The following is a 72,089-nucleotide window of genomic DNA, read 5'->3' as shown; positions in this document are numbered from 1 at the left end:
TAAATGTCACTGTAATAATGGATAGGTAAGGAATGATTTTTTAAACAGAAAAAAAAAATAATTATCTTTTTATTTATGCAGACCAGCGAGTCAACTCACCTCACCGTGTTGGCATATATGGAGCCGGACTAAGCGAGTTAGAATATTTTTTATAAATTCTAAAAGTTTCTTTTACGAAAAAAACTATTTATTTATTTATTAAAAATATTACTTTGAAAACTAAAAATTAAAATAAACTATATCATTACTGTTATCAATACAATTTTAAAAAATTTCATATAGTTAAAATTGTTTCTCTCTTCTCAACATATTATCAATCTTTATCTATTTTTATAAGAAACACGGAAACAAAACATTAAGATAACTTTTTGTGACTTTGTTTTCATTTAATTTTCAAATGCACTTATTCGACCTGATATATAATTGATAGCATGTAATTTGAAAAAAACATAAATATTACTTAAATTAAGTAAACATTAGTATTTTTGTGTATTCTGGAGAAAGTGACACAAAAGTGATGGTCAATAATTTTGTGGTTGTTGGAACGGTTGAAGAGGTGGGCCCACGCAGACACAATGTAGCCGTTGGTAGTAAGATAGACCAATGAATTATCGCCAAGTGTAAAACTTGTACCAAAGTGCTTTGACTACTGCCAGGCCTTTACCCTATCTTGCGCCTTGGGTGAACAGTGTCTGCTTCTACTTCAATAGGGTCCATGTCGTTGACTTTTTCTTTACACAGATGACAAAGTTGATTTATTATTTGTCTTTAAAAAAGGTAAAAGATGATCCACCCCATTCATTGTTAAGTTGAGTTTTTATTTTTATTTTTATTTTTTTAAAGATAAAAAATTACTTGAAGGACTCTATAATTTAAAACATATCAGTTTTCAACTTAAAAAAAAAATTATCTTGCTAGATGAATCTACATTTCAGTAAAATGTATTTTTTACTTTTAACATTTATAATTTGAAACAATTTATTGTTGGATTATTAACCTACGATAACTCTTCTCTTAATTTGAAGTGCAACAGAGCAACATTGTAAAAAAAATGTTTTCTATAGACTAAACAACAAAACGATACTTTTAATCTATTTCAATTTATTCCATTATCTTCTAATTTATTTTACTTCATCCAGCATAGACCCACAATATTGACACTAAAACTATTTTTCTCAAAAAATTATAGAAATAACAAGTTTATTGTTTATTATCATCATGATGCAATGACATAAGTCGTAGCCACGTTACAAAATGCTTGAACAATTTATAGTAAAATGAAGAAAAAGAATGACTTTTGCTTTATGGTTTCCAGGCTGGTAACCAAATTCTACACTTTCTTTATCAGGATTTTCGAAAAATTTATTCATTATTATTTTATAGGGGTCATGAAAAAAGAAAAAAGAAAATTCAATTTAAAGACCAAAAATTACAGTCGCAAAATAAATAAATAAATTGGTCCGAAAAAGACCAATTCATTTTGTGGTAAAAAACCTAATCGCAAATCAATTAATGGATGAAACTAATTTTAGTCGCATACGACCGACATTTAGTAATCAATACTCTTCCCAATTTATTATTATCAAAGTCATTTTGATTACTTTAATGAGCTAAAATTTTATTAAAAGAATAGACAAATTATTTTAATTTGTATGCATTATTAATTAAAAGTGTTACTAATAATGCGAATTGGATAAGAAACATAATTAAAACCAACAAATAGCCATAATTAATACAAATTATGGAGTTAATAATGCAGAAATTTGAAATCAAAATAGGAATAATTTCAGCTTTGTCTTCTAGGATCCGTGTTGAACATGATTTGACAAATACATGAAATCAATGTTAGCATGGTTTAAAGATTTTTTTTTTTTCGATCAGCAATAGCATGGTTTAAAGATATGTGACCACGGGAAAAGATATTTCACTACGAATAAAGAATTAATATAAGATTTAATCTAAAGGTTTAAAAACAAGTTCATGTTTAAATTATTTGATATCTGGTTATACTAACTCCAGATAAAATACAAAAAGAAGAAAATTAGAGTAAAACAGAAGAGAATGTGAATTGAAAAGATTATTTAGATTTCTAAAGTTTAATGGAGAAGTTTACTGGTGTGAGGAAACTGGTTCAGCACGAGGTTTTGAGCAATGCGGAAGTGCAGATTTGAAAGTCAGAATTTTGATTATGGTTGAGGTGTTGATTTAGGGGATTTGGTGGTTGTATAAAAGCGTAATTTTTAAAATAAATGGAAATTAGAATCTAAAATTAAAACTTATCACTCAAATTACTCGAGTTATATGTAATTCTATAAAATTTATAATTATAGAATAAAATTTAATATATAAACATAATTTTGAGAAAAAGATGAAATAAGATTAAGTTCACTCAAAATGAAGGTTTCAAAAGCTTGTGAAAACTCTAATCACTCACTCAAAAATGACTCCATACAATTTAAGAAAATTTAAAAATAAGGAAGAAAAAAATTAAAGAAAGAAAGTTAAACAAAAGTTGAATCAATAAGAAGACAAAACTTTAAACAAGACAAACAACAAAAGTATTTTTAAGACTCAAAGACACTTACTTAGACTTTAACTATGAAATTTTATGTTTTAGAAATTGTCAAAGCAAGAAGGATATGTTGGAGAGATCCCACATCGACTAGAAATGATGACATTTCATTGTATATAAGTGGGTGCAAACCTCACCTTATAAGTCAATTTTATGAGATTAAGTTAGGCTTAAAGCCCACAGGGTGTTTTCCCATTCGGCATATGATTGATATACCTCACGGTTACTCGGCCCTGACATAGCATTGGATCCACGGAGATTGCAGAACCATTTTTGAGCCCATCTTAGCGAGAATTGGTTGGGTTTATCAGGCCACCCGCTATCGGACCGTTATCGGACCACCCATAACATATATCTCCACGCACGAGTTGGTAGCCTCAGCGTGAGGGGGTGTGTAAAAAAAATTACCACACAAATAGAATAGCAATTTGAATTTTGAAATGTGAATGCACTTAACTTTTCATTGTTTTTATGGATTCAAAATTTTCGTATTCTTTCTTTATTGCTTATTTTTAATTCCCTTTTCAATTTGAAAGTGATCATTGATTGGGATTCAATTCATATGAACACTTGCATTCTATGTTTGGAATTAAATCAACCACTACTCAAACAACTTCTAATTTGTTTTTAGTTATTCACAATTAAAATCAAAATAAGCCGAATGAAATTAAGACTCCTAAAACACTAAGAATAAAATGACTCAAGAAAAAAGAAATGAAAAATTTAAATGACACAAAGAATTCAAAAGCATAATTTAAATTGCTTAATGAATAAAAAGTTGAATTGTAAACGATAAGGAATTTAAAGACTAAATTGAAATGACAGGGAATTTAAAGGCTGAATTGAAATGACAAAGAATTTAAAGTGTTAGAAAATAAAGACATAATTGAAATGTGCTGAAATTGTAAAATAGAAATCAACTCAAAAAAATTTAAGCACAAAATAACCATGCTCAGAATACCACATGATGTGAGTTGATTTTAGAATTGCACATTTTAGATGTTTTTGCTTAGATTATGATTTTGATTACCAATGATAGGTGAAACTCAGTGAAGATTGCCAATGGACATGAACTTAACCAAGTGGTTAAGTAAGTGTGAAAGTTCTCTTAAAAAATGCCAAAGAGAAACACAATTACTAAGATGATGATGATGATTGAAAAAATTAAAGCAAGACAAAGGAATGAATAAATCAGAATGAAAAGGAAGATAAAATGGCAGAACAATTAAAGAGATAATGAACAAAATAAATGAATAGTAATGGCGGAATGGACGAGAAAAGAGTAAAGAGTAGAGGAAGCTCAGGAAGTGGAAAGAAATGAAGAGGAATCACGACATTTAGAGGAGGAAGCTCCAAGATGAGTGAGGATGGAGTCGCCACTTGCAACTATCTCTGCCAAGATAAGACTCAAAGAAAATATAGGAACACTCTAGACTCACTCAAAAAGAGTTTCTTTACTTCAAAATTCAATGTGATTTACAATAGGGAAGACACCCTATTTATTGTATGAGTACCTTGGAGAGGAAGAGAGGAAGGGTAGGAGCGTAAACAACTACAAGCTTCTAGAAACTAGGTCAAATGTGAGCACATGGGAGATTCTTCTAGAATTTAGGTTAAAGGTGAACACATGGGTGATCTTTTATAAACTAGGGTTTATAGAAACCTAAGCTAGCTTATTCTTCTTCTAATTGGGCGAATGTGACCCTAATTGATTACAAATTAAACTTGTCTTAAAAATACTAGAAGAAAAATAATTGATACTCTGGCCCATGGCCGGTTGTTCTTCTCCTGAGGATCTTCTGATGGATAGTGGGGCCATGTGTCTTCACTGAGATGTTTGACTAGCCTTTAATAGTCCTTTAGGTTCGTGGTCAGCTTCTTGTAAAGTTAGGTCATATCAGAAGAAGAGAAGAGATATTAATATTGCATGTCTTGCATTTAATGCTTTTCAACATAAAAGTTCATCAGACGATATAAAAAAGAAGAACACATGCAAAGTTTCTCAACAGGCAGAAAAGGGAATATAACAACAACTTTTTTCAAGCATGTAAGAAGACATGCTAATAAGAGAAGAATAAAGAAGTGAGTCACAATTTGCAAGTGTTGAAACTATGTAAAAGTATTATGCACCCTAAAGCTTTCTAAAAACATTGTATGTGTTCATTCCCACAACATATATACTAGTAGAGAAAATTTAAATCTTTGTATATGTTGAAAGATGTTACACTCTTTAATGAGCAAAAGACAGTGATCTATTGATCACTTAGACTTTGTAATATTCTTAAACCATGAGTGAATTGTGAAAAAAATATTTAGTGGTTAAGTGAAGAGTGACTTGTGTTAAGAATACTTAGTTAAATCAGGAGTAACTTCTGTCAAGAATACTTAGTTGAACCAACACTACCTGATGTCAAGAATAGGAAGTGTTGGCTAGGAGTGACTTAATCAAAGAGTAATCATCTATACTTCAGAGTGGTATTATGCTTAGTGGAACTGATTAATCAAGAACTAGACATGGTTTATTACAATAGATGAACCAATATAAAAGTATTATGTAAACCTTCTCCTTTATCTCTATATATTGCGTGTTATTTGCACAAATGATGAATTGTTAGAACTAAAGTTGCAAAAATTATAAATCTTTCATTTTGTTAATTAAGATATGAATTCATCGTATGTGATTGTGAAAAACAAATATTTTTAAAAACACAATTCCACTGTCATATCATATCTTGTGTTTGTTCTTATTTTTCAGACATATAATAAAATTTTATTTTTAAAATATTTTAATAATTCAACGCCAACTTAGAAGTGTCACATGATTATAATATATATATATATATATATTAATTAGTGTAATGTTTTATATGTATATCAAATATATAGTTATATGTTTTATTATAACTTTTAATGTATTTTAACATTGTTTATAACTTTTAAAATATTAGTTTATTTGATTTTAAATATTTATTTATATATAAACTATTTATAATATTTATATATACAAAAATTTAATAAGAGATATAATAATTATGCCAAATTTTAATTATAAAACTTAACAAGTATGGGTTGAATTTAATGTGATTCATTTGTTTATATCTTTTATAGTTAAAATACAATAAATATTTTTTTTTTAATTTAATATTAATAGTATATTAAATATTTCACAAATGATAAATATAAAGACTAATAACTAAAATTTTAGTAGTTAAATATTAATTTAGAAATTATTTATTAATAATAAAAACTAATTTAAATATTAATAATATTTTTAATCTTTAAAATAATATTTAATTTAATTAATATAATAATTTTTTATTTTTTTATCTTTAAAATTAATTTTTATTTAATAATTTTCTAATAGTAATTTATATTATTTTCATATCTTTGTATAAATATCACGGAATAATATTGAATGAAGTTACACACTTAAGTTGGTATGGTCACTGAAAAACTATATAAACAAAATTGGAGCTAACGAATCACCTTATCAATCTTGAGACCCTTGCCAATCCTTCTGCCACTATAAGAAACAAAATCGAAGTTAACGAATCACCTTAACGTAGCCCCTTCTTAGGAAAAAATTCCTTAGTAGGATTTTCATTCACGAGCACTGACACAGAAGCATATTTTAAGCAACCATTTATCCAAAAAATTCATTTACCACAGAAACCTAACCTTTCTAGCATATAAGAAATAAACTCCCAACTGACTGAGTCGTAAGCCTTCTCATAATCAACTTTGAAAAAAACACAACTCTTCTTCTCACTTTTTACTTCTTCCAAAATCTCATTGGCTACTAACACACTATCCAGCAAATCCCTTCATTCAAAAAAAGTCGACTATCTAAGGTCAATAACTTTGCTAATCATCTTCTTCAAACGTAAAAACAACGCTTTTGAAATAATTTTATATAAGCAACCAAATAACGAAATGGGTATAAACTCGTTGAGCTGTTGAGGATTGACAACTTTTGGGATTAGGCATAAAAATGACGCATTAGATTCCCTGGACCATTTACCGTTGGTCGCGAAATCATTCACCGCCAACACCACATCCTTTTTAATAATATCTCAGTTAAACTTTAAAAAACCAAGTTAAAATCATTGGGGACATGACTTTTTAAACTATCACAACTCCAAACACCTACCCTAATTTCTTATTTAAGAAATTCACCAATCAATATCTTCTTGTCAGTCTCTAAAATGGTATTGAAAACAACATTGTCCAACCTAACCGAAAAACCATATTTTAATTTTTTTTATAAAAAAATGTATTTATAAAAGATTATCCGACTAATAATATTATTAGAATCTTTATTTTGTGTGTTGTGTCTATATAAAGTAATTATAATAGATCTTGTTACTATTCAGTCATAAATAATATGCATAATCTTAATTAAAATATAAAGTAATTATAATAGATCTTGTTACTATTCAGTCATAAATAATATGCATAATCTTAATTAAAAGTGTATTACTTAATTTTTCATACAATCTAATCTCATTATCCTTTTCATCTTATCACATTTCGTAATTGATCAATTGATATCCGATATCGAATTCTGGGATTGTCCCCGACCCGAAGATCTACCTTTTTCATATTGGTGGTTCTATGAACAATGGATTCCTTTGCTTAGTTCTATTATGATAAATTCTTATATAATTAAGTATTTCTGAAAAGTGTTCAAAAACCTATCTCTCTCCTTTCATCTGAAAAACAATTGAGAAGATCTTCATATTCTGCGTTGTAGCTTCCAACTAATTGTCACAACCTGAACCCAACACGCAGTCAAAACCCCAAAACGCCAAACAATGCTCCTTTTCTTACTTGACCGATTCATAGTTTTAGGATAAAAACAAAAACAAAAATCCTATAATACTCACAATTATGCATAGACACCCGATGGTTAGTTGTCAACTTGTCATGTTTCTGCTGCGTGGGACCCACATCACTCGAGTGCCCCCACGGGATTTCATGGACTCGCTGGCATCGCTGATCATGAACTAAACGACAGCCAAACACATCCTTTCCTTTTTATTATTATAACAACACCTAAACGACACCGTTCATGTCCAACGCAACACACGCACATGTAAAACTTTCCCCTCAATCTTCTTCTCCTTCATCGTCAAAAAAACACAATACTCTCTCTGGATCTATAATTTCATCGTCCGATTAACGTTAATCTTTCGAACTTTCGGATTTTAATCATTTTAGATGCCATGTCATCTACCTCTTCCTCGGCGCCACATTACAGTTCTTTCCCCTCGCCCTCATCATCCACCACCACTGGCCCTTACTTCATCACACGCGCCGCCACATCCGCACGCGCCGCGTTTGCCACGCGCAGACCATGGGAAGAGGTATTCGCGCTCTACTCTTTCACGCGTCCCTACTCCATCCCCGAAGCTACCATGCGCGTCAGACGCAACCTCAACCACTTCCGCGTCAACTACTTCATGATGGTGCTGTTTGTTCTCTTTCTCAGTCTCCTCTGGCACCCGCTCTCGATGATCGTGTTTTTGGTGGCGCTGGTCGCGTGGTTCTTTCTCTACTTCTTCCGGGACGAGCCGGTAGTGGTGTTCGGCTCCGCGGTGGACGATAGGGCTGTGGCGGCAGCCCTTGCGGCGGTGACCGTCGTGGCCTTAGTGTTCACCAGCGTGTGGGTGAACGTGGTGGTTTCGATTGTCGTCGGGGTTGCGCTGGTGGTGTTGCACGCTGCTTTTAGAAGCAGTGAAGATTTATACATGGATGAACACGAGGGTTACGATGGTGGGTTACTTTCGGTGGTTGGGGGTACCCCTACAAAACGAACGGGAGGGTACACCTCAGTATAGGTCACTCTTGCATTCATTGATTTTATGGAAACATTTTTACATTAATACTATACCATGTTTTTTGGTTTTGACTTTTGAGCATTTTGGTACAGTGAAATCAATGTTCATGCATTTTTAACCGAACCAGTCCGAAAGGTTATGTTATATATGTATTCTTTCTGGCTCTTCGTGAATTCAACTTTTCTCTTCTTTTGCTTAATGTGTTTTACTAGGACTGGTTTGTAAAGTATAGCGAAAGTTATTTTTAGTTCCAATTTCGGTGTATACTTTGGTGGTTGATTTTGATATGCTCTTTGCATTGTAATAGGTCATTCATGTTGTTGTTGTTGGGTAAGAATTCTTTCTATAAAGTGTAAATGTAGATAGCTTTTTAGTTTCTATTATTAAAGGTTACATGCATTTCAGTTTGTAACCAATGTCCCATTCAGTTTCATCCGAATTTAACTTTGTCAATTCAACCTTCCAAGGATTATATTCTTACAGTTTATCCTTTTCCAACATCTGGATGACACATTCTAGCTAGGTATATACTAGTTGAATAGTGATAGGAGGTTACTTTGGAACATGTTTGGTATGTCATTTTTTTTCTTTTTTGAGTAAAATAGTAAGGGTTGCTAGACCAATCAATAATGGTATGCCTAGAAGATGCTGTGCTCCTGATATACTTGGGTTGTTTCCTTCTGCAAATACTTTAAATGGTAGCAGTGTAGTGGATTTTTTTTGCTTTGGCAAAAGCGAATTGTACCCACAAACAGGTCCTTAATAATGAAATTGTGGAATGAAACTAATAAAATTTCATTTCTAAGGTACCAATTAATGATAGATGCATATTTGGAGGGAAAGGGTGGTGGGTTTTATTTTGTTTGGAGATGTGATTTGTGGATAATGAGTGGCATGTGCTGTTAGACACTGGAGAAGCGTTGTCTTTTCGGCCCCCATGTGAGTAGAGTCTTCAAATAACAACGCAAAAGCAGAACCACGGAACGCCAATGCTTTTGTGTATTTGGAACCTGTAACTCTCCATATCTCAAATATCTTGCTTATTGGATATTTTGATAGAAAAAGGGAATCAGGTCACCCTATGTTTGTCAAAAATGAATCATAACCTAATAAATGAACCACAGCCATAAGTTTTTTTTAGTGTATGGCCATTATAACGTAAGATTGATAAGAGAGTTTCACAATCATTTTCAATCTGGAATGAAATGATAATAACTTCAGTTGTTAGTCATACGCTCTAACAACCCGAGAAAATAATATATAATTATTACAATACAAATTTTATCTGCTCGTGTACATAATACAGTCATCGCAATTCACAACACAACAAGAAAAACAAGGGTGAGCTAGTAAGAATAAAATTTTATAATATACACAATTCAATCAAAAAGAGAAAAACAATTAATTTCTCAATTATTCAATCTTCTTCAAATCCCAACATAAAACGATCACATAGATCTCACATGGATCTACACATCCAGGATATTCAACAAACATATAACAACTAACAGTTTCCAGAAGACCCGTATTAAGTCAGTCCTACAAAAAACTAGCACCTGATTCAAAGATTACCAGCGAATCCAAGAGTAAGGATCAAGGTAAGTTCCATACAATTCAAGTCGTGTATCTCGTATGTCACCGTGTGCATGAACTCCTCAATCAGTTTTTCACCACCTGATATCTTAGTCTTTGTGACTTAGATCATTAGTGAAACTCAGAGATCTTTGTTACCACATAGACATCAATACTTAATACACTAACAAACATCTGTCCATACATTATCTCAAATGTCTGAATTCAATTTCATACCATTTTTATCATACAATATCATTCAAAATGCAATCCACAACATCCAAAATCTTATTTAACAAAAAAAAAACACTTAAATACTAAACCATAAAAATATAATATTTCTACAAGTTTCAAATAATATATAAACAAACAACATCCCTGCAAGATAAATTGAATATTGGAACCACGTCCCGTTCACATTCAGATCTTTTGGCCTATGGTACTATTAAAAAAATAAAGTTAACTTTCCTTACCTTAATTGCTTGTTTTCCAAGAAACTTCTAGAATTTTATCCTATCAGTTTGGATAAGCTTCAAGATTTAAGGGTCTAATGCAAGTTATCCAAACAAAACAAAAATTCAGTATATAGTAAAATAAGTTGAGAGGACCACTTTTCTCAACTGACCCCACTAAGATTGATAACTAAATCATAGAGAAAAACATTGAATAAGGGATCTTTAGAGTAAAAATGAACTTACTCTGTTTTAAAATATGATCGGGTAGAAATGTTCCTTAACTCCTCAACTACAACGTGGTGCAATCAGATTCTAAATAGATTATGTATGGAATGAGAAATGAAGAGAGAAGAGAGAGAGAGGGAAGAAAGAAAAAGGAACCGTGCATGGAGGGGGGGGGGGGTGTTGGTTTAACAAATTTGTCCTTGAAAATGAACTTATGAATAAAGAGATTAGAGTATGATGCTTGTATCTCCTCTTCAATTTCCCAAGTGGAATCTTCAAAGATGAGATCCCACAATACTTTCACCATGGAATACTTCTTCCACGGAGTTGTTTCACTTGTGAATCTAAAATTCTGATTGGCTTCACTTCAAACCACAAATTTTCTTTCACCTGGATTGAATCATACTCTAGAATGTGGCTAGGATGAGATATGTACTTTCTTAGTTGGGATACATGGAAAATATTGTGAATGTTAGCTAAGGGAGGAGGCAAAGCAACTTCATAAGCCGTATGACCCATTCTCCTGAGAATTTGATAAGGTCCTATGAACTTAGGAGTCAACTTCTTGGATTTGAGTGCTTTTCCTACACTAGTGAACGGTGTAACTCTCAAAAAGACATGCTCACACATAGAGAATTCTAAAGGTCTTCTTCTTTGATCTGCATAAGATTTTTTCCTACTAAGAGATGTTTTCAATCTTTCCTGAATCGTTTTGACCTTCTTATTGGTTTTTTGTATTAATTTTGGTCCAATTAACACACTTTCACCATCTTGAAACCAACACAAAGGTGTCCTGCACTTTCTTCCATACAATGCTTCGAAAGGAGTCATTCCTCTGCTAGCTCAGTAACTGTTATTGTTAGTGAACTCTACCAAAGGTAGAATTTCATCCCAATTTCCCAAATGATCTAACACACAAGTCCTAAGAAAATCCTCTAAGGACAGGATAATTCTCTCTGATTGTTCATTAGTCTGAGGATGGTATGCTGAACTAAGTATGAGTTTAGTCCTCAAAGCTTCTTGAAGTGTTTGCTAAAAATCTGGAGGTGAATTTGGGATCTCTATATGATATTATGCTGGAGAGTACACCATGCAATCTGACTATTTCATCTATGTAAATTTGGGCCAACTTCCGCATAGAGATTCTCAAATTTATAGGTAGGAAGTGTGTCGTCTTTGTCAACCCCTCCATTATGACCCAAACAGAGTCATGCTTCTGCAAAGTACATGATAAGTGGGTAACAAAATCCATTGAAATATTGTCCCACTCTCACATTGGAATGTCTAACTGAGTTAATATGCCTCCAATTCGTTGATGTTCAATCTTTGATTTCTGACTTGGCTACATCATTCTTCATGCCATGCCACCAATAAGACTTTTTGAGATCTTGATACATCTTAGTCATTCATGGATGTAAATTGAGTTTGCTTTTATGACCTTCAGATGACACTGTTTGCTATAGTTCATTATCCTTTGGTATGCATATTCTATTTTTGAATATCAAAATACCATCCACTCCTAAAGAGAACTCTTTAGATTTGTCAATATTTAATAAGCCTATGAAGTTCTTCAATTTTGAATCTTCCAACTACTTCTCCTTCACCTTCTCTAGAAATTAATTAGTTATAACAAGTGTATTACAACTAATGCAATTTAAAGACATGGAAACCTCCAAATTCATACTCCTGAAATCTTCAATCAATGCTAACTCTCTAATCATAAGCAACGACATGTTGCTGCAATAACATTTGTCTTTCTAGGATGGTATATTAGCTGGAAATTGTTAGTCTTTCAAAAATTCAATCCACCTCTTCTGCCTCATATTAAGCTCCTTTTGATAAAACAAATACTTCAAACTTTTACAATCACTGAACACATTAAAACTAAATTCATAAGGAAAATGTCTCCATATTTTTAAAGCAAAGACAATTATTGCCAATTCTAGATCATGAGTTTGATAATTTCTTTCATGCACCTTTAACTAACGAGAAACGTAGGCAACAACTTTCTTATTTTGCAACCCAATCCCTGATAGGAAGCATCACAGAAAACTTCAAAAGACTGATTGGTATCGAGGATTGTCAATACAAGAGCGTTAGTAAACCTTATTTTCAACTCTTCAAAGTTTCTCTCACATTGTTCAGTCCATGCAAAAGGATGATCCTTTCAAGTCAATTGGGTTAAAGGAGCTACTATTTTAGAAAATCTTCTACAATATCCTGTTAACCCCACAAAGCTTCTAATTTCTATAACAGTTTTACGATGTTCCCACTGAAGTACAACCTTCATTTTAGAACGATCTATTTGTTGAAGCTGGAGGAAGCTTCTTCCCTACCAAGGCTTGATGTGTGTTTGATGAAGAAAATGGCTTGAGTGCTTTGAAGATTGTAATAGGTTTTTGGATTCATTTGTAATTAGGCTTGTAAGTGTGTATGATTGTCTTTTGCTGTATAACCTATCCTAGATGCCTAACCAAGTCTAGATCAAGCACATGATGTGGTTAAATGGTTTTTGAAAAGCCTTTTAAAATGATTTTAAAAGTTTTAAATCAGTACACAAATAAATCTGTTTTATGGAGAAAGAATCTGTTTATTTCTTCTCTGTTAAAAGGATTTTCTAAATTTCTGTTAGGGCACCAAGGGAAAGCTCAGTTCGTTATTTCAGTTAAGCTGAGCTGACCTGTTTGTTATACTTTAATCTGTTTTACTGTGAAAGAACAGGTTTATTCTTTGGTCTGCTGAAAGGTTTTTCACAAGTTAGTTAGGGCACCAAAGGTACAACTCAGACAGTTATTTCTGTTAGCTGAGTTGGCAGTTTTCACAAAATAAATCTGTTAAATTCAAAAATGAATCTGTTGTTTTCATAACTGCTTTTCAACTGTTTTTTGAAAAGAAGTTAGAAACTGTTTTCTATATAAAGAAAAGTCTCTCTCACATGAATTAGTGCTGAGGAATTACTTTTTTGACAGAGATCAAACAATTTCCATGTGAGAAGAAGGATTGAAAGAGTTTTTGAAAGGTTTTCCAAAGAGATTTTCAAGTGTGCTTGTTCTAGGAAACCTTTGATCTTGGTGAAGGTGCTGGTGCAGTTCTGCAGCAAATTGAACTACTGGTTTTGAGTTCTTGCATCTTCTTTTCAGGTGTAATCTTTCCTTTATGCTGTTGTGTAAAGGTGTAAGTGTTAGTCACTCCTTGATAGGGTTTCTTGGAGTGCAAGGTGTGCTGAAATAGGGTTTTTTCAGCATTGTGTGTGTTGTTCTTGTAGTGTTCAAGAACTGTTGGTTTTGTAAGTGATTGGTATTGTTTTTAGTGAATTCCACCTTGGGGTAAGGTGAGACTGGATGTAGCTCTGTATGAGTGAACCAGTATAAAAACGTGTGTACCTTGTATTCTCATCCCTGCACTCATTTCTGGTTTTTGCTTAATTCTGTCAAGAACTAAATCTGTTCTTTTGAAATTGAATCTGTTAATTCTGGGTTTAAGTGAAAACTGTTCTTCCTGATTTGTTAAAGTTTTCTGATTATAAACAAGGTTGCTGCATATAATGGTTTAAGTGTTTTGTGAACAAACTGTCCATTCATTAAAACCTGAGAAAGGATCTTTCCTCTAAAAACCTTGTGTTGAGTATTTTTGGTTGATTTCCAAGCATAGTTGTATTCTACATCCTCACAATATTAAGCTGATCTGATTTTGTTATAATTCTCTGTTGATCACAATTTTACATTGAATAAATTCAAATTGTCCCAAGACTGCTCTGAAGAATCAATATGTTTCATGTAAAAACAATCTGTTCTTTTTGCCACTGGAATACTGAAAAATTGTGTGTTCTTGCGAAAATTTTTTAAGCTCAATTCACCCCTCCCCTCTTGAACTTAGACACTAATAGACCCAACAATTGGTATCAAGAGCTAGGGCTTGTATTTTGCTCAAGTGTGTGTATGATGTCTGAGTTTAAAATGCCTTTTGCTGAAGGTGCGTCTATTAATAGACCTTCTATGTTTGGTGGTGTTAACTATGCTTTCTGGAAAATCAGGATGAAGATCTTTATGGAATCTATTGACATTGGAATCTGGGATGCAGTGGTCAGTGGACCTTTTATACCTATGCAGGTTGTCAAAGATGAAACAATAAAGAAGCCTTGGTCTGAATGGAGTGAAACTGAGAAGAAGAAGGCCCAATATGACTCTTTAGCCAAGAATATTATCACCTCTGCACTGAATATGGATGAGTTCTTTAGAGTCTCTCAATGTAACTCAGCAAAGGAGATGTGGGATGTACTAGAGGTGACTCATGAAGGAACTGATGATGTGAAACGGGCAAGGAAGCACTCACTAATTCAGGAGTACGAGCTGTTCAGAATGCAATCTGAAGAAAGTATTGCAGATGTGCAGAAACGATTTACACACATTGTAAATCACCTCACTGGCCTTGGTAAAGTCTTTGACAAGGAAGAGCTTAACATAAAGGTACTAAAATGTCTTGATAGGAGCTGGCAGCCTAAGGTAACAGCAATCTCAGAATCCAGAGATTTATCCAAGATGTCCACTGCTGCATTTTTTGGAAAGCTGATAGAACATGAAATTGAGCTGAAAAGATTGAAAGAACAAGAAACAGTGGAGAAGAAGGCCAAAGGAATTGCTCTGAAAACTACCATAGAACATGATACAAGTGAGGAAGAAGGTGATCCAGAACATGATGAGACTGTGAGTCTGCTCACCAGAAAATTCAGCAGATTTCTTAGAAAGAAAAACCGTGACAGAACTCAGCAAAGAAAGAGGTATTCCAAACAACCTATTGATTTAAATTCTTCCAATTACACGTGCTTTGGATGTGGTAAACCAGGTCATATAAAAGCTTATTGTCCAAACAATCAAAGTAAAGAAAAATCAGCAAGCAAGAGGAGTGATAAAGGGAAAGGTAGAAGAGCATATATCTCATGGGAAGAAAATGATGTATCCTCATCTAGTAATTCTTCAACTGAAAGTGAAGAAGCAAATCTTTGCTTCATGGTGAATGATGAGGGATCCAACTCTGATTCAGTAAGTAATTTCTCCACTGATTCTGAAAACTATGATCAACTGCTATTAGCCTTTAAGGAAACACATGATGAAGCAAACAGGTTGGCTATAATGTGCAACAGATTGAATAGAGTAAATAGGGTACTTGAACCAAAGGTTAAAGTTCTTGAAGAAGAACTGCACAAAGCTAAAACTGAATTAATTAGTCTTGAATTGACATGTTTGCATGCATCAATTAAAACTTGTGATAATTGCAAAAAGTTGGAAAAACAGGTTGAGTATTTGTTAAAAACACTTTCAAATTTCACTAAGGGAAGAGAAAATCTTGAAACCTTATTAGGTTCACATAATGTTGTTTTCAATAAAAATGGTTTAGGATATAATCCTGGAATGAAAGGTAATGTGAAAAAGCTGTCCAGTTTCTTTGTTCCTTCCAAAACAGGTTTTTCCTCTTTTAGTAATTCAAAAACAATGCATACTGCAACATGTTTTTATTGTATGAAATCTGGTCATGTATCTAGAACATGTAAGGCTAGGAGATATCTTGTTCCTAAAGGATTGGCCAAATGGCTTCCTAAGGAAAGGTGTTAATCATGTTGGACCCTAGACTAAAGGGGTACCATATGTGCTAAATCTGTTTTGTTGCAGAAAAACAGCAGGAGAAACCAGTGGTACCTAGACAGTGGCTGCTCAAAGCACATGACTGGTGATGTGACTCAGTTCATAAATCTGAAACTCAAAGCTGAAGGGCATGTCACATATGGAGATAACAATAGAGGAAAAATTCTTGGAAGAGGAGATGTTGGTACTAAAGACTCAACTACTATTGAGAATGTCCTATATGTTGAAGGGCTAAAACATAGTCTTCTAAGCATTAGCCAGTTGTGTGACAAGGGATACAAGGTCAATTTCGAAGCCAATACTTGTACAATTTCAAATGAAAATTCTGGTAAGGTGCTGTTCACTGGAAAAAGGGTAAACAACATTTATCTCCTAGACATTATAAAGAGTTGTTCTGAAAATGAGTGTTTGCTATCTAAAAATGATGAGTCATGGCTGTGGCATAGGAGACTAGCTCACATTCACACAAATCACTTGAATAAGCTAAAATCTAAGGAACTTGTTTCTGGTTTACCAAACATAAAATTTCAAAATAACAGATTGTGTGATGCCTGTGTAAAGGGAAAACAGATTAGAACTTCTTTTAAATCAAAAGATATGGTTTCTTCAAATAAAGCTTTGGATGTTTTGCATATGGACTTGTTTGGACCATCTAGGACTGCTAGCTTAGCTGGAAATTACTATGCTTTGGTGATTGTTGATGACTTTTCAAGATATGCATGGACTTTGTTTCTTGCTTCAAAAAATGATGCATATAAAGCCTTTAAGAAACTTGCTAAGGTTCTGCATAATGAGAATGAAAATAGGATAAAACAGATTCGTAGTGATCGTGGGGGAGAATTTCAAAATGCAAAGTTTGATAAATATTGTGAAAAACATGGGATCATACATAGTTATTCTTCTCCTAGGACACCCCAACAAAATGGTGTTGTTGAAAGAAAGAATAGATCACTAGAAGAGTTAGCTAGGACTATGCTAAATGAATCTGGTTTACCTAAATATTTTTGGGCTGATGCTGTATATACTGCTTCTTATGTGCTTAACAGAACATTGATTAGACCAATTCTTAAGAAAACTCCCTATGAATTGTATAAAGGTAGGAAGCCTAGCATTAGTCATCTTAGGGTGTTTGGCTGCAAATGCTTTGTTTTAAATAATGGTAAAGATAATATGGGAAAGTTTGATCCTAAATCAGATGAAGGAATACATATTGGTTATGCTATAAATGGTCATGCTTATAGAGTGTATAACAAAAGATTGCTTGCTGTTGAAGAATCTATACATGTTGTGTTTGATGAAACAGATTTTTCTGTGCCCAAATCTGTTATGGATGAACCTGGTATGGATGATTTAAGAACAATTATGCAACATAATCAATCTAGTGAGCTTGATGCTACTAATCCAAATTCTGTCAAAGAATCTACTGTGAATGCAGGACTGCCTAAAGAATGGAAGACTCCAAGGGATCTCACTCTTGACAATGTAATTGGTAAAATTGAGAAAGGAGTATCAACAAAGAATTCACTCAACAATTTCTGCAGAACAGTAGCTTTTGTGTCACAGATTGAGCCTAAAAGTCTGGAAGAAGCACTGCAAGACAGCAATTGGATAACAGCAATGCAGGAAGAGCTGAACCAGTTTGAATACAATGAAGTGTGGACTTTGGTTCCAAGAAAGCTTGAGATGAACATCATAGGAACCAAGTGGGTGTACAGGAACAAGATGGATGAACATGGAGCTATCACTAGAAATAAAGCAAGACTGGTTGCTAAAGGGTATAACCAAAAAGAAGGTATTGATTTTGGTGAAACCTATGCACCAGTAGCACGTCTTGAAGCTGTCAGACTTCTTCTAGCATTCTCCAGCATACAAGGTTTCAAGCTGTTTCAAATGGATGTCAAGAGTGCTTTTCTAAATGGCTACATAAATGAAGAGGTGTTTGTATCTCAGCCTCCAGGGTTTGAAGATCACAAAAATCCAGAACATGTGTACATGCTTAAGAAGGCCTTATATGGATTGAAGCAAGCACCTAGGCAATGGTATGAAAGGCTAAGTGAATTTCTGCTTTCTCAAGGTTATAGCCGTGGCAATTCAGATAAAACTCTCTTTCTAAAGAAGAAAAGTGAAGATATCATACTTGTACAAGTCTATGTAGATGATATTATCTTTGGATCCACAAATGAAGAGATGTGTGAAGACTTTGTGAAAACCATGAAAAGTGAGTTTGAGATGTCAATGTTAGGAGAAATGAATTTCTTCCTTGGACTACAAGTTAAGCAACTCAAGGATGGAATTTTCATAAGTCAAGAAAAATACTGCAAGGAACTGTTCAAGAAGTTTGATATGAATCAATGCAAAGCAATCAGCACTCCTATTTCAACAAGTTGTCAGTTGGATCAAGATTCTGCAGGAAAATCAGTGGATCAAACGAAGTATAGGGGTTTAATTGGTTCCTTATTATATCTAACTGCCAGCAGGCCTGACATTATGTTTGTTGTATGTCTATGTGCTAGATATCAATCTGATCCAAAGGAATCACACTACAATGCAGCAAAGAGAATTCTGAAATATTTGCAAGGATCTAAGGATGTTGGATTGTGGTATCCTAACAAGGTATCTTTGAATTTGATTGGTTTTTCAGATTCTGATTTTGCAGGCTGCAAAGTTGATAGGAAGAGCACAAGTGGGACTTGTCACATGCTTGGATCAAGTCTAATCTCTTGGCATTGCAAGAAGCAAGCTTGTGTTGCTCTCTCCACAGCAGAAGCAGAATACATAGCTGCTGGAAGTTGTTGTGCTCAAACCTTATGGCTAAGGCAGCAGCTAAGTGATTTTGGTATTCTGTTAAATAACATACCCATAAATTGTGATAATACAAGTGCCATAAATCTGTCTAAGAATCCTGTCATGCACTCAAGGACTAAGCACATTGAAATTAGACATCACTTCCTAAGAGAACATATAGCAAATGGAACATGTGATATACAATTAATTGGTACTGAATTTCAACTAGCTGATCTATTCACTAAACCACTTGCTAAAGACAGGTTTCACTTTCTTTTAAATGAATTGGGTATTATTAGCTTGAATTGTCTTCTGCAGTGAAAATTTCAATCTGTTGTTTTATGTTTTAACATGTTTCATTCCCTATTTCAGAAATCACAACTGTGACTAGGAAAGAGAAAGATTTATTTTTCTCTCTCTCACTTTATTGTTGACTGCTTTTACGGTTATTGACCAGCAGATCCATGCAAATCAATGTGTGGGTATCCTAACTAATTGGATTTTGTATAGATGCAACAGATTTGATGTACCAAAATCAGGTTCCAAGATATTCTTACATGAATCCACACCTGAACCTGCTGCACCATTGGAATAAAATCTATAGCATATCTGTGGGATTTGATTTTTCTTCAAAATTCATTATTTCCAAAATCTGATTACATTGCCCTGAATTAAAATTTGTGCTTTTCAATTTTGGTTCAATAATCCTATATAAACCTAGCAAAATTTAGCTCGTCCCTCACATCATCTCACTTGCACTATAAGTTGTCCAGGTGCACATTGCTTCACCACAGGTTTTGTTTCTGCTTTTGAATAATAATCTGTAATGCCTTTCTTCTAGAATTGTATGGTAATATATTGATGCAGGGAAAAACAGATTAAGCATGGCATCCTCCTCACATAGAAAGAAGAAATCCAAGGAGCAATCTCAAAGCAGCCAAGGTATCCTGGAAAACTGGTTTGCTGGAGATTCAGAGGCAATGACAAGGTTCATACATGAGACTGGCAGGAAGCAAATCAATGTACCCAAGCTGCTTGAGTTCTCATGGCTGAGAGAGGAGAATTTGATAGAAGCCAAAGACTTGCTCAAACATCAAAAGCTGAAAGGATTTCTGGAGATGAATGGAAATGTTTATCCAGATCTTGTGAAGGTGTTTTACTGCAACCTTGAACAAGATGGTAAAAATCTGGTTTCCCATGTAAAAGGAGTGAAGCTGAAGATCAATAGGGAAATCTGGAGCAGTGTGGGTGGAATCAAATATTCAGGACTGAAAGTGAGCAAAGGAAACACTGCTGGAATTCAAGGGTTCAACAAATTGAAATTCTATAGAAGCTGTGTGAGGAATCCTACTGAACCAGTAGCTAGGTATCACGCAGGTAGCCTAACTCTAATTCCTAGACTCTTAGCTCATATAATTGCTTGGCAGCTTACCCCTAGAGGAAGTAATCATGTTGTACTTCATGAGGAAGATTTGATACTGCTGTATTGCATCATGAACCAGCTTAAGGTAAATTGGGTAAGTACTATGGTTGAACATATGCTGAAATCTGCAAGACTACCTGATTATCGTCTTCCCTATGCAATATTTGTGTCAAAACTAATTGATCACTTTAAAGTGGACACTACCAATGAAAGGAATGACTCTATTAAGGCTGCAAGTGAAATAGATAACTCCACACTCATGAAAATGGGATTCTATAAGGATGAAGATGGTTGGGTTTTTAGAAGAAATGTTGGACAGAAAGCTGAACAAGAAGCTGCTCCTCAAGGAAATGAAGAAGAAGAAAATGCTGATGGTGTGCAACACATGGACGAATCACCAGTACATTCTGCTGAGCATGAAGATGTTGCTGCCACAAGTCAGAATGCAATAGTTGCATATGAGGCACCTGAGTACAGAGGTGAACCTCTGTCTATGTTTGAAAGACAGGTGCTAAGCAGGCTAGACATACTCACAGATGAGCAGAAGACACACTATGAGATGACTTACGCCAGGTTTCAACACTTGGATGATCAACTTGAAGGAGTTCAAGTGCAGCTAGCTGAGCTCTATTACAACAACAAGTGATCCTATCTCTAAGTCTTTATCTTTTATATGTTGTTGAACAATTTGGAATTAATTTGTACTTTTTTTTTCTGCACTGGTTTTTAGTTGTTTTGTGGTTTGTAATGAACCTCTATGTTGGTTTTATTTGAACTGTTATGTATGACTATTATTTTTCTTTGGTATTTTGTGCTCCCATTCTGTTTGATGAATCCAAAGGGGGAGAAGAATAGCCTGGTACAGGTTCTGCAGATGATATTCCCAGGGGTTGCTGATATGATTCAGATGTTAAATCTGCAGGTATATCATTTCTAAATCTGTTTGTTCTGCTTTAACACCTATTTTCTTTGTATATAGTTTTGTATAGATTTGGTCATGATCTTTCTTCAAAGCTGTGCAAAGCAAAGGGAATTTGTCTCCATCAAACAGGGGGAGATTATTGAAGTTGGAGGAAGCTTCTTCCCTACCAAGGCTTGATGTGTGTTTGATGAAGAAAATGGCTTGAGTGCTTTGAAGATTGTAATAGGTTTTTAGATTCATTTGTAATTAGGCTTGTAAGTGTGTATGATTGCCTTTTGCTGTATAACCTATCCTAGATGCCTAAGCAAGTCTAGATCAAGCACATGATGTGGTTAAATGGTTTTTGAAAAGCCTTTTAAAATGATTTTAAAATTTTTAAATCAGTACACAAATAAATCTGTTTTATGGAGAAAGAATCTGTTTATTTCTTCTTTGTTAAAAGACTTTTCTAAATTTCTGTTAGGGCACCAAGGGAAAGCTCAGTTCGTTATTTCAGTTAAGCTGAGTTGGCCTGTTTGTTATACTTTAATCTGTTTTACTGTGAAAGAACAGGTTTATTCTTTGGTCTGCTGAAAGGTTTTTCACAAGTTAGTTAGGGCACCAAAGGTACAACTCAGACAGTTATTTTTGTTAGCTGAGTTGGCAGTTTTCACAAAATAAATCTGTTAAATTCAAAAATGAATTTGTTGTTTTCATAACTGCTTTTCAACTGTTTTTTGAAAAGAAGTTAGAAATTGTTTTCTATATAAAGAAAAGTCTCTCTCACATGAATTAGTGCTGAGGAATTACGCTTTTGACAGAGATCAAACAATTTCCATGTGAGAAGAAGGATTGAAAGAGTTTTTGAAAGGTTTTCCAAAGAGATTTTCAAGTGTGCTTGTTCTAGGAAACCTTTGATCTTGGTGAAGGTGCTGGTGCAGTTATGCAGCAAATTGAACTACTGGTTTTGAGTTCTTGCTTCTTCTTTTCAGGTGTAATCTTTCCTTTATTCTGTTGTGTAAAGGTGTAAGTGTTAGTCACTCCTTGATAGGGTTTCTTGGAGTGCAAGGTGTGCTGAAATAGGGTTTTTTCAGCATTGTGTGTGTTGTTCTTGTAGTGTTCAAGAACTGTTGGTTTTGTAAGTGATTGGTACTGTTTTTAGTGAATTCCACCTTGGGGTAAGGTGAGACTGGATGTAGCTCTGTATGAGTGAACCGGTATAAAAACGTGTGTACCTTGTATTCTCATCCCTGCACTCATTTCTGGTTTTTGCTTAATTCTGTCAAGAACTAAATCTGTTCTTTTGAAATTGAATCTGTTAATTCTGGGTTTAAGTGAAAACTGTTCTTCCTGATTTGTTAAAGTTTTCTGATTATAAACAAGGCTGCTGCATATAATGGTTTAAGTGTTTTGTGAACAAACTGTCCATTCATTAAAACCTGAGAAAGGATCTTTCCTCTAAAAACCTTGTGTTGAGTATTTTTGGTTGATTTCCAAGCATAGTTGTATTCTACATCCTCACAATATTAAGCTGATCTGATTTTGTTATAATTCTCTGTTGATCACAATTTTACATTGAATAAATTCAAATTGTCCCAAGACTGCTCTGAAGAATCAATCTGTTTCATGTAAAAACAATCTGTTCTTTTTGCCACTGGAATACTGAAAAATTGTGTGTTCTTGCGAAAAAAATTTAAGCTCAATTCACCCCTCCCCTCTTGAACTTAGACACTAATAGACCCAACACTATTGATATTCCATATGCAAAGATAACATGTCCTAAAAATTGTATTTATGACATCCAAGAGTCACATTTTGAAAGTTTAGCATATAAATCTTTTTCTCTCAGAATGTTCAGGCCAGTTCTAAGATGTTTTGCATGTTCTTCCCTTGTATGAGAATAGATTAAAATATCATCTTTGAACACTACCACAATCCTGATTCCATTATGTACTCTCAGTGGAAAAGGAACCACACATATAACAACACAACTTTATTTCTACTTAGTCACGTCCAATGATTGTAACATTATCACAGGTCTTTGATACTCCACTTCAATCTTTTATAGGTCAGACAAACAAGGACCTATAGAGTCACTTCCTCTTTATGTTGAACCATCACAAAACTTCTTCAAATATTATCTTAGTTATGCAGGATGCACATTAAATCATTTTTATAACTTTTATACTAGACTATGTTCTCTAACTTCTTGTTTTCAAATACAAAAAAACTTATCTTAAACCTCATAATTCCCCCTTTACTACCATAATGAAATTCTCAGTGCACTTAGTTCTTAACTCTCCATTAATTTGAATCTTTAACCATTACATCTTATACTTGAAATGTATCCTTGCTCATGGCAGTTTCACTCCATTCACTTTTGACTTAAAGTTTTGGATACCCAAATATCATGTCTACATGGAAAACATTGATGTTTCATGCAACTTGATCCACTATGCCATCACCCTCGACAATCTCGTTGATCTTTCAAAACTCCACACATAATTAAGGATGGATAAAAAATCTAATGAAGCCAAACTGTTTCGATTTTGTACTTTCTATTATTGATTTCATCTATTAAAAATCTATTTATTTAAATTTTATTTTATTTTGATTCATATTTTATAATTTTTCCGGATTAAATTTACATTTTTCTGAATAATATTTAATTTTTAAATTAAATATTATATATATATATATATATATATATATATTAGGGTCCAAATATTATGCTCAAACTTCTTTTCCCGTATTACTATTGTAAAATAATTTATATAGATTTTCGATAAAAAACAATTTTGTATATCATTATTTTATATTAATTAAATTCTATTAAATCTCTGTAAGAAAATGAATATTGACGTTATTTTTTAGTGGTAACTGATGTACGAATTAATGTTTTATTTATTTAACATTTAATATGGTTTATTTATTTATTAATTTTATTCTTTTGAAAAAACGTAACTTTGGTTTTATATTTATTGATGTTTGTCTTTTTAAAATGTTTTAAATTGCAAATAATTATTTTCTCACCTATGAATTATTTAATAATTGGTTTGACATAATTAATAATTAATGAGACATATATAGTAATTCAAATTCAGTAATGTTTTATATTTATTAAATGGTCTTTAATACGTGTATTGACTTTAAAAATATAATAAATACTTATATACTTTCATTTATTATAATTTATATGTTTAATATTTTAAATTGCTAACAAGGGGTCTTAAATCAAAATTTCGAAAATATAGTTGCAATAAATAATCAAAAGTTTTCTTTTGATGTTCCTATTAAATCTACTCAACTGAGAAAAGTATACTCCAATTCAACCAGCTTGCCAAATGTTTCCTAAAAAAGTTAAATTATGACTCATAATTTTTTTTTCTCAATCAAACATTTACACAAACATGTTAGTTGCACAGCACAACGTAAACTGCTTCAATAAAAAAATTCTTGATAAATAAGTTCAAATTTAATTAAAGTATTGTAGGTAGATATATTTTTAATGTTAAGAATTTATGTATTATGTTATTTTTAATTTTTGTATTATTATTATAATTTCATTATATGTTCTTAATATTTATATAATATTGTACTTTTTTCATATATTATCCTATTAATTTATGTTAAAATTTTAAAGAAATATAATTTTGTTTTAAAATCCAATTCAAATTTTTTGTAAAAGTATAAATTTGGATTTATATAAAAATTCAAATTGTATTTATAAAAAATATTGATTTAGATTTAAAATTTAAATTTAAATTTAAATTGTATTTGAATTGGAATTTCCAAAATTCAATTTATGACCACCTTTATTATTTATGAATGTTCCAGTTCACTCAATAATTCAAACAGTAAAAATACAGTTCTTTAATTAGATTAATTATAAAATGAGAACAAACTTTGAACCGGAGGTCATGCCAGAACCAAAATCAATAGTTCTCAAACCTACATACTTATAAAGTCTTAAATGTCATTTTAATAGAAGAATATGTGAAAATAAAATAAAAATAGATAAGAAATATAATAAAAATACAAATATTTTTGGTAAGAGAAATAAAAAATAAATAATTGAGTAAAACTAGAATAAAAATAAAGTATTTGTTTATCTTCTTATTTATTTTTATTTTTTACGTAAGATATTTACCATTTTTTTCATCTAATTATTTTCTCTATTTGTATCAAACAAATGGTTAATTCCCTTATTTTATGGATTGGACATGTTAATTTTATTTCTGGGTACTGCAGTTGTAAATTATCTGATATTTCCTCGAAAATGGGTTTTTGGTAAAAAAATAGTAATGTACACAATAATACACTCTAATAGAAATAAGAGACGCTTAAATTTATGTTATTTTTACATTTTATTTATTAAATTACAAAAAGTATAATTTTGAATTTGAAAAAAAAATCAAAATAAGTTATTATGATTAAGAAATTTAATTATTTTTATTAATTTAATATGATATATTAAAATTTCATATTCACATGCTATCAAAATTAATTAAGTTTAAGTAAAGTTATTTAAAAGATAAAAATGAAAATATAAAGTACTTAATTATAACATAAAAAAGTTGCATGACTTATTAAAAAACTAATATTAAAAAAATACTCATATAGTGGTTCTCATACTAAAAGACTAATCCCGGTTTGCTTCCATGAATCTGCTGTTCAAGAAGAAGGATGTGAGTGGATATCCATGGTTTGGATCAAGGGATGTGCAGGGAAGTGAAGGAGAGGATATACCTATGAACAGTAAATATCATCTCCCCTCAAAATGAAGAGATGTAGAGGGAAAGTCATGTCAGTATCCCTTATTTCTAAGTTTACCCTCATTTGAATGTATCACCATGCTTCATTTGAATGTATTAGTATTTTAAAAAATTTATTGTACAATGTTTAAAATATATATATATATAATATTTAAAATCAAGAAACAAATCATAATAAATTTTAAAGAAGTTTTAAGTTTGTTTATTATTTTATAAAATATTATAAATCAGTGTAAAAAAAATATAGTTAAATAAAATCTTCCATTTATATATTAGTTATTAGAGTAGATCAGGTGATACCTATTTTTGAAGTTCTAATCAGATATTTTATTAAATGTGATTGAATTTAGTTTTTTTTTAAGAAAAGAATATACTATATCTAATTAAAATTGAAAATATTACTTGGGTTGGATCATGATCATCACCAAAAGAATATACTAAACATTTTTCATTTTTTTATACTAAATATTTAATTTATTTAATAAAAAAAATCCCTAAAAACAATCCATCACTTAAAATAATTTTATTCTAACATAAATTATTCATTAGAAACTGAAAATATAATTAATATATTTTCACATATTTTTTCATAATTTATTAATAAAAACTACACTTTATTATAAATATTAGTTATTAAATAAATTTAACTAACACAAATATTTAATAAAACAAAATAATAATAATTAATTATTGAACTATATCGGATTATACTACTAATACGTTTTTATCCTTATATTTTATTATAATTTTTTATGGAATCCTTTTCTATGGTTAATTAAGTTATATTTTTGTTACTATTGTATTTTTTAGATTGCTTTATTGTGAGGTTTTTTAATATTAAAAAATAGTAATTTTTTATTTATATAAGATGTGATTTATTTTTTAATTTTATAGTATATGTTTAATATTTAAAGAAATTATTTGAAATTCTGTTTTTATTTTTTATTTTTGTTATGTTTATATTAACATATTTCTATATATAGTTATTATGTTTATGAGTTATAATTTATTTTATTATAATTTTTTATGAAATTTTTTTATATTGTTAATTACGTTATATTTTTGTTGTTGTGGTATTTTTTATTTTTCATTTCTAGAGGGTTTTTAATATTAAAAAATAATATATTTTTATTTATATAAGATTTGATTTATTTTTCAATTTTATTACTTGAAGTTCTGTTTTTATTTAATTTCTTAAATACATATTTTTTTTCTAATTATAGTTTTTATATTATACATATTTACATTTAACATATATTTTTTTAATTATAATTTTTAAATCTACGAAATGTGTGAAAGTTTTTCATTTTTAAACAAAAACAACTCATTTTATTATTAATTTTTTTAATAAGCAAGGGTTAATCTGTAAAGTAACATTTCACACCTTTAAAAAAAAAAAAATTTCTCATAACCATCACATCACTCACAAACTTTAAACTCCCATAAACTTTCCTCACACATTCACCCTAACATACCCCAATCCAAACACCCTCACTTTCTTCACACTTTCCTCACACATCAACTCCCTCAAATCCTCACACATCCCCTCCCTAATCTAAACAGAGCCTAAAAGTCTATAGGAGGAAGTTCTCTACGGTAATTTTGTTTTTGGAAACATCGTTTTAGAAGTTATAATGACTTTTTGGCAAAAAAAATTAAACTTGTTTCACATACTTATTATGTTTATATAAATTTAGTTATAAAAAACATAAGTAAATTGCTAATTTAGTCACTGAAATTTAAGTTAAATTAGTCTTTGAAATAAATAAAAAATATTAAAATAGTTCCTAAAAATATAATTTATCAAAATATTTCATTGAATATTATATATCATCTATAAATATCATTAAAATATAATATATATATATATATATAATATATATAATATATATATATATATAAGTAAACATAAATATCAACTTACAAGTGAATTTTGCAAAATTAAATTATATTTAAATCACTTTGTAAAATGATATCATGTTGAATCTTTTCTATCACTGCTATTTGATGGTTAAGTACAGTTAGGCTCCTATTTGAGATGTTCTATTTGATAAAGATGTCTCCTATTTGAGATGTTCTATATAGAAGTTTGTTGAGCTTCTTGTCATTTACTATCAGAACACCAAATACTTGATTTCGTACAATAAGAATCCAATTTTAATATGAAGATGTGTTTAAAATTTTACATAATCCAGAAATATAATTAAAATATAATATATAATTTGGTATAAATATCGACTTACATATCAAATTTGAAGGGTTAAATTAGAACTAAAATAAATTTAGTCCTTAAAATTGAAATGATAAAACAGATTGACCTATACATTAAAATACAATTTCATCTTAAAATTTTAAATTTTACAACTCTTAGCTAATTTTTTTTCTACACTATTAATGTAATGTCAATATTTTCTCCACGACCATGAAATCTAAGAAATCATTTGTAACTTTTAGTTTACATTGATTAAATACTTTTATTTTACTTCTACACTTTTATCAATTAAAATATATAAAATCATTCATTAAATAAGTTATATGATATCTTATAATTTTTTATTGAATATTATTTTGCTATTAAAAGATGTAAGATGTAGAAATAGAAGTAATTTATAAATAATAAATTATAATAAATAATTGAATAAAAAAATATTAGATAGAGTTCATCATGTTTAAGTTTAACTTTTAATACTTTTGAAAAAAGTATAAAAGTACAAAGTTTAAATTGTAAGACTCCTAAATTCGTAATATTAAAATAAACAATATATAATAAACAATTCATATATGTTATGTATACTCTTAATCAATCATTATAATTCCAAAAACTAGATTAATGTGTAGTTACTAGTTACTCACTTATAATTTTTTTTATATTAATATCTAATCATAGTAGTGTATAATTGATTAATTAACTTTTATCTCGACTATTAAATGACCTTGCAAAAATCTTCTCACTAACAGTAGAAAATAGCAATTCAACTCTTTCTAATAAAGTCTTGCTGTAAAAAAAACCTCTGAACACTTAAATTCTTGACTCTAGAAAGAACAGAAAACACAACCAAGATTTTGAGCTCTAGCGGAAAACATTCAGACATAGTGTTTGCATTTGTTGGCCATTGGAAAACAAAGAAACAAACAGAATAAGGGATAAGAAATTAAAACAAAAATCCTCTTCATTCGAATAATGTCAAATTCTCAACAAATAATCTCTTCTAACCAGGCACGGATTCTTATATCCAAGTCACATGTACCCTCTAAATTATGGAGTAAAACGATTGTTTTTAAAAAAAAATGGTCTTGAAAAATGAAGATCTAATGAACATTAAAATAACTACCAGATCGGAATCCCTACATTCCAGAACAGAAAAAGGGTATGTTTTAATGGAGAAAATTTTGCTTTATAATTTATTTGGCCAATCTTGTCCTGTCCTCCACGGTGGTGATGGGAAGTGAGTATGCTATGAAGAACATTTTCAATGAATGGGGAAGCACGATCAAGGGTGTGGAGGCTTCCGAGCATAAGCCAAAACCATGACAAAATCCTTTGCTGAGGACCCAATAGTTGCTGGAATTCTCTGTGACGTGGATGCTGTATCCAGCCACAACTCAACCAAATTATATAGACGCAATGTAGGGAGCACTGGTTGTCCCATACATTTAATCTCAACCTGCAAAATCAATTAACTCGAGTGAAGCGACATAACAAAACAGCCAACTTTTACCAAAAACAAGAATCATGTACTAAAGAGTATGTAATTCAACTTCCATGGTTAAGTACAGTTAAAGTTGAGACAGATGGGAATGAATTATTGCATATATTAATGGAACTATGCAAGTGTGACGAGCTTTCAGGACAATCAAACTGTTTATGTTTTGGTATAGCAGACAACAATCAGAAAAAGACAATAAAATCTTTCAGGTCCCTGTTTATGTTTTTTGGATGTATTACAAAGGGAGAGAGTTACCTCTGTTTCACTAGTCAAGTCCAGTTTCTTCATTATGTATTTTTGGATGAATGAGACTGGTAGGCTACCATCCCTGTAGCAAACAGAAAAGACATTATAACGTTTTCTAGTTCAGATGGATTTCCACATTTCAAGAAGCTTTAGAGCAGCATAAATAGAGTGGACACAGTTTCTCAAGCATATTTTTGTCATGTATCAAATAGGTAGCTGAAACCATCTAAACTAGACACAGAAAACCCATAGAGATGGTACAAATGCATTACACAATCATTATATTATATACCCCATTCTTATTAAAAGTCTGAACTTTGATTTACCCTTTGCATGCTCTCGAGTTCACAACCAACACAGTTGATATATAATGAAAAAAATCGCAAATTTCTTCCTTGGCTATTTTTTTTGTAAATGTGATATGATATGACTACAAGGAAACATTATTCTAAAAGTGGGAAGAGAGGAGTAATCTTTTTTTTTTAAAGTTCGTACTTGGCAGAGTTTATATGAAATCTAAAGTTTAGATAGATATAAATACACGTTCTTCTAATTCCCTGGCTACAATAAGCTAAAAAGAAGTTTCTCAAAATCAACACATTAGATAAAAGGAAATTAATCTTGACAGAAAGCATATGCTAATTGCTTGATTTATTGATGAGAAAAAAAAGTATGGAAATATGACTGGATTATCATCATCCAACTCATGATAGGTCCCTGACGAACTTCCGTTTTTCATTTTTATTTTTCCAAACCATGCTAAAATAGCTTACATATTTCCTTGATCTGCGCAAATCCCACAATAGCAAATGGAGAAGAAAATAAGAGGTTAATAAAGGTGTACACGAAGAACATCTCCAATGAAATTGCTTATATGAGTTCTTTGTCAATAAAAAAAATAGTTTGACGTGGATCTCACAAATATGGGTTCTTTAAAATTGAATACTCTTTTCAATTTTCAGGAAATCAAGTTTGTAGAACCGAAATTAAGATATTATTTTGTATATAAGAAACTCATGCAAGCCATACCCACCGAAGATGATCTAAGTAAATATAATGAGTTTTGGCCTCTAGACTAACCCCTCAATTGGTAGAGTGGAAGAAGAAGGATTCAGAGGAAGAGAATTAATATTCTATATTAGGTTGAAGGAGGGAAGGAAAAAAAAATTAAAAATAGTAGGAACTACCTTATTACTATTTCTTATCTATTGTTACTGATCTCTCTTCTTATTTCCAATCAAATTACACAACTTTCTAAAGACTTTTTCTCTCTTATTTATACTCTAATTAAACAGCTAAACGTTCAATTTCATTTCTTATCTATTTATCTTTTCTCAACTTAAGTGTTCTCCATTTTCATTTTCTGTATTTCTCTCCTCACTACCAAAACCAAAAAGGACCTAGGTGAGGACAATTTCGAATGAGTGAGATCTTGAAGATATATGTATCTGAGTGATCTAAATTGCGAAAGAGTGAAATCCTCGGGTTGTGGAAGATTTCAGATGACAAAAATCTTTGTGTTTTGAGAAATAACAATTTATTCTAAAATCAACAAAATTAGAGGTTCAACAAGTACCTTCAAGATTTTTTAGCATTTATTAGAGTAAATTAAATTGACAATTCCTGCAGTTTGTTCTGGTTGGACATAACCTTCCTCTTTTTGTAACATTTACAACAACTTCTCCCACAGAAAGATGCACAGTTATGTTTTTCAAACAACTAAAGGGCGTTGGTGTAATGCTTTTCAAATAATTTAGGAGAGTTGGTATAAGGGTAGAAAAGGGAGAGATATTAGGCCAAATTTAAGAAAACTAGTATCCATGTAATGTAATTTATTCATAATATCATTCTTCTTGATAAGATTTCATGGAATGCGAGTACATTGTTATTATCCAGCCAGAAGCAATATTATGCTGTCATTGAGAATAATTTAGTATGTTGCTCAAAACTTATTATACGAAGAAAGGCTTACTCAGATAAATATTCATGAATATTTCTGTAGAGATTCACATATATAGTAGTGAGTAACATAAACTATACATTGATCCAAGCATGACATTCCTCTCATAAAAGCACGCAATAAATCAAAAACTAAAGTATCAAATAATGACAATAAAGATACAGGGAGTCCGTAAGAACTTACTTTATTCTCACATAACTTGCAGGAATTTGCGGCAAGGGTGCATCTCCTCCCCTGAAACATGAGTCTGAAATTAGTACTTAAAAATAACCAAAAAAAGGATATGTAGAACGTATATAATATCCTTATTAGGATTTGATATTATAAGTTGTTTAGTTCCGAAGATTGATATCTCACTGGTTTTCAGAAGCTACTAAGGAGAACCAGATTGGACCAGTCCTAGAGAGTCTACTACTAGTGGCAGAATCCAGCACAGCTTGGGGTGATATGCTTGATTCTCCTGAAGCAGGCTCCTTCTTCTTGCGCATTCTGCGCAGTTTATTGGGTTTTGCTGTATCTGAAGAAGCAGGATAAGGGCTAATCTTTTCATCTTCAACTTTTGCCTTACGTTTACTTTCCTTAGTTTTAGCTTTCTGCACTTGAGATTCGCTCTCATTTACTTGAGTGATTTCTAATTTAGCATCAGACCCTTGCACATGAGACTTGAAAGATTTACTCCTACTTGCCACCTCTACTAAACAATTCAAAGGCTTCCAGAGATCCAATTTTGTATCCCATGGTTCGGCACCATTCTCTGATCCTTTGTTGGGTGCGGATTGACTACCCTCACAAGGGGACATACTCTGCACCAGGAAAAAAAAATTAAGCATAAGAATGTTAGTAAACTAATGGTCCTATAATCCAGGAAATCAAATGAACCAGGATCAAGAACTCAAAAAACGGGGACAGAACAATATATAACAAGTTCAAAGATAAGAACCAGATTGTTTCTGCTACTACCTGTCCGGAATTCTGAGCAAACTTATTTGAAGTTTCAGGTGAGCTTGAACTCCCAGGATGATCTTCCAGTAACTCTTCCTCTTTCTTAATGGGCTTTTCAATGGAAAAACTAGTAGACCGCAGACCACTAGCCTTTCTTGAAGGTTTTGTTCTTCTTCCTGTCATTGTTGCCTGTGTAGATACCCTTGGAGTGTTGACCACCAAAGACGAAAGAGATCTCTCCTTTCTCCTAGCTGGTAATGGTATTGAGGTCACAACTTCAGGTGCCTTCACCTTTCTTCCCTTTAAGGGGAAAACTTTGGCCCTTACATCTTGCAAACTGTGGTCTGGCCTGGTAATCAGTAACCAAAGTTGGTAAATTGGCAAGCAACAATTCAAAAGGGAATATCAATATCATCAGCTATGTGGTTTTGTTTGATTGTATTTTTCAAAATTGCTTGAAGTGTGTTTCATTACCAAAGCCAGATATATGAAATGGTGGTGTAGGTAATTCATTCAAAAAATTCACTCTTCCTGATCTACTTCTTTTCAGATAGTTCAGATCACTCTCCTCCGTTTCCCCTTACCTAGAAAACGCATCAATACAACTATTATAAACCCTATTTGTTTATCCTAGTTCGTCACCATCCTCCTTAAGTCCCACACTATTTCGCTGTTTTTTTTATCATCAAGGTCATTTGGTAATAGGATAATACATCAATTTTGGGTAATACAACTGCAAACAATAACACCATCACTTGGAATAGAATCAAATGATATTATTTTGAAGACAAAGGAAATTATTAATAAATTTACATCTAAAAATTCTCAATCAAAACAGATGCTAAATCCTTCTTTGTTAATATCTATTATCTCAGTTCTTTTATCAATTAACTGCATAAGGACTATCCTTCTCCAATTCATCTTGCTCTGTTTCCGACTAGAAGTTCAAATGAAAAATTACTAAATGCAATCAGCAGACAAAAAAACATAATTGTTACAGATTACAATTTACTGTTTCCTTAAACACTTTACATTTATGATAATATATATTATTAAACATATGCAATGTTTGTCAGGAAAACTATTCAAAATAAAGTAATAAATTACCAGCATTACTATATGTATATCATCAACTAAATTATAGAAAGATGTCAAACTGAGGGCATTTAATTATTTCCCTGTATACTATATGCATGTATTAACCTAACAAATTCGTCATGCAGGTGGTGGATCCTTCTTATGTCAGTTTTCATAAAGTAAAAGATTGATGTAACATTATGTTGATAGCACAATAAAAGCATGAACATTTCTCATTCTTGTAGGCTGCTGCAACGGCGGTATGGTCTATGACAGCTATTTTGTTTCTTTGGTCGCAGGCCCTTATAGCAGATGTGTCACCCATCAACAACATTATTCATTTTCAAAAGAAAGGTTTCATCTTGTAAAGGTGTATCTCCATTTTAGCAGGCTTGTATTGTAGCAATAATTAGGGTGTGGGTTGCATAAAGATAAACTCTTGCTACACAGCATACCACGTTAAAGCAACACCCTCCATGCATATTCAACAAGTTAAAGTATAGCAGAGAGGCATTTCGTTTTTTTTTTTCTTTTGTAAAGGAAGAAGTACAAGAGTATACAAGGGTAACTTGGAATTCAATTAAAGGCAGGGACTAACCTCAGTTTCTCGAGTGGAACACAACCCAAATCAATGCCGCATATTGGACAACTTTCCAATTCCTCATCCATAATTTTATCATAAATGCACTTCCTGCAAACTGAATATAGTCCACAAAAAGTAAAAAAATCTACTATTTGTTTAGTTGCACAACGGAATTTGCTTAGAACTTGTACTGGTGAAGCAAAAAAAGTGCATGCAAAGATATCAAATTAAACCAGCAATTAGCTTCAAACGACACATAACAAACACCAAGAGAAAATTATTCAAAAAATGCAAGAACCAACCCCCCGTAAAAATATTCATGCTTCCACGAAAGTTAGTATAATTTTGCATGCAGTGAGATAAGGATTCAATCTTGTGTGTACAAGGAAGAGTTTTACTAAAAAAAACAGTGGTGGCTGTAGAAAAAGGTTCAAACACCTTTCCACCAAGGACATTAATGGAACAGCATAGGAATACTTAGCCAATGAAAAGCACACTGCTTCTGACCAGCATTCACGTCCCCAACGGGTATAGTTAGAGAGAGAACCCAAAAGAAAAGAAAATTAGAAAAAATAACATAAAAAACAAAACTTTTGTTGGACACGTCAAATTACGAAATACCCATATCTCTCTCCGGTTACGCAAAGTCCAGATGCTCCCGCATCGGGGCGTAGAGTGAAGGAGGAAGCGAATGAGAGAAATCGGAGAAAAAATTGACACGGATTGAAAGAGAGGAGTGCTCACACGTGTGAAGACATTCGGATATGGTTGTGGCTTCCCTGAACAACTTGTTGCAAAGTGGGCAAGTCATGCATGCTACAATCGTGTTCCTCCGCACCTTCGCCACCTGATTCGACATGCTCCTTAATTTTCTTGCACGCTCGCACGAACTACTCTCACTCGCTCACTCCCTGCATGCTATCGCCACGCCTGCACCTCCCAAATTTACGTCCATTCTATGGCAATCACCCTCTGCATTAAGAAGAAGAAGACACAGTCTGAAAAAGGGTGGAAGGGAGAACGAAGAAGCTCGTGGGAATGGATGGAGGTGTTGGTAACGGTGGGTATTGCAGCAACAGCGATCGGTGGGGAAGGAGGAAAACGGTGGGAAAAGTTGATGGGTCGGTGAGATTCGAGAGGATTTGACGTGGGTTATGGTAGATTTGGCATAGGGAGTTTGTGTTGCTTTGTGGATGATCTGAATCGAGAGGACCTCTTGTTCCGCATGAACCGAAACCCGAGTGTTTCTGTGTTTGTGTTCTGTGTTCCGAGTGTTTGTTCTCTCTTTCTATGTTTTTTTTTTTGAATTTTATTTTCTTGAAAAAATATGGACAATTCAAACAAAATATTATAAGCACATATGTTCCACACTTCAACCAACGACAGCTAGACGAAAAAATAAAGGACAGCTAGAGAAGTTGGGATATGTGATATCGTGCGCCAATGTTAGGATGCGCACCCCTCGGGTGGCGTGTCATGCGGGAGGGTTCACCATAGTGAATAGGAGTGACCGAGTAATAAGTGAGCGTGAAACCTTTGCAACATTACATTAACTTCCCATTTCTCAATCCCTTATCTCTTTCAAATCTAAAATACTATGAATTGAGCATTTTGAAAGTGTTCAATACATTGAACCTTTGTTCCTCTTTTTGTGTAATTTTGTGATGGTTCACGTATGTAACATAGAATGAGTCTCTTACAATAATGTTTGGTTAGATTTTATGGAAATATTTAATAGTATGCCCTCTATATATCTTATCAATTCCAATTTGTTAAAGATCATAAGATTGTACGAGATTGTTCTATTTAATGATCTTTTTATAATTTCATTGATTTCAATAAATTTTAATCAATAAACACTTCTGTTGTTAAAATGGATTAATATCATTTAATATAAAATTAATAAAAAATTGAATACATTTTCTAATATGCTCTTCATTGTTATTAAAGGGTCTAGTTCTGTTGGTTGAGTAAATTGCAACAATTGTTGTGAAACTCTTTACTTGCAATCAATTTTCATAAATAAAAAATATTGGTAAACTTCAATTATTATATAAAATATTATATATGCAATTTACCTAATGACTTAGACTTCTTTTAAAAAAAGAAAGTACGATAAGAGAACTTTTTAGGAGGACTTCCTTTACTAATTTGGTGAGCCTAAAATTCCAAATCAAGTGAAATTCAATAAAGTTAAAATGAACAAATAATAAAAAGGACTGAAAAAGAATCTATTTGATGATATTTTCATTTAAGATTTTAAAGAAAAAAGCTTTTTGTTCACGCACTAAAGGAGTTGTTATATGGATAAAAAAGGATAGGGTAAAAGTGAATTTATTTTATTAACTTGTATAAATTTTAAATGTTATTTGACACACAGTGCCTAATATTAGAGAGTGAAATGGTTTTAGTGAGGTGTAGCAATTTCAGGTAGAAATGTTATATACGTGGCCGAATGTCATTTGTTTCGCATTGAAGGTTAGTTAGTTAGGGGTACCTTTATCCTCATCTTCCTAATCCAGAAAAAAAAATTAGGTTGACACACACCAAACCAAACCCCAAAAGTTAAAAAATAAAATAAAATAAAAAAAATCCTGCAATTGTCTTTGTCGAAAAATGGAACATGTGATCTTTGTGTTTATCTTATTTGCCAAGGGTTCTCACTATTATACCCTTTTTGGTCATTAATCCATTTCAAATCTGAATGCGTCCAGTTCAGACTTATGAAACCCTGGCCCATGCGCAATTCAGTAATTGAGACTCGTGCACTGTGAAAAAACCATGCATCTCGAGGTTAATCCACATCAGAGGTTTAAGAGAAAGTTTTTGGAATTTGAAACACGGATTTGTATATATTAATGACAGTTACCACCAACAAAAACAACTCTTTTTTTTTTGTGTTAACCTTAATTTTCTAAAGTTAAGACATCACGTCCACACCCTGTCCATGCTTCATTGTTTGCTAATATTACATGATTACCTGGGAGAAATGCTACCAATAATAATTATACCTGTCTTCATTATTTTCTCCCACTTTTTAATACCACCATTTATTATGGGCGAAATGTATAATCATTAGATCCAAAGTGGTGGAGAAAGCCCGAAATTCACAGAAATTCAGAAATTGTCGTGGAACGATGATAAATTCATAATAATTGTATGATTGTAGTAATTGAAAGCTGCATGCGCATGATCGATGGGTGCCGTAAGAAGATGGAATTGGAGCAGAACCGATTTGACCAAATACTTTACATTAAAAACAAAAATAACCTAGTCTATAAAGAGGATAATGGTTTTTTTTTTCATTTGTACATGTGAGGAACTTTGACTATTGAAAAAAGGGACTCCATTTAAAAAATAAAGCAAATAATCTTAGTGGTTAGTAAAAAAATCAATTTGTTCATTTTATAAACAGATATATGATATGAACAGAAAGATATAAGCATAATATTCAGTGCATTCGTTTTTGCCAACAAACAGCCATTTTATCTGAACTGTATAAAATAAAATGAAAGAAGAAATACAGTATTGTTTTGAGGCAATGTGTGGAAATTGGCCACTTTTGACTTAATCTGATGTCTCCCTCCCGACATGCATCTTTAGGCTTTACATTTTTCAAGACCCAACAAGGCCTTTGCGTCGGGCATAAGATACTATGGATAAAAACAAGGATGCACAAACCATTCCCGCAAAGATCACCACCTAAAATTATAAAAATTGAATTGGAAAACAAGAATCAGGAAAACCTGTTACAACAAACGTACTTTGTGTGGCAAAAGTTGCTCAGGGGATTTGAAAACCTTTCTCTTATAGTTGCAAGTGATGTGCACATACATACCCATTTAAACACATGTTCGTGGCCTGGTACTTTCCATGTGTATGGAATGTTCATACCAAATATTGCAGCCACCAATGAATATAAGGACATACACACAGTCCCGGCACTAATGAAGAGCTCCAGCTGTCCCAAACAAGGATAGAAAATAACAGTAGTAGTTAAAGGCTTCGATCATGGCTATGGTAAAATGTTTCTAAAAATGTTTGTGAGAATATAGGCACATAAATACTTAACCTCATAAGGAGAAAACAATGGCCTTGAAAAGCTTATACCTGAATCAGCTGGTTTCGGTGATTGTCAAGCTGCATGCATGCATGTGTGACATGTTACAAAGAGTTGTTATGCTATAAAGGGTGTGTTCGAATTCAGTTCAAAAATTAAAAATTTCCCCCTGTAGTAAGAGCTTAAAATACACGAAGCAGTTGTGCCTAAAATTTACCTGTATGTTGATGTAATCTTCTGTGTCATCGATATATTCTCGCAACTGAAATGAAGGGATGGATATATCAAAATAGAAAAGTTTAGCAGCTAATTAGTGCAGATCAGAAATGAAGTAGGAAAGATTAGAAGAAAATATGCAGTTCATACTGTGGCCAACTTATTTAATGTGCCGTCAATTTGCATGAAATTGGCCTGCAAAGCAAAACACAACATTATTCAGTTTAATTAATGCCGTTCATTTAACGAACCCGAAGTATCTGTGTGGTGTGACAACATTAAAGATGAAGAGTTCTTAACCTCAAGTAACATTTCAAGCTCCTCTACACCATCCTCCCTGTGAACTGTGGTTCCACTTGCTCTGCTTGATTTGTGTATTTTGGAACCTTTATTTGGAGAACCATAAAGCCACTTTGGAGCATCAGAGCTACTTGTTGGAGATGATGAAACAGTCGACTTTCTTGATAAGTAAAGATCAGCCATGTCGTCGTCATCATCAAGTAGGTTTTCTAGTTCATCTCTAATCTACAATAAAGCCAGTAAAGTAAACGCGAACAGAAAAATATTGGTTGTAATATGATAAAGAAAGGGGAAATCAATGACAGGCAAGTTAGTTTACCTATGAAGGCCAGATACTTAATATCTTATTCATACAATATGATACATATATACAATACATATATATACGACAATTTTTTTAATACATTCGGATAGTGGACAAAAGTTTATAAAATGTTTTCTGTATATACAAAAAATACATCGAATTCCTCGTTAATTTACAATTATGATAATCACAATTTACAATTCCTTTCACAACATGCATAGCTAAAAAAAACTCAAACAAGTTTTTCATATATGTATCATACCTTAGAAAAGGTCTAAAAATTAAATGAGGAAAGGATTAACTACTTCTTTAATCTGAAATTATCCACGAAAATATCGCAGAAATATCTTAGAAAAAATTGAAAAATTAAGAAAATTTGAATAATTTTAGAATACATGCCTTTTAGTTTTGGAGTATATAGGCTTCATAGAACACAGCATTGCCACGTTCTTATGCTAGGAGCACAATTTAATATAAAGAACTCGTAGAGAAAAGGAAAAGAGGAATTCACTTGTGAGAGGGAAAGGAATAAAACTGTGTTAATATATATCTTCAACATACCTTTTGAACACGACTTGTCAACCTCGTCATTGCACATTTCAATTTTCTCACTCTATCCAAGTTACGACTGCTAATCTGCACACAAGTGTCATTCAACCAGATTGGTGTGGAAGGGGAAGAGGAGGATAAAGTTTCAAAAATTTGTCACAACTGATAATGAAAAATCAAACTTTAAATAACAAACTACATGTTTTATGCACCAGATTTGGATATGGATATGGAGGCTATCTAAAGTTTTAGATCACAAATTAGCAACAGTATTAGGTTTTAGTCCTTAAGGATCCTGTGCTGTCTTTCTGATGATAGTTGTATATCTCATTCTCACTGCAAAACCACTGTGCTAAGGGGGAGACTGATTTAAAAAATAAAAAAGAATTTGATAACACATTATGAACAAAATTGTTGCTTAGCCTAGCCTTTAAGTAGACATGTTTTGCTGACAATACAATGGTGTGAAGATATATTTAAGCTATGTTCTTGTACCAAGGTGAAAAATCTATGAAAAGTATATATAATTCTTATGCAAAGGCTTTTTACCTTAGATGTAAGTTCGTCCAAAGCTGGATAAGCAGCAGTCTCTAACTCTCTCGTTCGTGCGTCAAGGAAACTACAAATGGCCTCAAATAAAACTTCCAAAGCCCGTATCTCAAATGGAAATTCTACGAGCCACAGTCAATTTTCCATTATCGAAACAGAAGAAAAACTAAAGAGCCCGAAACAGAACAACACTAACACTGTTTAATTATAGTAATAAATTAAATTAAAATGTCTCACAAAGCACACCATTTTCATCTCCACCCTCCCCATCTTGAACACACGCCTCTTCTTCTCCTTGGCCTTCCCCAGAAGCACTTACTTTGGGTAACCGTCGTCGAAGCTCTTCAACTATTGGCACAACGTCATCATCCGTTGGGTCTCTTAGCAACACCTGCATCGCCAAGAACAAACAACACAACCTCACAAAATTGATTCTACTTGTAAGCTCGTAAAGAACAATGACATTGAACATGAGACACATATCGTTGTAAATTAAAAACCAATGAATAGTTACAAATTTTAATGATTGAAAATTGTTTTTCTCCCAATAATTAACTACTTATTTATAGAATACAGATTTCTTTCACCAGAAGTGGATAAGACCGGTTGGTTCTCCACCTAATACTATAACTCGAATTTGAAAGTACGGATTATACAAGAACAACTTCATACGGATTGATCTACGTCTTCGACATAGGTAACTCAGAGTGAGTAAATATTAGTTGTGGATTTTTTAAAATATTACATCTAGATTCTTTGTTCATATTTTTAATTTTTGGAGCACTTTATCAGTAGCAAGCATACCTCATCTGCAGTGATAATAGCTTTAATGTGCTGCAGAAAAGAAATGAATGAGTTGGTGAAAGAAAATTAGAAAGCAGAACAAAAGAAGTGATGGAAACAAAGTGTTTGCCTCTAAATTGAGAACAATGACTTTGTCTCTGCCCAAAATGGTGGAGGGATACGATAAGAGAGGATCGAGAATCCGAAGATCCCTGGCGTGAATTTTAACCAGACGCATGATAGCATGCTTGTCTGCATCCAGCACAGTGGGTTTGCCATGGTGGTCCAGCAGAATCCAATTTCTGGAAACTGCAGTTTTCTTCTTTAGTGAAGAGGGTTGAAGTTGGAGCATAGAGGAAGAAAGAGCCATTTGGTGTGGAAGTGTTGAAGAGAGGGTGTGGAAAGGGAAGAGGATGAGAGAGTGATTCCATTTGGAAGAGTTAGGGAGCAATGAAAGATATGTTGCATGAGTTGATTTGGTGACAGGTTGTGGGGTTGTTTGTGAGTGGCAGAAGAGGGGAGGTTAAAAAAGTACCACAGTTAGGCTTAAACACAGTTGGTTTAAACATAGGAGAAATGGAACAAGATACAACGTTACAGGAAATTCTTAGTTGCAAGCTTTTCTTTCTTTCAATTTAATATTTGCATGGGTGCCCTCTCTAGATAACTTCTTCAACTGCTGTATAATGGTGATACTCAATTGAGATTAGGAGTTATATGATTACTTTTAAGTAAAAAGTTATATAGTTATTTATTTTATGGAATGTTAAAATTAATTTAATTTGGTATGTATAAAATTTTCTAATTAAAAATTATTCTAAAAACATTAATATTATATCTCTTTTATATAATGGTGTAAATAATATTGTATTTTGGTTCTTATTTATTTTAAAATATTTAGAATATTCATAATAAATTATTTCAAAAAAAGATAAATATTTATTTCATCCACTTCTACTCTATCATTGTCCTATATTTATTTGTTGGAGTAAAAAGTGAAGGACTGAATCAAGACGAAGTAGAATTCGGTATGCATAAGGTTCACAAAGTTAAAATTAAAGTTGGTAGTGACTCTTTTAATAATTTTGATGAGTATTGTCACAGGTTTTTTAACAAGTAGGAGGATGTTGAACGCGTGATAATGTGAATTATAAAGTAAATTTTAGTATTAAAATCATAGACAGTTTTTTACACTTAAAATATTTATTTCTCTAAAAAAGGTTAGTATATATTTTTTCAATATTGTTATTATATTTTTATTACATATACTTTATTTCAAAAAACTATAAAGAAAAAGTTTAAAGAATTGTTGTTTGAGAATAACTATCTTATTAAATTGATAGATGTCAATTATTTTGCAAAACAATGGTTGTTTAACGACAAAATGTCATTGTTATGCAAAATAATGACTTAAGTGATTAAATAGATCTTAAGCTATACATGTTAGTTATGAAGTAGAATAGAGTTTAACACTTAAAGTGACTAAATAAACACTCAAGTGAGAAGTCAAAAATGATTTCAAAATGTGGTTGTAATTTTTCTTGTCCAAATTCTACTCAAGCCACGAAGAGAACTACATAATTAATAAGAGGTTGTTTGAGCAACCAATCGGTGATCAAACAACATGCATACTTTTAGTAAGAAAGAAATATGTTGACCAAGTAACGTGGTTGAGTTTAACCCTTAAGTAAATGACTCACTAATAGACACTTAACTAAGAAGATGGTATGCAAACATGAAGCATGCTATTGCTAGGGGCTGGGGGGATTTTGGTAGGTATTATAAGTGAAATTTGGAATCATAGGAATAGAGTGGCTTCTAAGAATGAGCATGTTGATCTAGTTGAGGCTTTTACTATGGTACAAAGGAAAACTTGATCTTGGATTACGGTAAAAGAAAGATTGGTTGATTTCTCTTACTCAGATTGGTGTTTGGAACCCCTTTGTTGTATGAAATATTTGAGAGATTGATGTTTGGTGTGATTTATGTTTAATGTTTTGTCCAGGTTTGGAAGTTGTGGTGTGTTTTGTGAAGGTTTTCTTGGTTTTTGTTTCTTCCTGACAAGGTCGGTTTGATGATTTTGGTCTTTGATTACGGTAAAGGAAATATTGGTTGATTTATCCTACTCGATTGGTGTTTGGAACCTTTATGTTACATGAAATATTTAAGAGACTGATGTTTGGTGATTCTTGTTTAACGCTTTGTCCAAATTTGGAAGACGTTGTGTGTTTTGTGCAGATTTTGTGACTTTTATATCCTCATCGTAGGGTCGGTTTGATGGGTTTGGCACTTGGGAGTTTGATTTACTTTTGTTTGCTGGCAAAGACTGAGTTTAGTTGTTGGAATTTTGTGTCTTGTTTTGAGGATGTGTTCTTTGGAGGGTTGATGTAATTGTATATTCATGTGCTTGTGTATATGATATGTTAATGTGACTGATGTGTTGCAGTGTTGGTTGGATCCCCGACTAGTTGAGTGCTAAGAAACTTGTGTTGAAATTATTTATATAAGGATTGAGACATCCCTGAAATACTTTATTTTATTTTATTTATTTATTGTTGATAAAAAACGATATGCAAACCTGTAAATATGAGTTCAAAAATGGAGAGAAATATATATGTTTGCACTTTTCTCTTCTTTGTAAACGTAATATTATTGTGTCTATATTCTTCAAGAAAATCAAATCACCAACTTCCAAAATAAATTTATTGTTACTCTCGATGATTCTCATTTGTATAAATATGGCACAATATGTCACTACTTTGAAATTGAGTAAATTTTATTTTCTTAATAAGTATAAGTTGTTTTTGTCTTTTATCTTGTATTAATCATTTAATAAATTCGTAATATTTGAATATGTATGACGAAACCGTAAATTTTTATTTGAAATTTTAAAGAGATGAGTAAAGTGAACTTTATAAGTTATTATTTTATTAAAATCGTCTCAAGAGATAATAAATTGCTAAGAATAAATTTTACTAAATTGGATTGTTCTGTACTTTGTTGCATGAATTCAGAATAATCCATAATATGTTTTTATTATCCTAAAAGAAAAAATTAAAAGTGATTCTTATAGTTAATTGTTACTGAGATAGGAATCATTACTTAATAATTAATAAGAAATTGTTATAATTAAACTAATGTTATAATCATGTTGCGTATATATTTTGTTGAAGGTGTCTTAAATGTGTACTCAAGATTAAGTTATTTTAAATATAATGAAAATATATTATTTAGTCAGTTCCAATTATTAATTTTTTTCAAATATTTCATAATCAAATTGAAAATATTCATTCTATTAAATTAGGAGTTTACAATTGATAGAAATTGACTGTACTTCTTTTTGGATAAGATATTCTGATTTATCTTTTTTTAAACTATAATAAAATAAAAAGTTATGTATACTAAAGTCTTTTTGGAAGAAGCTATGCCTCTTGTATTATCAATGCTCCTTGTTTTTCAACAGCTACAAATCTTGTCATCACCACAACAATGTTTTGGTGGTGGTTGTCCTTAACCTTTCTCATTATAGATAAAATATATCACCATGTGATATATAAACTTCTTTCTTCTCTATCTTTCAACACCAATAATCGTTAATACATATATCATCATGTAAATTTAGTTTTTTTTTTTCTAGTTTAGTTTGAAGAATTTCTAAATATTTGTACTAAGATAAATAAGATAAATATTAAGATGAGGGATTGTAGTATACTATTATAACATTTATCTCAAGGAGTAAATTATGAAATATTTTAACATTTTAATTTATACGAAAATTTGTTTTTCAATAACAAAATACTGACAATAACAATAACTCATTCATTCTAATAATTTTTTTATTATAAAAACAAAAATTTCAAAATTTGAACAAAGATAAAAATCAATTTTACCTGAAAATATATAGACCATATTTAACCCTAATAATAATAATAAATAAATGTTAGACTTATAAAAAAATATAAATTAAAATTTAAAGATAAACAAGTTTCATTACATAACAGTAATTTTACTACTAAAACAATCATAAAACCAATTATTGGTTTGGTTCTACCTTCTTTCTTCTCATGGTGGGGGTAAAAAAAGTGTCGAAATCCAAAATTTATCTATTCATGCAAATAATATTTTCATTTAGAGTTAATACATAAAATATGTTTGAGAAGAAAAAAAATGCAGTTTAAAGATAAACGAGTAGATTGTGAAATTTATTGAATTTCTTCTATATAAAAAAAAAATCTGAAATGATACTAAAATAACGGTAACCAGAATTATTAAAGGGTAAAGCTGTGAAATTGACATAGAATACACGTGTCAACAGTGTCTTCGCTGAGATTACGGTGGAAAAGGACTTCAGATCTCATCATATTCTTCTGAAACACTCCTTTCATTTGTCATGCTCCTGTTTATCTAACTCTAGTATGGGATTTTTCTTTTCAAAATTTCATGACTTCTCAACAATATATACTTTTAGCTGAAATTTGTAAGTTTTTTTGGGGCCTTCTTAAAGTTTTGAAATATTATTAAAATATAAATACACTTTATTTAATAAAGATTTTTATTTTATTACGGTAAAAAAATTATATTTCACCTGATTAAAAATCACTTTTAGTATAAGCTAGTTATTATCAAAATCAATCAAATTAATTATTATTATTATTATTAGATTTAAGTATGTGTGCATATATAGTCTTGCAAAATGAGTGATTTCTTTTTTTATTTTGGTCTCTATAAAAAATTATTTTCATTCTAGTAAAGTGTAAAGTTTATTTTAGCTTTTAAAATATATGGATTTAATTTTAATCACTGTAAAACATTTTTCGTTTTTTTCAACGGTTCCAAAATTTTAAATTAATAATTTCTGTCATTAATATCTATTTTAGGACAAAGAAAACATATGTTTTCTAGATATCTTTTAAAAAATTAAGTTACTACTTACATTATATCATAATACCAATATACATCATTCAGAATGTTCGCTTACGTAATTTAAAAATTAAAACAATGAATATCAATTTTAGAAAAAACTAAAAATAAAAAGATATAAAAAAAATCAAAACATGCTTATTTTAAAGGAACAACAAATATATTTAACTATTATTATTATATATTTACTTATATAGTTATATATTATAGTGTGGTTTTATATCTAAATAAAGTTGGATTAAGATGAAATTATGCTTTGTATCATGTTTGCCATATTAAAAAATGTGTGTGAATTAAAGATCGAAGTCAAGTTAATCCAACATCCACCTTGAGTGAATCTATAACATCATGATGTGGTAGAGTGTTGGATTGTATTTTGTGTCGATTAAATTACAAACTGAATTAACTATGATGCAAGATTATAGTTAATGCTGGTCTTCATTGTCAAGATTAAGAGGTTTAAATTTATTATATATGATTAAAAATAATAATGAATATCGTTACATTATATTTGTGTGTATACACAAACTTCCACTGTAATTTTTTACCATTTTTTACCATTGTACGAAATAAAGGAAAGTTAAAAAATAAATACATATGTAATATACCTACCAATTGCGATTGTTCCAATAGGTGATGTGACAGAATAATTCTCCGCTGAAAAGATTCGACATTCCACGGAGAATATGATTGAGTGTGATTAGGAAACTAACGATTAATTTTATATACTATGCAATTTGCTTGATCAAAGATATAAAACTTTACTTTAATATTAATATTAGCTTCGTGGTCTAAGTATAATAAATAGGGTATTTGATTTTCATTCCTACATTTTTCTCTTACACTCTTACATTTTTTAAAATATCCAAATTATTATTATTTTTTAAAATATCCAAATTATTATTGAAAGTTATGTAATTCTAGAATAGAATGTGTTCTATAAACAAAAAGTTATTTCTCGAATAAGAAATTTAAAAGATAAAAAAATCATTTTGAAATATCTTTTTGAAACACATTTTTTTTTACTTTCATAACAGTAAGAAAAGTATGTTCTGAGAAATATTCTATACAAAATAATTCAGAAATAATTTTTAAAAAGAATAAAACAATTTTTTTTTTAAATATAGAGTATAAAGCAAAAGGACACATTCCAATAAACATCATCATAAACACATTATTATTTTCACTTATTTTATGTCAAATTTTAATAAATACTAACTTAGACATCAAAATATATTTTTTTCAAGTAACTTACCCTCTCTATTTGATATCAAATCTAATGTAACATAGGTGTTAGATGTAATTAGAATAGGATGCTATATGCAATTAGCAAGATAAGAATGACCATATTTCCTGGCTATACAATAAGAATATACTTCTTCTTAACAATGTTTTTCTTAAGATTTCCAAAATTAGTTGTTGAAAATAAAGTGTTCCCACTCTGCTGTATTTCTCACTGCGTAAAAAAGTCACAAATGATGTCAAACACTAATATTTATTTTAACGTTGATGACATTTTTTTTTTGTGTGAAGTTGCTAAATAATTCGAAATTGTTTTGGCCAATATTGCATTAACAGTGTAAATACTCTCTTTCCATCGTAAAATTGCTTTAAATTATTGATTTGATTACTTTGAAGAAATATTAATTTGTGATACAGTAGATGACACCGTGCAGATGACATGACATGAGAGTGATATATAATAGTGACATTTTGTCTAAGAGTTGTCCTCGATCCATTGGTGGGAAGACAAAAAGATTAAGGAGAAGTCATAGGAATTACTCCTTACTATTAATTAGTGCAAAATCTAACAAATTATAACGTACCACAACACCGTTGGAGACTGTCGCATTTTTGTCACATAGATACACTGATACGAGTTTTTGGGTCCCAAAAACTTTCACGTTTGTGAAGTAAATAAATAGGGTCCATTTAAGAACTTGTTTCGGTCAATAACTAGGAGTAAACAATAACGTCGTTGTTTTTGTTCTCCAATAAATTTCATACAATAATTATCACTATTTCTATTATTTGCCAAAAACAAATTATTTCAAAATTACAAAATTAGTCTTATGTATAAAATATTTCTAAGATTATTTTTCCATTCATAAATACTTGTTCATCTTCATAACACTCAAATGGTAACTATATTCATACACTCTTTATTTTAGTGTAATAATTAAACAATTATGACTTCTGCTTAAGATACAAATTGAGTCAGAAATTAACATTTGAGATGTGTCAAAATTCATTGCACCTCAATATCTCAATATAGTCAAAGTAGTTTACTGCATTTGTTTAACAAAGTTGTGATTTATGTTCTCAATGAAATTAACATATAGTTTTCATTATAACATTAAAAAATACAATTAAATAAAAATATTATCACATGTATTAAAGATGGTGACCGACCAACTTCTTTTTATTTATTTTTTTAGATTTGTAGTTTTGAAACTTTTTTATTTATATATTTTTAAATTATATTTAATTATATAAATATTTTTAAAAAAATAATTAATTTAGTTTCTTTCTTGTTCAAATAATCGGTCATGTATTGAACAAAGTTTACATTAGAACAAAATAAACACTTAAGTTATAGTACTATAGTACAATTTATAAATATCAATATTTATTTATCACTTAAATGATATTCTTATCCATTTAGATACATCTTTAAAAATATGAATATTAGTTTTATTACTAATTGAACTAAGACAAATTTTTGTCTCATTTTACAAAATATCTATTTCTCAATACAAACTCAAAATATCTATGTCCATATATAAATAAATTTTTTTATATAATTTTTACTCAATATTCTCACAAAAAATACAACATCAAATGATTATATGAATCCTATCTAATCATCAATACAAACATATATATGAATCAATTTTGTTAATATCATTGCATGTATAATCCAGTATCAACCATACAATCCCAGGTAAATGTTCATCTCATTAATATAACTATAATGTATTAAATTAAACTTGTTTATAAAATTCAAAGGTTTAACCTATCTTTGAATCCAATAAAATACAATCATTCTGATACTAACAAATATATGGAAATCTCATATAGCGTTTACAAATAATCTTAACTTGAAATTATAAATTTAGCCAACATGTAATTGAAACTTAACATCATGAATAAAAAATTTCAAACAAATATAGACGTATTTTGCAACTTATTTACTGAATAAAGTTTTAGCTATTTTTAATTTGCCCAATATTGACTTTTTTATATATTTAAGTTTAGATAAATTAACAATTGGGAGAAGAAGAAAAATGATACATTAAAGGCGGCATTGATTAAGCAATAATGATTTAGAGCAGTAAATTTTGACAGTTGAGTTCCTTCTTTGATGTGATGTGGCAGTAGGAGGCAGCCAAATGCGTCTCTATTAATTCTAATTAATGCGTCGGCCACAACCAAATTTAAAAACAAATATTATTTAGCGTTGATCTAAACCTATAAAAATATAATAATAACTATTATTTTTCATAGGGAGAGTAAGATTCATTTTCTATGAACATCATTTTACTTTTTAAAATATTGTATAATATTTTTTTATAAATTTTTTTATGTTAATTATTATTATTATATAACTTGATATTTAAGGTTGACATCTTAAGTAACAATAATTATTTATCATTATATAAAAAAATTATTATTAAAAATATATATAAAAATATGAGAGGATATTGTTAACAAAAACGATACATAGGTAGATTATACTTATTTATAAAGAATTCTAAAAACAGACTAGATGAAAGCCTATTATACCAATGAAATGATTATATGTGAATAAATCATAAATTAGTCAACTTATAGCACACACATTCCCTTCACGAAAAATATGAGTAACATTAAACCTGATTTTACCACAATAATTAAGACAAGTATTTCATCAATTACGAAGCATCCACAGAACATTAATCCTAGCAGTAAACGCAATACAAACCAAGACATAATCACATTCAAACCAGACATTAGTAAACTCCATAAAACTTAGCAATCATAGCAGTCTAAACTTCAAGAAACGCAGAGAAAGCACCAATAAACTCCTTCATACTCCCACGGAAAATACCTCCACATGCAACAAGACCAGGATACCCCTAGCAGCCCCATCATAATTAATTTTAACCCAACCCGGTGAAGGAAACTCTCATCTAACAAAAAAAGGACGAAGAAATTTACCCCTACGAATATTAATACCAAAAAACTTAATCACGTTGAAATTCAACATATCATTCTTCATTGAAACTATACGAATTTCCCACTAGACAAGTTAAATCTTTAATTACCAAAATAGCCTTAGAAACTTCAATCTTATCCTCAAATCTAGTATAATTCCTCATACGTCATATCATCCAAATAGAAAAAGTTATCACAACAAGTTTAATCAATTTAACAAAAGAATACCATCACTCGAAAGAAGATCATTCTTATTAGAGGAATGAAAAGTAAGAAAAATCTGTCGAACCCAACTCCAAATATGCAAAATATTAGAGCATTCAATAAATAAATGTTGAACAGATTTCTCATGCTTTTCACAAAGCGTACATATAAAACATATATGCGAACCTTTATTGAATATGTTGATCTATAGGAAGCCGCCCATGAAAAACTTTCTAGAGTAGGAGAGTTTTGGAAGGCGAAATAGATGAAGACCAAATGCATTTACCCCAACCATAAGGAACTCCTGGTTCCAAGAAAAAAGTCCTAGTGATTTAAGAGTGAAACGACCAGACTTATCTAGAATCTAATTAAGAATATCTTGTTCCTTCCTAACCATGATATGATTAAAAATTTGAGGCATCTGTTGTAAAGATAAGGGAGTATTCCAATCACAACCTGTCCAAAATCGAGAGACTGTATCCGGAATGCTAGCACCATCAGATAACCCTACAATATTTGCTAAAGTAAAGAAGTAGTAGAACACTATTTATCATTCCAAAAATTAATAAAACAATTTGTACCAACAATCCAAGAAGTATAATAAAGTACAGTAGAATAAAACTGCTTACTTTCAGGCCAAATAGATGAGGATCTATAAACCATTCTAAACTCGTATTTTGATTTAAGAACCCTGACTTTCAAGAGCAAAGATCAAGGTCTGTTACTATAAGCAAAGTTCCAAGCAAGCTTAAGAAGATATGAATTATTTTCATGATGAAGATTAATAATCTTCAAATCTCCATTCTCAAAAGGAGAATAAATCTTATCCCAATTCACAGTGACTGTGCCTTTTTTCATAATATCACCAGTCCAAATAAAATTTTGACACCACTGTTCAACTTGGTTAAGAAGTAAAATAGGCCATTTATACATATTAAAGCTATAAACTAGAAGTATAGTAATCATCGTATTGACCAACTGAAATCATGCTAAGAGATTTACCTTTCCAAGATGATAGTTTCAATTTGACTTTATCAGCCACAGGTTGAAGAAATTAACACTTTGGGGTTCTAATAAAGATAGACACTCCTAAATAATTGAAAGGAAAACAACCATGACTACAAGAAAGAATACATTGAATTGTGTGAAAAATCTAGTAAAATTATCCATGGTGAAAAAACTACTTTTAGAGTTATTAACATATTAACCAAAAAAATCACCATATGTTTTAATAAAAATACTCAAATTTCTAAGAGACTTAATACCCCCTACAAAAAACAAATATTTTATCAGCATATAAAATATGAGAGTGAGTGAGATAACCTTGCGGACTAGCCATATGTAAAATTTTCTTATCATTCACAAGCTTAAATATACCTCTACTAATAACTTCCTTTGCAAGACAAAAAGTAACGGAGACAAATGATCACCTTATCTGACACCTCTACTACAAGGAAAAAAACCCACCAAACTGTCATTTATTATGAAAAAAAGCATAGCTGAACAGAGAATTGTACTAATCCAACCGACAAACAAGGGGTGAAAACCATAGCGTATCAAAACTAATAATAATAACTTCCAACTCAGAGTGTCAAAGGCTTTATGAATATCAACTTTGTAAGCCACATTACCTCCTCTAAACTTTTTAGAAAGCATGTTAATAGCTTCAAAAACAATATTAATGCAATCCTGAATTTGTCTACCCTGCACAAACCTATATTGATTAGGAGAAACAACCATAACTGCAATCCTATCCGTCAGTATCTAGGAAATAATCTTAAATTTGAAATTAGCACCATCAGATAACCCTACAATATTTGCTAAAGTAAAGAAGTAGTAGAACACTATTTATCATTCCAAAAATTAATAAAAGAATTTGTACCAACAATCCAAGAAGTATAATAAAGTACAGTAGAATAAAACTACTTACTTCCAGGCCAAATAGATGAGGATCTATAATCCATTCTAAACTCGTATTTTGATTTAAGAACCCTGACTTTAATAGAGTCAACACCCTGAATCTTAGGAATAAGATATACCACATTACTGTTCATTCTAGGGAGAACCCAGTTTTGTTTTAAAAAATTGTTGAACAACATTGCAAACATTTGCCCCAATAATGTCCCATCAAGAATGATAGAAAACACCACCAAAACCATCATACCAAGAGCACTATTACTATTAAGATTAAAAACAACAATCTTAATTTCCAAAAAATCAGGAAGAACATTTAATCAACATCATATTCTCCTTAGAGGAAACTAACTCAGGAATATAAAAACCAATAAAATCTTCCATGTTACTTGTATCCGAAACATTAGAAATAGACTTAGCATAAAGATTTTTATAAAAGTCCAAAATATGATCCTCAATGGGTTTAGGATCCGCAGTAACCTCATTATCAATCCATAGACATGAATCCCACTAGAATTATTTCTCCTTTTGACCACAGCATGGAAAAAAAGCAATATTTCAATCTCCATCTTTGAACCATAACATCTTAGCCCTTTTTGTCCAGAACAAATATTGACAGTGAAGAGCATGATCAAGCTCATCCTTAGTAATCTTTTTTTGTCAAAGAAGCCCATCAATATCAGACAAACTAGCAGTCTCTAAGTTTTGTTGAATACCAAGGAGGAGACTCTGCTTAAGAAGAACTGCATTGTGAACATTACCAAAAGAATTTTTATTCCAGTCTCGGAGCTCAATTTTCAACATTTTTAACTTATGTTGCAAAATAAATATAGGACAACCAACAACCTTATTGGCCTAAGAATCATGAATAAACTTCAGACATGAAGTGTCCTGAAGCCACATAGAAAAGAAACAAAAATTGCTAATCTTCCTCAAAGAATTACTAGCAAGAATAGGAGAATGATCAAAACAATTTTTAACAAGAACTTGGTAAATACAAGAATCACATTCATCTAGACACACTCAATTACATAAAGTCATATCCAGTTTTCTATAAATTCTACGTAACCCTCTTCTTCTATTACACAAAGTATAACTAAATCCAGTAAAAGCATACAAGAAAGATCATTACATAAAAATCACTTTTTATTTCTTGTATTTTTTTAAAATTAACGTCAAAATTCATCATCCTTCAATTCTCAACTTTCATCTGTTTTTTATTTAAGTTACTTTCTAGTTCTATTTTCTATCTCAACGATGACTTTATATTCCTTCAATTTTAAATTTAAATATTTTAACTAATATTTTGAACTTAAATAAAAAGATACATAAATAAAAAAAATTATATAAATTAAAAATTATATTATTTTTAAAATTAATATACACAAATGTATAATAATAAAAATAAAAATTATTACACCAGTCAAATTTTAACTCGATAAAAATAAAATAATATGACAATAATGCGGATATAGCACCTGTATTTTGCTAATAATTAATAATATAAAACGGAGTTGTAAAATATACAAGGGTAGTATAATTAAGCAAGATAATTAAATATTAATTGATATAAGTAATAGTAAATTTAATCTTATAACAAAGTGGTTGGACATTTGAAGTTTATTCATATTCTTTGTGGGAAAAGTGACTACAAATAAAGTTGGAAAATTAATTTAAAAATTAGATGTTAGGTTCTTGGCTAGGATAAAATAAGGTGGTAACATTTATTACCATTGTTTGGAATTTCAACATTTACTAAGAAAAGCCATAAATTGGAAGTTAGGTTTGTTTTTACTTCTTATCAGAAACAAGCATAGCAAAGGTTTCACTTTCTCACGGTGTTGTCGCTTTTTCATGGGTAGGTAAGGTTGTCACATTTTGCCTTGATTGTCGCATCACGGGTACCAAATGGACTTAAAGCGCCACACAAATTTACATCTAACTTTCTTCATTTTAATTCAAACACTCCTATTAATCATTGTATTCTTATGTTATTTATACCACATATATAAACAATTCTGTTACTATGTAATTTTCATTTAGATTTTTTTCATCCAGTTTTATTTTTTTTACTTTTAATATAATTTTAAATAAGTTATCTATTCTATTTATTTGTCACATTTTCTCTTCAACCAGTTTTTTAATATATAATGAAAATAAAAGTAAGATATAATTATAAATATACATTTTTTTTCTTAAAAAATAATTATTATACAAGGAAAGAAAAAGTACTCTATTTTTAAATTATATCATAATATAGGATATTTATTATAATTTATATGCTGAAAATATTTTTGTTTATTACATATTCTGACAATAATATAATTTATATATTTGGAAGAAATTATTTAAACTAATTGTATAAACATTTCCCATTTTTCATTTCTCAATTCTCTTATTCAGCTTTTTGCTTAGTTTCATCACTCTAATTTTTATATATTTTTCAGCTTACCAAATGAAGCAGTAGAATAAAATTCGTGTGACCCAATCAAACAAAAATAGTAGTATTATATCTGATAAAGGTATTTGAAATAAAAATATAGTGGTATTTGATGAAGGTAATACGCCTTAAATTAGTAATAAATTAGTCAACGTATTTTTATTTTAAAGAGCATAATTCCTTTTCATGAATGGTAGGTATGGTATGAGAATGAGAGTATGAATATGAAATATGAATTTATGACCTACACGGGCCATCACATCATCGCATATCTGTCATCTACTACTACTATATTGTTATGTATGCATTATGCATGTTCAATTTCAAGTACCGGTTTCATTATTTTCATTATTAGTGATTCTTCACTCGTCAACATGGCGGTACAATTCCCGAGGCAACCCAAGTATAAGAGGTAAAATAATTATAATAATAATAATTAAGAAAAAGGTATTTTAAAAAAGAGAGAGAAATTAAACGAGGCAATTCATCACGGAAGGGGCGAACATGGATGATGGAGCTGCTTCCAGTTTTTCTCTCTCTAGAAAACGCAAAAGCGAATAACTGAAACCCTAGCCTCAGTTTCTGTGTGTGCGTGTTTGGTATTATTACTTCTGTTCCACGCATCGAATTCAATTCTCTGTGATATGAATCTGTGAAATCAATGTGCCTCTTTCGGAATCGCAGAGCGAGTAACGGTTCCGTCGTCGTTTACCGCTGACCGCTATCATCGATGAAGTCATGGCGCTGGTGGCAGAGGACTCTGATCCTCGCTCTTCTCTCTCTTTCCGTCCTTGCTCCGCTCTTCCTCGTCTCTCACCGCCTCAATCTCACTCCCTACGGTAAAAACAAAAAAAACTTAATCCCCTCTCATGTGAATTTCTATTTTCCGCGTGCTCTCTTTCCGTTTTAGTTGACCTTTTGCGTTTCTGTTGAATTCCGTTGCAGCACGACTGGAGTTTCAAGAAGATATATCCAGTGTTGTAAGCATATTGCTTCTCAAGCCTGGTCACTTTATTTTGTTAATTTATTTGAAATTTGAATTGCTTCGGTAGCTTAATTTGTATGTTGCTTGAAGAGAATGCCTCTTAGATGGAATGTATTGAAATATTTCTATCTTTATGTTTTTGTTCTCAGTGAATTTTTATTTATCGGTGAGTTGAAAAGTTTGCCGGCCGATAGTTAACTGGAACTTCGTGTGCTTTCAATAATTTTACTTATGGTTAAACTGATTTTTAATAGTTAATTATGTTAACCGGAAGTGTTTTATTTTTTTAATGTTTCTTCAGCTCCAATTCAAATTCTACAGCTAACGATGCTCTGCTGTGGAATGGAGATTGATTGTTATCTTTTGTTTCTTGCAGACATATAGGACAGATCCTTTACAGCTAAATGCTATTGAACAGGTAGTGGAATATTTTATTATAATTTTTGCCATCGTATTTTATGTTTCAATTCTTCTGGTTTTCCCCATGAATAAAAGAATTGAGTTTTCCTTTGTTATTTTTTGCCCTTTTTGTGCAATGCAGGAAGGTGCTGAAGAATTAGAAGAGCCAAAAGAAGTTGTTTATATAGAAAAAAAAAATGGTCCAATAAATAGTTCCATTCAACAAAAGGTTAATGATTCTGAGGAATCTAAAATCGAAGGGTACAGAAATAACATTTTGGAAAGAAATGGTTGGTGTTGGTGCACTTTCGAAATTTTGTGGTTTACATAATGCCCGTCCAATCTGAAAATTTTGCCTTTTCCAAGTTTCAGAATTCAACCGGAACAAAAGACAAGACCAGAAAGCTCAGCGGAAAGGATTATTCTCCGTAGTTGGGGATGAGGTTTGTGCTATTTCTTTTGAATTACTGACATTTGAATTTGAAGGCTGCGAGACTACTGCTATTGTTCTATTGGATTTTTTCCAAAAAAGTTATTTGAAGATTCTTCCGTTCTCTCTTCCTGAGAGAAGTTGCATTTCTCTCAAATTTCAGAAGATACCAAGATTATTTTCATACTCTGCAAATCTGTTAAGATCTTCATTTCTTAACGGTCATCTTCCCATTTCATGTACATAACTGTAAATTTATAATGAATGCATGATTTGGCTTGTGTTTTAAAAATTGCTATAAATGCATTCGTATTCAGTTAAATGAACCGAATTGATGTAAAATAAAAATAAATTATCTGACATATCACTTGTGTGCTTGGGGTTTTATTTTCAGATTGCAACATCTTTGACACTAATGTAAATGATGTTCATGATAAGAAATTGGATTCTTGCTTGTCCATGGTGCACCTATTATGCACTTTCTTTTACTATTCTAAATGAGATTATCGGATTAACTGTTATTTTATGTATTTAGCTATAATATAGAGTATCCTGTATCCGTTACTGACCTTATAAGGTATTTTAAAGGTTATCAAACAACATAGCCTTTTAGTTCCAATCTGAGATTGTAGTTGGATAATTAATACCTCTGACCGCTTTTCAAAAAACAACATAGCCTTACTTTTTGCATACCTCTGACCGCTTTCCATTTTCTTTTACATTATCAAATGTCAATTCTTTCCCTAGAGACTGAATCCATTCTTTAATGGCTAGCTAGGTGGGAAAGTTTGAACCATTTTTACAAATTAACTACTAACGTGGATTTGTTGTGTATCTACCGGAAATTATGATTTATTCAAAGGATTCGGGGTTTTCCGGCTAGTTTTCTACAGGGGTCAGTTTTTATAATTGAAGCCCAACTTACTCTTATGAATTATCCAAGGTCTTGTTTGTTAAGCAGGTTATTTACCTATTCCATTCCGAACACAAGAATTTGAGTTTTTTAGCATGTTTTATCATATCTCCATTTGTGGTGGAAATTGCAAACTTTACATTTTTTTTATATGCCTATGTGTGTTGGATTAATGTATAAATGCAAATTGGACTGTAGAGAAGTTATATTCACAAAGTTATATATATTGTTTTTTGAATTTGGTTTTATTTGCAGAACATATTTAATTTAACAGTCACACATAATCAGAGCATGCACACTCATCCTCAAAAAACGACAGATGATAATGTTGAAGTGACAGATAAGCAATCTATGCCAAGAGCAACCCAAAATCATCAGATTTCACGTCCTCAGTCTCGGAGAGTGTCGAATCAGAAGGTTTTGGAAATTAAGGATCAAATTATTCAAGCCAGAGCATACTTGGGGCTTGCTTCACCAGGCAGCAGCTCACACTTGGTGAAGGAGTTGAAGCTGAGAATTAAAGAGATGGAACATGCAGTTGGAGAGGCTACTATGGATTCAGATCTGTCAAGGAGGTAAAATTTTCTTGTAATCCTACAACTTGAATTTAGTTTGACAGTTATTTATTTCCTTCAATTACTATAATGTAAAGGTTTCAAGAGAAAACTAATGCTTTGATCCTTGAAAAAATACATTATTTTTTCTATTTCTTCCCGGAACTAGTATCATCAATTGATTCCCTGTATATTTCAATTTGCTCGCATTTGGTCCTTTCAAACTGCTTTTGATTGAAATAAATTAAATATACGAGGTTTCAGCAGAGAACATTTAAAGTGGATGGATTACATTAAGAAACACGTTTTCAGGGACCAAAACATAATATTTTTTGTTACAAGACCATACTAAATCTTTGGCAACTGCTTGTTTACCAATATAAAAGTAGTGTTGAAGAACATTCACGCTTGTCATTTTTATGTGATATGAACTGTTAAAAGAAAATCAGATGTTTTTTAATCTGAAAACAAGTGAAGTTCACAGTGCTTTGCAGAAAATGAGACACATGGCGGCTTCACTGTCTAAAGCAGTCCGTGCTTACCCAGACTGTGTTGCTATGACAACTAAGCTCCGTGCAATGAATCATAATGCTGAAGAGAAAATTCATTCTGAGCAACAAGAAGCAACATATCTTGTTCATCTTGCTGCAAGAACTACCCCAAAAGGTCTTCACTGTCTTTCTATGCAGCTAACTGCAGATTACTTTGCCCTGAGACCTGAGGACAGGAAGCTTCCAAATGAAAATAAGATTAATGATCCAAAACTTCATCATTATGCTGTCTTCTCTGACAATGTTCTTGCATGTGCAGTAGTTGTTAACTCCACTATCTCTAATGCCAAGGTAAATGCAATTTTTAAATGGATTAACTTTTATTGATTCGGGTGTTTCTGCTTTTGCTTTTGGATAATGTTGAACCCTGATGCAATGCTGAGAAAAAACATTGATACTAGCCAATTGAATATTAACAAGCTTAGCTATAGTTCATTTCAAGTTAGTTGTCCCTTAGTGGATACTTTTTGAATAGTTGATACCCCACATGGCTTACCCTTATCAGCTAAAGTTGCCTGTCTACAAAAAATTGCAGCTCATGTTCAGAACATAATGATTGTTTTATACTCAAGATTTTTCTTCAACTATTATGTAGTCAAAACCATTGGGGTGGGTGGCCATAGGACAGGCAGTATGAATGCATGAGTCTGGAACCAATTTGATAAAATTCCTATCTTTCCTTGAACCCACCCCACTTATAATTGGCATTTGATTTTTGAAATATTTCTGTCTACATTGAAAGAGTTATCTTAGTTGCACTGCTGCTCAGGGCGCTGCAGAACATGCTGAAGAATTAAGAAGTCAAAGCAGTAAAAACACGAGGAATATGAATTTTTATTATGGAATGACACACTAATAAGTCAATCATCCTATAAAATACTTCCCTCTCCATCATTAACTAGCGATTAAACTTTGATTTTCTAGTTAGGTTGAGTTGTTTATACTTTATTACGTGTGTTACTTGTAGTTAATACGAGAGATGCAGTAAGAAGAAAGATATATGAGATCCCTTAGCAAGTAACCCATTCCCATGAGAATGCAGTCTTATGTACCCACATCAAACCCTGTCACTTAATGTTGAGTTGTTGAAGGCAGAATTTTTTATTTATTTATGAGAAGTACTGACAGTATACTATTTTTAAACGCACTTTATTATTGACTGAAATTTATTAGAAATAAAAAAATAAAAAATAGTGGGTCCAACATCTTGTTTACGGAACCTCACTGTTGATTTTGTAGTTTCCAATAAATTTTAATCAACAGTAGAAAGTGTGTTAAAACAAGTGTATTTTAGTGTATGTTGTTAGTATTTCTCTCTATTTATTTACAACATTATGAAAAGGACATAAATTGATCCATGTAGAAGATTTCACTTAATAAGGCAAGGCTTGATTGTAATATTATATCGGTTTATTTTGAGTTCGTGCAAAAATTCTTATTATTGAATATGAAGCTCATGGTTAAGTCTGTGTGTAGTGACAAGAAAGTGTGACAATGACTTTTAAATTGCAGAAACAGGGGAAACTTGTTTTCCACGTAGTGACCAATTCAGTTAACCTTCCTGCAATCTGGATGTGGTTCTTATTAAACCCTCCTGGCAAAGCCACAGTCCACGTACAAAGCATAGAGAACTTTGAATGGTTGCTCAAGTACAATACATTCAAAGAACGTAGTTCCAGTGATCCAAGATATACCTCTGAGTTGAACTATCTGCGTTTCTATCTTCCAGATATCTTCCCAACTTTAAATAAGGTTCTGCTCTTTGATCATGATGTGGTGGTGCAACAAGATCTCAGTAGACTGTGGAATGTCAATATGAAAGAGAAAGTAATTGCAGCAGTCGGCACTTGTCAGGAAGGGGAAACTTCATTTCATAGGATGGATACGTTCTTAAACTTCTCAGATCCATTCATTGCAAATAGGTTTGATGTCAATGCTTGCACGTGGGCATTTGGGATGAACTTATTTGATTTACAACAGTGGAGAAGACAAAATTTAACTGCTCTCTATCACAGTTATTTGCAAATGGTATGGTTAAAGAAATGTCGTTTTTTTGTTGTAGACCTACTATTTTTTTCTCTGTTAAGAGAGTATGCATGCTGTTCTCTTCTCACACAATTTTCCTACATTTAAGTTTCTTCAAATCTTGAGTTTGGCTTCTAGCATTGATAAAATAAACGAGCTCCCTTGAAATTGGATTTGCATTAATCGTGGAATTCAGATGTTATTCAAAGAAACATTTTCATTTTTCTAATTTCAAATGGTTGAATCTAATGAGCATATGTGTTGAAGTTCTTGTTTAATTTGCAGTTACATGGAAGACAAATTTTTTTCTATTAGGATTATATGTGATGTGTTTCTCTATGTTGTTTATTTCAGGGTTTCAAGAGACAATTGTGGAGTACTGGAAGTCTGCCTTTAGGCTGGCTGACCTTCTATAACAAGTCTATGATTTTGGACAGACGGTGGCAGATTCTTGGCCTTGGTTATGACTCAAATGTTGATAAAAACCAGATTGAGCGGGCTGCGGTTATACACTTCGATGGAATTAGGAAACCGTGGTTAGAAATTGCAATGGGAAGATATAAAAGTTACTGGACCAAATTTCTGAAGTTTGATCACCCTATTTTGCAACGTTGCAATCTTCAGGCGTAGCTAAAATTTGAAATATAACATTTTGCTCCTGGCAGGTTTTATTTGAGTAATTGGCTGGCATATTAATTGCCTGCTTCAACCGATTCTTTATTGTTCTTGGCGATTCTTCTTGTAAAGCCCTTCATAGATGCATAAAATTTATGTCATATATATTTTTTTAGAAGCTTAGCTAATTTGTAGGGACATTGAGATGAAATAAGATTCGCGTAGGCATTTTAGCTGCTTGGAGATGCTGTTGCTGGTTATGTACATAATTCCTTCCCGTGGTCTGTTAGATCGTGCTACCCTGTTTACCACCAATTTAAGTCAATTACGAGCGGTCTGGAAGTTAAAGTTAAATTTTACTTTCAGCTACTATTTTATACACAATTGTGGTTGCCATTTGAGTTGTGTGCTATGTGCTCATTATGTATGTTACATGAAGCCATGGGATTCAAGTATTGAAAGTAATAAATTTAGAGAAAAGTTTTGTTGATATTATGAACAAGAAATAAGATACATTTGACAATGTTTATAATAATATAATAATATTTTTAAAAAAAATAAAAAATGAATTGTTTATAATAATATTTTTAAATTAAAAAATAAAATAAAATATTAATTTATTAAAGTGTAAAGTGTATATTTTTACTGTAGAGTGTTAATATCTTAGCACTATTATTATCCGTGATGGATGTCATATGGGGGTTCAAATTGTACTCTTCTCCGCTTCTTTTTAAGTGTTGGAAAGAAAGGAAGCATTATCTAGTCGTGATTTTTTGGACAAATAACTTTATTAAAGATTTCTTAAATAAGTATTTATATTTAAGTAGCTTTTTTAATTAAAATAAAACATTTAAAATGTTTTTATATCATTGTAAGTTGTTTTAACAAATTATCTTTTTTTAAAATGAGATGAAAATAGCTTCTAAATATTTTCGCAGTTTTTTTAATACTTACATAAATGAGGCAGGGGTAAAGCCAACATCCAACGAAGCTATGATTGAGTTAAGAAATAAGGGACTCCGAATGGATTGCGTGACACGTGGAGAAAACTTATTGGGGTTTTTGCAGATATGGATATCAACGAGGGGTTGTCATCCATCCAATCCACGGTGTGTGGTGTGATGAGCCGATACTGCACTTCCAATAATAATAACAATTTTGAAATATTTTCTAGTGCGTACCGTGACAAAAGCGTAGCCATACTCTGATTCATCACTGAAGAAAAATGGCAACCATCATCGCCGGCAGCCCAACAACATCAATTTCTCGATCAGGTCTTGTGCTCAAGCGACCTTTTGGGGTCTCATCCTCTACCGTTCTTGGTGAGTGAGCTTTTTCATTGATCATAACTTTATTCAAGTTTTTCCTTCAAGGAAGATGATAGGATATATGATTCCTTTCAGAATAAACCTGCAATCAATTAATCTGTTCCTATTTCTGATTTTCTTGTACTCACAACGTTGTGGAACACGACGTAGCAATTTCAGAGTTCTCATACTTCACGTTTAGACTGATAGTTAGGGTTTAGATTATGCTGATTAATGAACCAACAACATTTTTTTCCTTACATAATTGTATAGGATTGCCAGCAATGAGTAGGGCAGGGAAAGTGAGGTGCTCCATGGATGAAAAGCCTTCCGTGCAGGAAAACAGTTCAAATGTGGGAATGGGAGCATCCTTGCTAGCAGCTGCATGCGCCGCAACCATGTCAAGCCCAGCCATGGCTTTGGTGGATGAGAGACTGAGCACTGAAGGGACAGGGCTTCCCTTTGGGCTTAGCAACAACCTTCTTGGTTGGATTCTGTTCGGTGTCTTTGGTCTTATATGGGCTCTCTACTTTGTCTACACTTCCAGTCTTGAAGAGGATGAAGAGTCTGGATTGTCCCTCTAAACCCCAACTCATTATGCATTGTATAAATTCCAAATACTTATCTCCTCCTCTGTTGTATTAAAATCTACTTGTGTATCCAACTTCAATCTTCCCAAGTTATTGATTTCTTCTCATGCAGAGCTTTCACATAGCTTCTTCTATACTCGTGTTTTACCTTTTAAGGTTGCCTGTTTATTGGTAGTATAACATTCAATTCTATCCCTGAAATTAAGTGGAAGTGGAAAAGTATAAGATACAATTCTATCTATTTAGCCATACATGCAAACATCTAATTAGTGGTGACAATGAAGATAAGTATTCTTCTAATAAATGTATAGATTAAATCAAAATATAAAAATGTGATTAAGCTTAGAGCTTAGAATCCAGCTTACTTATAATTTGTATTGAAAGTGAAATTCTATGTCCATTGGATGTCATTTGTATTTAGAGCTTAGACTTTAGGACTTTTAATTTGGTCTTACTCGGTAAATGGGTATGGCAGTTGGGGTCAGACAATGGTGGTTTGTGGAAGGAGATTATTGATTCCAAATATGGGGTGAAAAAGTCTAAGAGGAGGAGGGAAAGACAACAATGACTCTCTTTGGTGAAAAGATTTGAGGGAGGTCTGGAGCTTGGAGGGTTGGGGCCGGAATTTCGAAGAAGCCTTAATCTGGAAGGTGGGAACTGGGAAGGAAGTTTTGTTCTGGGAAGATAATTGGGTGGGGAGAGGGGCCTTGAAGACGGTTTTCCCAATGTTGTATTCCCTGAGTGTGCCAAAAGCTTCTGGGATGACAGCATTTGGGGGATGGAACAACGAAAAATGGCTTTGGAATTTCGTCTGGAGAAGGAATCTATTTGAATGGGAGAAGCAAATAGCGAAACGACTTTTTCAGGAAGTCCAAGGTGTGAATTTCGACTTGGATAAGGAGGACAGGTGAGTGTGTAATGAAGGAGAGGAGCTTAGGTAAACGATTAAATCGTGGCATACCTCCATCTAAGGGAGGATGGAGTAGGGAAGAATGAGACGGTGTTTAAAGAGTTTTTGAAGAGTAAAGTCGTACCTATTGCTTTAGTTACGGCTTGGGGGTGTTGAAAAACAAGTTAGCCACTAAGGCTAACCTGGAAAGGCGCGGGATCACATTTGCAAGCTCCACATGTAGTCTTTGTGGGGTCGAGAAGGACCAGTACCCATTTGTTCTTTGAGTGCATAGTTGTTTGATTATTGTGAAACCATTGTTATGCATAGTTGGATGTGCATAGCGTGTGTTTCACAACGTCGCATTGTTAAATTTTTTTTCAGTTTAGGATGAACAATGTGTCTGCTTCGAAATTTAAAAATACTTCTGGATCACATAATCTAAAAATGAAAAAATGAAAAATTTTATATTTATAAAATGTAAGATAAAATATATTAAGATAGTGGAAATAATGTTTTTTAAAAGATTTTTAATGTCCAATATGTTTTGGACTTTAAAGCTGGTTTTTTTTACATAAGTGATGTTATGCACAATTGGTTACTACTTTCAAAAAATCACTTTAAAATGAAGAAGCACTACTTCAATTCATATATGAAAATTGTTCCATATACATGCACGACTTACGATTTTATTTTTCCAATTATGTTCACGTTTTTTATTTTATTTTTTTAAATTGTGTAAGTTTTTTCTTGATTTGTGTTGAAGCCATGCTTGATAACATGTTTTTTTTAAGACGTGCTAGCACTACTTCTATTTTTTATTTATTTTGTTATTCTTTACTTATTTTTTATGTTTAAAATTTTTATAAATTTAGATTATGTAATTAATTGTTTATATGTTAATTGAATATATTTTTCATAATTTAAAATATTAATATGGACAAGTATATTTAAATTATTTTTTCTAAAATAGTTAAACATTTAGTTAATTAAATTAATTAAGTATAATTAATTTTTTTATTCTTACATTTAGGGTCAATATTCAATTTAATACAGTGTTTATTAAAAAAAATTAATTTGGTCTTAACGTTTTTTAAAATGTATTTAAGTTGGCTCATTTTGTTAACTTTGAACTAACAGTGTTAAGTGTTACTGATGTGACACAGATAACTACAAACGTGAACTCTGATTTGTTGTACACATGAAAGAAAGCGCAATTGTCACACTAAGAACCAACTTGTTGGGTCCATGATGATGTTCCTTCTTGCGAGTAACAGTGGAACAACCATCATCATAACCACCTTCATCATAATCTCCATCACTATTGTTATCATCCGTAGAAGAACACTTGGATGGTGGAGGAGACATCGACCTTCCAAACTTATCACAGTGAACCAGATCGGGTATGACAGACAAGGAATAAGGAACAGAGTCTGAGAACGAGTTGGAATCCAAGGAGATGTTTTTCAAAGAAATGAGGTCCCCAATGGAAGAGGGTATCTCACCCTTGAGTTGATTAAAAAAAAGGATCAAAACTTGGAGGGTGTCCAACATGGCGATGGAGGTGGGTATGTTGGAGGTTGATGGAAGAAATATCGATGTAGGTGAGGCTGGGAGGGAACTGCATGGGGTGAAGGGCAGTTGAGGAGGAGGACCTTTAATGCATTGCACAAAACCAACCCTAAAAAGAGGTCAAATCCTAAACCTTACATGTGGCCTACCTATACAACAAATCATAGTCCATGTTTGTGTAAGAATATTATGTGGCACCTCACGATTATTTATCTTATTAATTGATCAATTACCATAATTATCCTATTATATTATTGGTAATTACTTGATGGACGTAATTACTATTACCATAAATAATTAAGGTTTCCCCTTGAGTGTATTATAAATAGAGATTACCAGACAACTAAAGAGACACTCTCATATTCTAACATCACACGGCTGAAACTCATTCCCTAAAGGGATTTTCGAGCCTCTCATCTCTTTGTCTCTCTACTCACATAATTCCATTCTAAGCGATACACCCTAAAGGGAAACCCGATCAAGATCATGTCTTCGTCCCTCAGCCATACGATCACGGGTCTACCAGGGAACCCGATCAAGATCATGTCTTCGTCCCTCAGCCATACGATCTCGGGTCTACCAGGTATTATTTAATCATCATTATTCTCGTTTCATTATATGATTGAGGAATCCTAATCCAACATGTGGTATCAGAGCGTTTATGTTGCTTAATCGATTCTTCTTTCGTTTTCCCTAAATTTGGAAGAAACGAAGATTTTGATTCAACCTATTGATTTTCGATGTTTTTATTCTGGTATATTATTGAACCACTTATTTTCGAAAATCCACCTTGATATCATAAAAATAAATTTTAATTTTTTCGAGATCCATAATTATTTTAAGATTTTGAAATTTTTTGTTTAAACTTAATAATAGGAGTCTCCCTTCTGTCCAACGATGATGGGTTATGTCTTGTTATTTGAGTCTAATTAAGCACCTTCACTTACTTGTGAGTACACTTAATTATTAAATATTCACATGACATTTGCCTAAAAACACAATTACTTCTATTTTGTCCAATGATGTTTGTTGCACTTGTGTTTTGCAAACTTAATATGTGCATAAGCTTAAATGTTCACTTCTGTCCAAAGATGATGTGTCACATTCTTATTGCACATACCTTACTTATAATTGTTCATTATGCTTAAACAATTGGTAATTAACCAAAGTGAAAGTTGATTATTTAAGTAGAACCTAATCTAGTCTATTATTTTGATGTTATAATATATTTTATCACAACTTCATTATCATAATGGTTCTTACTTATGTCTGTTTTAGATCTAAGTTTCCCTTTGTCACTCTAACTTTTTCCTTAGCCTAAGTATCTTAATTTGTCGTCTAACCAACCCCTAATATGGAAATTGAGACCTTGACTGATGAAAATCAGTGAAGGTTTCCTAGTCCACTTCATTATGACTTCTCTTCCTTCTGCGTTTGAAGCCTTCAAAGTCAACTATAATACTCAGAAGGACAAATGGTCCATGAGTGAGTTGATTGCTATGACTGTTCAAGAAGAAGAGCGCCTGAAGCTGGAGAAACCAGATGTTGCTTACCTCGTGGCTACTGAATCGAAGAAGCGGAAGGGCAAATTCCATTGAAAAGGAATCTAATAAGGTCCCTAAAACTGATGCAAGTGCACCCTCCAGCTCTAACAAATCCACTAGCAAGTTCTACTGCAAGTTTTGCCGCAAGGTAGGACATAAGCAGTCTAAGTGCTCCAGCTTTAAGGAGTGACTAGCTAAGAAAGGTAATCATCTAAATATGATAATTGAGTCCTTTAATTTAAATGTTCCAACTAATACTTGGTGGTTTGACTTGGTTCTATGGTTCGTGTGACCAATTCAATCCAAGGATTCCTTACAATCCGGAAGCTGGAAAGAAACCAAAGAACACTTAAGATGGGGAATGGACAAGAACTATTTGTCGAAGCTGTGGGAACCTTAGAATTACTTATGAAAACTGGAAAATGTATTAAACTTTATGATACCTTATATATTCCCGAAATTACTCAGAATCTTGTATCAGGACCAAAGTTAGACATTGATGGTTTTTATGTTTCCCATGGTCATGGCACACTTACTATTTCTTTAAACTCTCAATTGTTTGGTACTGGTTTTCTGGATAACGGTCTCTATAAGTTAGAACTAGATGATAACTTCTCCAAATCTTTGTTATCATATAATATTAATGAGAACTTAACAAAGACCAAGAGAAAACGAGACTTAGAAACTTCATGCATGTTGTGGCATCAACGTTTAGGCCAAATTTCACGAGATCGCTTATCTCGACTTGTGAAGGATGAAGTCTTACCATCTCTCGATTTCACTGACTTTGGAACATGTGTCAAATGCCTCAAAGGCAAAATGACATCCACAACTAAGAAAGGTGCCACTAGGAGTTCAAAATTATTAGAACTTATTCATACTGACATTAGTGCCCTTACAGCATCGTTGGAATAACAGGACATAATTCATTTATCACTTTTATAGATGATTATTCTCGTTACATGTACTTGTATCTCATTAAGGAAAAATCTGAATCACTTACAACTTTTAAAGATTATAAAACTGAAGTTGAAAAACGACTTGATCTTCAAATAAAAGTTGTGCGATCAGATAGAGGAGGTGAATACTATGGTAGACATACTGATTTGGGACAAGCCCCTGGTCCATTTTATGAGTTTTGTAAAAGCCAGGGGATTGTGAACCAATACACCATGCCCGGTACTCCTCAACAAAACGGTGTTGCTGAAAGGAGAAACAAGACCCTAATGAACATGGTGCGTAGTATGTTAACCAACTCCAATTTTCCCTTATTCTTTTGGACCGAGGCATTAAAAGCAGCAGTTCATATACTCAATAGAGTTCCTTCCAAATCTGTCCCTAAAACTCCTTATGAACTTTGGACTGAAAGGAAACCGAGTCTTAGATATATGAAAGTATGAGGCTGCCTTGCTGAAGCTAAAGTTTATAACCCTTTCTTAAAGAAGTTTGACATGAAAACAGTAACTTGTCACTTCATCGGGTATCCCGATCACTCAAAGGGTTATAGATTTTATTGTCCTTCCCACGTCACCCGCATTGTAGAAACCAAGCATGCTCATTTCCTAAGGATTTCAAGATCAGTGGGAGCAGTGACAATCCTTACCTGGATTTACTAAAAGTACAAGAGGCGGGGGGAGATCTACATCAACTACTAATTTGCCTTTGATCACTCCTTTTGTACCCACTCTGCGTGTCACTGCACCACCTACTCCACGCTCAGAACCTGATGTTACTCTGAATCCATCCGAGAATGAAGGCACCCTGAACGACAAACATCAGTACAATGCAGAACCTGCTAATCAGCTCAGGAGGTCATCTAGAACTAAAACTGCTACTAATTTTGATGATTATGTAACCTACTTGACTGAAGCAGAAATGGATGCCGGAAGGTATACTGATCCTACCTCTTACAATGAAGCCATTACTAGTGATCAGTCTTCTGAATGAAATAATGCCATGCTCGATGAGCTTGACTCCATGAAGAAAAACAATGTTTGGGATCTAGTAGAATTACCCGATGGAGTAAAACCCGTAGGATCTAAATGGGTGTTCAAAACCATGCTAGATCAGAATGGAAACATTGAACGCTTCAAAACAAGATTGGTTGCAAAAGGGTTCACTCAGAAAGAGGGAATTGATTATCAAGAGACCTTTTCACCTATCTCTTGAAAAGATTCCTTAAGGATCGTAATGGCCCTTGTAGCTCACTTTGATCTAGAGCTACATCAGATGGACGTCAAGACCGCTTTTCTTAACGGCGACTTGTATGAAGACGTGTACATGCAACAACCAGAAGGTTTTAAACCTGAAGGTCAAGAACACCTAGTCTGCAAGCTGAAGAAATCCATTTACGGGCTGAAGCAAGCCTCACGGCAGTGGTACATAAAGTTTGATGAAGTTATGAAGAATCAAGTGGATCAATGCACCTACCTCAAGATGAGTGGGAGCAACTTTACTATACTTGTCCTTTACATAGATGACATTCTATTGACAAGTAATAGTATAGACATGTTGCATGAGTCAAAGCGCATACTTTCGCATAATTTTGACATGAAGGATCTCGGAGAGACCGCTTATGTTATTGGCATCGAAATATACCGAGATAGAGCTAAGGGGATTTTGGGATTATCCCAAAGGGCCTACCTTGACTGTGTCCTCACTCGTTATAACATGCAGCATTGCTCTCCTTCTGTGGCTCCAGTAATTAAGGGAGATGTTTTCGGTTCTTTTCAATGTTCGAAAACAGAGGCTGAAAAAGAGCAAATGGCGATGATACCTTATGCATCTGTAGTTGAAAGCATTATGTATGCTCAAGTCTGTACTCGTCCGGATATCGCGTACATTGCTGGAATGCTAGGCCGGTATCAATCTAATCCTGGTCTAGATCACTGGAAAGCAGCTAAGAAAGTACTTTGATATCTACGAGGCACAAAAGACTATAAGTTGACCTATAGGAGAAGTGACAGTTTAGAAGTGGTGGGTTATTCTGACTCTGATTTTGCAAAATGCAAAGATGACAAGAAATCCACTTCTCGGTATATCTTTATGTTAGCAGGCGGGCCTATCTCATGGAAGAGTCATAAGCAGCAATTAACAACAACCTCAACAATGATGGCAAAATATGTTGCAGTGTACAATGCAACTTGTCATGGAATGTTGTTGCGAAATCTTATCGATGGACTCAAAGTCATTAACTCCATTTCCAGGCCATTGAAGCTTTATTGTGATAACTCAGCTGCCGTTAGTTTTTCGAACAATAACAATTCGAGTGGCGCTGGATTATATCTTGATACAAAGTACTTGTTCGTACGTGAGTGAGTTGAGGAAAATAAGCTTTGTGTTGAGTATATTAGTACTAAAAATATGCTTGCGGATCCGATGACTAAAGGTCTCCCACCTAAAGTATTCGAAAAACATGTTTCGAAGATGGGATTATCTAAAGACCTTATTTAGCATATTTGTACTTACTTATGTTTAATAAAATTTCCTCATTTACCTTGATTTGTGTGTCCTTAAATATGTTTATGCATGCCTAAATATACATAGACACTAACTATACAAATCAAAGTCTAAAGGGCTTACTTATCAATTGATCCTAAAATTTACTTAAGTTTTAAATTTGTATTGTAGTATGATTAATGGGGGTCTTGAGTTGAATATTGATTCAAAGACTGTATTTCTCTGCTACAATTACAGTTTAGGACTAAAATGAGTATTAAAATCTGGCCAGACTTATCTAATGCTCATAATAAATAATCCTTTGGCCAAGTGGGAGAATGTAAGAATATTATGTGGCACCTCACGATTATTTATCTTATTAATTGATCAATTGCCATAATTATCCTATTATATTATTGGTAATTACTTGATGGACGTAATTACTATTACCATAAATAATTAAGGTTTCCCCTTGGGTGTATTATAAATAGAGATTACCAGACAACTAAAAAGACACTCTCATATTCTAACATCACACGGCCGAAACTCATTCCCTAAAGGGATTTTTGAGCCTCTCATCTCTTTGTCTCTCTACTCACATAATTCCATTCTAAGCGATACACCCTAAAGGGAAACCTGATCAAGATCATGTCTTCGTCCCTCAGCCATACGATCACGGGTCTACCAGGTATTATTTAATCATCATTATACTCGTTTCATTATATGATTGAGGAATCCTAATCCAACAGTTTGCACTTATCTGTGCCACATCAGAAGCATTTAACGTTGTTAGTCTAAAATTAACAGAAGGGACCAGCTTAAATACATTTTTTAAATTAAATTTTTTTAATAATCACTATAGTAAATTGAATATTAATCATAAGTGTAGGAACCAAAAAGGTAATTATACTAATTAATTAATGAAATTACTTATGTTAATGGAAAACAATTTTAGAAAATTTAAAGCAATGACATTAAAATACATGTTATCATTGAACAAAAATTGTTCATGTGTCATTTTCAACACTATAATCAAGAAAAATTAGAATTTGATGTTCAGGAATAGTGATTCCCCAACTTGACCGATGATCTACGTCATACATAATATGTAACATCCCTATTTTTACTCATATTTAATAA

At 31.9% G+C, this 72,089-nt stretch overlaps 6 protein-coding genes across 13 annotated transcripts; 3 read left to right on the top strand and 3 right to left on the bottom strand.

The window, feature by feature from the left end:
* The first annotated feature begins 7,630 nt into the window (after positions 1-7,630).
* Positions 7,631-8,884, top strand: LOC137814270 (PRA1 family protein F2-like). Its single transcript, XM_068616902.1, has one exon. The coding sequence runs from the start codon at positions 7,798-7,800 to the stop codon at positions 8,410-8,412; it is 615 nt and encodes a 204-aa protein (XP_068473003.1). The 5' UTR covers positions 7,631-7,797; the 3' UTR covers positions 8,413-8,884.
* A 20,447-nt stretch (positions 8,885-29,331) lies between these two features.
* LOC137814269 (E3 ubiquitin protein ligase DRIP2-like) lies at positions 29,332-36,070 on the bottom strand. The gene is made up of 7 exons (XM_068616901.1): positions 35,446-36,070; positions 34,717-34,816; positions 33,060-33,390; positions 32,457-32,902; positions 32,283-32,333; positions 30,149-30,221; positions 29,332-29,851 (listed from the first exon to the last, which is right to left on the bottom strand). Exons 1-7 carry the CDS (start codon positions 35,558-35,560, stop codon positions 29,678-29,680), a joined length of 1,290 nt encoding a protein of 429 aa, XP_068473002.1. The 5' UTR covers positions 35,561-36,070; the 3' UTR covers positions 29,332-29,677.
* A 2,010-nt stretch (positions 36,071-38,080) lies between these two features.
* Positions 38,081-42,039, bottom strand: LOC137814265 (magnesium transporter MRS2-I-like). Of its 3 annotated transcripts, none has more exons than XR_011081628.1 (11): positions 41,593-42,039; positions 41,484-41,513; positions 40,926-41,070; positions 40,680-40,801; positions 40,143-40,217; positions 39,278-39,502; positions 39,128-39,172; positions 38,979-39,023; positions 38,774-38,841; positions 38,540-38,662; positions 38,081-38,403 (listed from the first exon to the last, which is right to left on the bottom strand). XR_011081628.1 is itself a non-coding variant. In XM_068616890.1 (11 exons), the coding sequence occupies exons 1-11, from the start codon at positions 41,830-41,832 to the stop codon at positions 38,317-38,319; spliced, it is 1,167 nt and encodes a 388-aa protein (XP_068472991.1). In that variant the 5' UTR covers positions 41,833-42,039; the 3' UTR covers positions 38,081-38,316. The 3 variants fall into 3 exon arrangements, 2 of the variants coding, with proteins under 2 accessions (XP_068472991.1, XP_068472992.1); XM_068616890.1 differs by having other exon boundaries at positions 38,812-38,841; XM_068616891.1 differs by lacking the exon at positions 41,484-41,513 and having other exon boundaries at positions 38,812-38,841; positions 41,593-42,002.
* Positions 42,040-55,376: 13,337 nt separating this feature from the next.
* On the top strand, positions 55,377-62,005 carry LOC137814268 (probable galacturonosyltransferase 6). Of its 6 annotated transcripts, none has more exons than XM_068616900.1 (10): positions 55,377-55,549; positions 55,822-55,976; positions 56,083-56,117; positions 56,499-56,540; positions 56,664-56,811; positions 56,894-56,964; positions 58,120-58,439; positions 58,903-59,260; positions 60,482-60,997; positions 61,349-62,005. In XM_068616900.1, the coding sequence occupies exons 2-10, from the start codon at positions 55,868-55,870 to the stop codon at positions 61,622-61,624; spliced, it is 1,875 nt and encodes a 624-aa protein (XP_068473001.1). In that variant the 5' UTR covers positions 55,377-55,549; positions 55,822-55,867; the 3' UTR covers positions 61,625-62,005. The 6 variants fall into 6 exon arrangements, with proteins under 6 accessions (XP_068473001.1, XP_068472998.1, XP_068472999.1 ...); XM_068616897.1 differs by having other exon boundaries at positions 55,430-55,549; positions 56,888-56,964; XM_068616898.1 differs by having other exon boundaries at positions 55,467-55,736.
* Positions 62,006-62,593: 588 nt separating this feature from the next.
* Positions 62,594-63,630, top strand: LOC137814267 (photosystem II reaction center W protein, chloroplastic-like). The gene is made up of 2 exons (XM_068616894.1): positions 62,594-62,931; positions 63,190-63,630. The coding sequence occupies exons 1-2, from the start codon at positions 62,835-62,837 to the stop codon at positions 63,498-63,500; spliced, it is 408 nt and encodes a 135-aa protein (XP_068472995.1). The 5' UTR covers positions 62,594-62,834; the 3' UTR covers positions 63,501-63,630.
* A 1,935-nt stretch (positions 63,631-65,565) lies between these two features.
* On the bottom strand, positions 65,566-65,949 carry LOC137816045 (receptor-like protein 51). The gene has a single exon (XM_068619147.1). The coding sequence runs from the start codon at positions 65,947-65,949 to the stop codon at positions 65,566-65,568; it is 384 nt and encodes a 127-aa protein (XP_068475248.1).
* Positions 65,950-72,089: the final 6,140 nt, after the last annotated feature.

Source organism: Phaseolus vulgaris, chromosome 1, assembly GCF_000499845.2.
Source record: "Phaseolus vulgaris cultivar G19833 chromosome 1, P. vulgaris v2.0, whole genome shotgun sequence".
NCBI classification, from domain to species: domain Eukaryota; kingdom Viridiplantae; phylum Streptophyta; class Magnoliopsida; order Fabales; family Fabaceae; genus Phaseolus; species Phaseolus vulgaris.
The sequence above is the reverse complement of the archived record's forward strand: the minus strand, read 5'-3'. Positions and strand labels throughout refer to the sequence as shown.

Bases quoted from the DNA above. Each gene is read 5' to 3' on its own strand.
- LOC137814269 (XM_068616901.1), bottom strand. From the start codon at position 35,560: ATGTCGAATCAGGTGGCGAAGGTGCGGAGGAACACGATTGTAGCATGC. The intron at 34,817-35,445 runs GTGAGCACTCCT...GACTATATTCAG, and splicing joins ATCCGAATGTCTTCACACGT to TTTGCAGGAAGTGCATTTAT. The intron at 29,852-30,148 runs GTAACTCTCTCC...TTGATTTTGCAG, and splicing joins ACTTGACTAGTGAAACAGAG to GTTGAGATTAAATGTATGGG.
- LOC137814270 (XM_068616902.1), top strand. From the start codon at position 7,798: ATGTCATCTACCTCTTCCTCGGCGCCACATTACAGTTCTTTCCCCTCG.
- LOC137814267 (XM_068616894.1), top strand. From the start codon at position 62,835: ATGGCAACCATCATCGCCGGCAGCCCAACAACATCAATTTCTCGATCA. The intron at 62,932-63,189 runs GTGAGTGAGCTT...ATAATTGTATAG, and splicing joins CTCATCCTCTACCGTTCTTG to GATTGCCAGCAATGAGTAGG.
- LOC137814265 (XM_068616890.1), bottom strand. From the start codon at position 41,832: ATGGCTCTTTCTTCCTCTATGCTCCAACTTCAACCCTCTTCACTAAAG. The intron at 41,071-41,483 runs GTATGCTTGCTA...TTGGCGATGCAG, and splicing joins CTATTATCACTGCAGATGAG to GTGTTGCTAAGAGACCCAAC. The intron at 39,503-40,142 runs GTATGTTGAAGA...GCTTTATTGTAG, and splicing joins TGACAAGTCGTGTTCAAAAG to ATTAGAGATGAACTAGAAAA.
- LOC137816045 (XM_068619147.1), bottom strand. From the start codon at position 65,949: ATGTTGGACACCCTCCAAGTTTTGATCCTTTTTTTTAATCAACTCAAG.
- LOC137814268 (XM_068616897.1), top strand. From the start codon at position 55,868: ATGAAGTCATGGCGCTGGTGGCAGAGGACTCTGATCCTCGCTCTTCTC. The intron at 58,440-58,902 runs GTAAAATTTTCT...TGAAGTTCACAG, and splicing joins GATTCAGATCTGTCAAGGAG to TGCTTTGCAGAAAATGAGAC. The intron at 60,998-61,348 runs GTATGGTTAAAG...TGTTTATTTCAG, and splicing joins ATCACAGTTATTTGCAAATG to GGTTTCAAGAGACAATTGTG.